General features: G+C 48.9%; 1 protein-coding gene across 2 annotated transcripts; it reads right to left on the reverse strand.

Annotated features, from left to right (window-relative positions):
• Positions 1-14686: 14686 nt before the first annotated feature.
• On the reverse strand, positions 14687-51399 carry LOC137359975 (putative leucine-rich repeat-containing protein DDB_G0290503). Of its 2 annotated transcripts, none has more exons than XM_068025565.1 (2): positions 51311-51399; positions 14687-21155 (listed from the first exon to the last, which is right to left on the reverse strand). In XM_068025565.1, exon 2 carries the CDS (start codon positions 21142-21144, stop codon positions 19618-19620), a length of 1527 nt encoding a protein of 508 aa, XP_067881666.1. In that variant the 5' UTR covers positions 21145-21155; positions 51311-51399; the 3' UTR covers positions 14687-19617. The 2 variants fall into 2 exon arrangements, with proteins under 2 accessions (XP_067881666.1, XP_067881667.1); XM_068025566.1 differs by having other exon boundaries at positions 51320-51393.
• Between the last annotated feature and the right edge of the window lie 19674 nt (positions 51400-71073).

The raw sequence follows: 71073 nt of genomic DNA on the forward strand, positions 1-71073 counted from the left end.
TGCACTTTCAGAGGTGCAGTACTGACGGAGTGTTGCCCTGTCTGACGGTCAATACTGAGGGAGTGCCGCACTGTTGGGGGGTCAGTACTGAGGTAGTGACGCACTGTCGGAGGGTCAGTACAGAGGGAGTGCTGCACTGTTGGGGGGTCAGTACTGAGGTAGTGACGCACTGTCGGAGGGCCAGTACAGAGGGAATGCTGCACTGTCAGAGGGTCAGTGCTGAGAGAGTGCTGCACTGTCACAGGGTCAGTACCGAGGGAGTGCTGCACTGTCAGAGGGTCAGTACTGAGGGAGTGCTTCACTGTCGGAGAGTCAGTACTGAGGAAGCGCTGCACCGTCGGTGGGTCAGTACGGAGGGAGTGCTGCATTGTCGGAGGGTCAGTACTGAGGGAGTGCTGCACTGTCGGAGAGTCAGTACTGAGGGAGTGCTGCATTGTCGGAGAGTCAGTACTGAGGGAGCGCTGCACCGCAGGAGGGTCAGTACTGAGGAAGTGCTGCATTGTCGGAGGGTCAGGACTGAGGAAGTGCTGCACTGTCGGAGAGTCAGTACTGAGGGAGTGCTGCACCGCAGGAGGGACAGTACTGAGGGAGTGCTGCACTGTCAGAGGGGCAGTGCTGACGGAGTGTTGCCCTGTCTGATGATGAATACAGAGGGAGTGCTGCACTGTTGGGGGGTCAGTACTGAGGTAGTCACGCACTGTTGGGGGGTCAGTACTGAGGGAGTGATGCAATTTCGGAGGCTCAGTACTGAGGGAATGCTGCACTGTCAGAGGGTCAGTACTGAGAGAGTGCTGCACTGTCACAGGGACAGTACTGAGAGAGTGCTGCACTGTCACAGGGACAGTACTGAGAGAGTGCTGCACCCTTCGGAGGGTCAGTACCGAGGTAGTGACGCACTGTCGGAGGGTCAGTACAGAGGGAGTGCTGCACTCTTGGGGGGTCAGTACTGAGGTAGTGACGCACTGTCGAAGGGCCAGTACAGAGGGAATGCTGCACTGTCAGAGGGTCAGTGCTGAGAGAGTGCTGCACTGTCACAGGGTCAGTACCGAGGGAGTGCTGCACTGTCAGAGGGTCAGTACTGAGGGAGTGCTTCACTGTCGGAGAGTCAGTACTGAGGAAGCGCTGCACCGTCGGTGGGTCAGTACGGAGGGAGTGCTGCATTGTCGGAGGGTCAGTACTGAGGGAGTGCTGCACTGTCGGAGAGTCAGTACTGAGGGAGTGCTGCATTGTCGGAGAGTCAGTACTGAGGGAGCGCTGCACCGCAGGAGGGTCAGTACTGAGGAAGTGCTGCATTGTCGGAGGGTCAGGACTGAGGAAGTGCTGCACTGTCGGAGAGTCAGTACTGAGGGAGTGCTGCACCGCAGGAGGGACAGTACTGAGGGAGTGCTGCACTGTCAGAGGGGCAGTACTGACGGAGTGTTGCCCTGTCTGATGATGAATACAGAGGGAGTGCTGCACTGTTGGGGGGTCAGTACTGATGTAGTCACGCACTGTTGGGGGGTCAGTACTGAGGGAGTGATGCAATTTCGGAGGCTCAGTACTGAGGGAATGCTGCACTGTCAGAGGGTCAGTACTGAGAGAGTGCTGCACTGTCACAGGGACAGTACTGAGAGAGTGCTGCACCCTTCGGAGGGTCAGTACCGAGGGAGCGCTGCACCGTCGGAGTTTCAGTACTGAGGGAGTGCTGCACTATCGGAGGGTCAGTACTGAGGGCGTGCTGCACTGTCGGAGGGTCAGTACTGAGGGAGTGCTGCACTGTCGGAGGGTCAGTACTGAGGGAGTGCTGCATTGTCGGAGAGGGTCAGTACTGAGGGAGTGCTGCACTCTCAGAGGGGCAGTACTGAGGGAGTGCCGCACTGTCGGAGGGTTAGTACAGAGGGAGGGCTGCACTGTCACAGGGTCAGTACTGTGGGAGTGCTGCACTGTCAGAGGATCAGTACTGAGGGAGCGCTGCACCGTCGGAGGGTCAGTACTAAGGGAGTGACACACTGTCGGAGGGTCAGTAATTTTGGGAGTGCTGCACTGTCACAGGGTCAGTACTGAGGGAGTGCTGCACTGTCGGAGGTTCAGTACTGAGGGAATGCCGCACTGTCGGAGTTTCAGTACTGAGGGAGTGCTGCACTGTCGGAGGTTCAGTACTGAGGGAATGCCGCACTGTCGGAGTTTCAGTACTGAGGGAGTGCTGCACCGTCGGAGGGTCAGTACTGAGGGAGTGCTGCACTTTCGGAGAGTCAGGACTGAGGGAGTGCTGCACTGTCGGAGAGTCAATATACACGGAGCGCTGCAGCATCGCAGGGTCAGGACTGCGGGAGTGCTGCACTGTCGGAGGGTCAATACTGAGGGACTGCTGCAATGTCGGAGGGTCAGTACAGAGGGAGTGCTGCACTGTCACAGGGTCAGTACTGAGGGAGTGACACACTGTCGGAGGGTCAGTTCTGAGGGAGTGCTGCACTGTCGGAGGTTCAGTACTGAGGGAATGCCGCACTGTCGGAGGGTCAGTACTGAGGGAGTGCTGCAATGTCGGAGGGTCAGTACTGAGGAAGTGTTGCACTGCCTGATGGTCAATACAGAGGGAGGGCCGCACTGTCGGAGGGTCAATACTGAGGGACTGCTGCAATGTCGGAGGGTCAGTAATTTTGGGAGTGCTGCACTGTCACAGGGTCAGTACTGAGGGAGTGCTGCACTGTCGGAGGTTCAGTACTGAGGGAATGCCGCACTGTCGGAGTTTCAGTACTGAGGGAGTGCTGCACCTTCGGAGGTTCAGTACTGAGGGAGTACTGCACTGTCGGAGGTTCAGTACTGAGGGAGTGCTGCACTTTCGGAGAGTCAGGACTGAGGGAGTGCTGCACTGTCGGAGAGTCAATATACACGGAGCGCTGCAGCATCGCAGGGTCAGGACTGAGGGAGTGCTGCACTGTCGGAGGGTCAATACTGAGGGACTGCTGCAATGTCGGAGGGTCAGTACAGAGGGAGTGCTGCACTGTCACAGGGTCAGTACTGAGGGAGTGACACACTGTCGGAGGGTCAGTACTGAGGGAGTGCTGCACTGTCGGAGGTTCAGCACTGAGGGAATGCCGCACTGTCGGAGGTTCAGTACTGAGGGAGTGCTGCACTGTCGGAGAGTCAGTACTGAGGGAGCACTGCAACGTCGGAGGTTCAGTACTGAGGGAGTGCTGCATTGTCGGATCGTCAGTACTGAGGGAGCACTGCACCGTCGGAGGTTCAGTACTGAGGGAGTACTGCACTTTCGGAGAGTCAGTAATGAGGGAGTGCTGCACTGTCGGAGAGTCAATAATCACGGAGGGCTGCAGCATCGGAGGGTCAGGACTGAGGGAGTGCTGCACTGTCGGAGGGTCAGTACTGAGGGAGTGCTGCAATGTCGGAGGGTCAGTACTGAGGAAGTGTTGCACTGCCTGATGGTCAATACAGAGGGAGGGCCGCACTGTCGGAGGGTCAATGCTGAGGGAGTGCGGCAATGTCGGAGGGTCAGTACTGAGGGAGTGCTGCATTGTCGGAGGGTCAGTACTGAGGGAGTGCTGCACTGTCGGAGAGTCAGTACTGAGGGAGTGCTGCATTGTCGGAGAGTCAGTACTGAGGGAGCGCTGCACCGCAGGAGGGTTAGTACTGAGGGAGTGCTGCATTGTCGGAGTCTCAGGACTGAGGAAGTGTTGCACTGTCTGATGGTCAATACTGAGGGAGTGCCGCTCTGTCGGGTGGTCAAAACTGAGGGCGTGTCGCACTGTCGGAGGGTCAGTACAGAGGGAGTGCTGCACTGTCACAGGGTCAGTACTGAGGGAGTGACACACTGTCGGAGGGTCAGTACTGAGGGAGTGCTGCACTGTCGGAGGTTCAGCACTGAGGGAATGCCGCACTGTCGGAGGTTCAGTACTGAGGGAGTGCTGCACTGTCGGAGAGTCAGTACTGAGGGAGCACTGCAACGTCGGAGGTTCAGTACTGAGGGAGTGCTGCATTGTCGGATCGTCAGTACTGAGGGAGCACTGCACCGTCGGAGGTTCAGTACTGAGGGAGTACTGCACTTTCGGAGAGTCAGTAATGAGGGAGTGCTGCACTGTCGGAGAGTCAATAATCACGGAGGGCTGCAGCATCGGAGGGTCAGGACTGAGGGAGTGCTGCACTGTCGGAGGGTCAGTACTGAGGGAGTGCTGCAATGTCGGAGGGTCAGTACTGAGGAAGTGTTGCACTGCCTGATGGTCAATACAGAGGGAGGGCCGCACTGTCGGAGGGTCAATGCTGAGGGAGTGCGGCAATGTCGGAGGGTCAGTACTGAGGGAGTGCTGCATTGTCGGAGGGTCAGTACTGAGGGAGTGCTGCACTGTCGGAGAGTCAGTACTGAGGGAGTGCTGCATTGTCGGAGAGTCAGTACTGAGGGAGCGCTGCACCGCAGGAGGGTTAGTACTGAGGGAGTGCTGCATTGTCGGAGTCTCAGGACTGAGGAAGTGTTGCACTGTCTGATGGTCAATACTGAGGGAGTGCCGCTCTGTCGGGTGGTCAAAACTGAGGGCGTGTCGCACTGTCGGAGGGTCAGTACAGAGGGAGTGCTGCACTGTTGGGAGGTCAGTACTGATGGATTGACGCGCTGTCGGAGGGCCAGTGCTGAGGGAATGCTGCACTCTCACAGAGTCAGTACTGAGGGAGTGCTGCACTGTCAGAGGGTCAGTACTGAGGGAGTGCTTCACTGTCGGAGAGTCAGTACTGAGGGAGCGCTGCACCGTCGGTGGGTCAGTACGGAGGGAGTGCTGCATTGTCGGAGGGTCAGTACTGAGGGAGTGCTGCACTGTCGGAGAGTCAGTACTGAGGGAGTGCTGCATTGTCGGAGAGTCAGTACTGAGGGAGCGCTGCACTGTCAGAGGTTCAGTACTCAGGGAGTGCTGCACTGTCGGAGTGTCAGTACTGAGGGAGTGCTGCATTGTCGGAGAGTCAGGACTGAGGGAGTGCTGCACTGTCGGAGTGTCAGTACTGAGGGAGTGCTGCACCGTAGGAGGGTTACTACTGAGGGAGTGGGGCAGTACTGAGTGAGTGCTGCACTGTCAGAGTGTCAGTACTGAGGGAGTGCTGCACAGTCGGAGAGTCAGTACTGAGGGAGCGCTGCACCATTGGAGGGTCAGTACTGAGGGAGTGCTGCACTGTTGGAGGTTCAGTACTGAGGGAGTGCTGCACTGTCACAGGGTCAGTACTGAGGGAGTGACACACTGTCGGAGGGTCAGTACTGAGGGAGTGCTGCACTGTCGGAGGTTCAGTACTGAGGGAGTGCTGCACTGTCACAGGGTCAGTACTGAGGGTGTGTCGCACTGTCGGATGGCCAGTACTGAGAGAGTGCTGCACTGTCACAGGGTCAGGACAGACGGAGTGCTGCACTGTCAGAGGGTCAGTACTGAGGGAGTGCTTCACTGTCGGAGAGTCAGTACTGAGGAAGCGCTGCACCGTCGGTGGGTCAGTACGGAGGGAGTGCTGCATTGTCGGAGGGTCAGTACTGAGGGAGTGCTGCACTGTCGGAGAGTCAGTACTGAGGGAGTGCTGCATTGTCGGAGAGTCAGCACTGAGGAAGTGCTGCACCGTAGGAGGGTCAGTACTGAGGGAGTGCTGCACTATCAGAGGTGCAGTACTGACGGAGTGTTGCCCTGTCTGATGGTCAATACTGAGGGAGTGCCGCACTGTTGGGGGGTCAGTACTGAGGTAGTGACGCACTGTCGGAGGGTCAGTACAGAGGGAGTGCTGCCCTGTTGGGGGGTCAGTACTGAGGTAGTGACGCACTGTTGGGGGGTCAGTACAGAGGGAGTGCTGCACTGTTGGGGGGTCAGTACTGAGGGAGTGATGCAATTTCGGAGGCTCAGTACTGAGGGAATGCTGCACTGTCAGAGGGTCAGTACTGAGAGAGTGCTGCACTGTCACAGGGTCAGGACAGACGGAGTGCTGCACTGTCGGAGGGTCAGTACTGAGGGAGTGCTGCATTGTCGGAGGGTCAGTACTGAGGGAGTGCTTCACTGTCGGAGAGTCAGTACTGAGGATGCGCTGCACCGTCGGTGGGTCAGTACGGAGGGAGTGCTGCATTGTCGGAGGGTCAGTACTGAGGGAGTGCTGCACTGTCGGAGAGTCAGTACTGAGGGATTGCTGCATTGTCGGAGAGTCAGTACTGAGGGAGTGCTGCACCGTAGGAGGGTCAGTACTGAGGGAGTGCTGCACTGTCACAGGGTCAGTACTGAGGGAGTGCTGCACTGTCGGAGAGTCAGTACTGAGGGAGTGCTGCACTGTCAGAGGGTCAGTACTGAGGGAGTGCTGCATTGTCGGAGGGTCAGTACTGAGGGAGCACTGTACCGTCGGAGGTTCAGTACTGAGGGAGTGCTGCACATTCGGAGAGTCAGTACTGAGGGAGTGCTGCACTGTCGGAGAGTCAATACTCACGGAGCGCTGCAGCATCGGAGGGTCAGGACTGAGGGAGTGCTGCACTGTCAGAGGGTCAGTACTGAGGGAGTGCTGCAATGTCGGAGGGTCAGTACTGAGGAAGTGTTGCACTGCATGTTGGTCAATATAGAGAGAGGGCCGCACTGTCGGAGGGTCAATACTGAGGGAGTGCTGCAATGTCGGAGGGTCAGTACAGAGGGAGTGCTGCACTGTTGCGGGATCAGTACTGAGGGAGTGACGCTCTGTAGGAGGGTCAGTACTGAGGGAGTGCTGCACTGTCACAGTGTCAGGACTGAGGGAGTGCTGCAGTGTCGGAGGGTCAGTACTGAGGGAGTGCTGCACTGTCGGAGGTTCAGAACTGAGGGAGTGCTTCACTGTCGGAGGTTCAGTACTCAGGGAGTGCTGCACTGTCGGAGAGTCAGTACTGACGGAGCGCTGCACCGGAGGTGGGTCAGTACAGAGGGAGTGCTGCACTGTTGGGGGGTCAGTATTGAGGGAGTGACGCAATGTCGGAGGGTCAATACAGAGGGATTGCTGCACTGTTGGGGGGTCAGTACAGAGGGAGTGCTGCACTGTTGGGGTGTCAGTGCTGAGGGAGTGACGCACTGTCGGAGGGTCAGTACTGAGGGAATGCTGCACCGTCGGTGGGTCAGTACTGAGGGAGTGACACACTGTCGGAGGGTCAGTACTGAGGGAGCGCTGCACTGTCACAGGGTCAGGACTGAGGGAGTGCTGCACTGTCGGAGGTTCAGAACTGAGGGAGTGCTTCACTGTCGGAGGTTCAGTACTCAGCGAGTGCTGCACCGTCGGAGGGTCAGTACTGAGGGAGTGACACACTGTCGGAGGGTCAGTACTGGGGGAGCGCTGCACTGTCACAGGGTCAGGACTGAGGGAGTGCTGCACTGTCGGAGGGTCAGTACTGAGGGAGTGCTTCACTGTCGGAGGTTCAGAACTGAGGGAGTGCTTCACTGTCGGAGGTTCAGTACTCAGGGGGTGCTGCAGTGTCGGAGAGTCAGTACTGAGGGAGTGCTGCACTGTCGGAGAGTCAGTACTGACGGAGCGCTGCACCGTAGGAGGGTCAGTGCAGAGGGAGTGCTGCACTGTTGGGGGGTCAGTATTGAGGGAGTGACGCACTGTCGGAGGGTCAGTACTGAGGGAATGCTGCACTGTCAGAGGGTCAGTACTGAGAGAGTGCTGCACAGTCACAGGGTCAGTACTGAGGGAGTGCTGCACTGTCGGAGGGTCAGTAGTGAAGGAGTGCTGCACTGTCGGAGGGTCAGTACTGCGGGAGTGTTGCACAGTCTGATGGTCAATACTGAGGGAGTGCCGCACTGTCGGATGGTCAGTACTCTGGGCGTGTCGCACTGTCGGAGGGTCAGTACAGAGGGAGTGCTGCACTGTCAGAGGGTCAGTGCTGAGAGAGTGCTGCACTGTCACAGGGTCAGTACTGAGCGAGTGCTGCACTGTCACAGGGTCAGTACTGAGGGAGTGCTGCACTCTCAGAGGGGAAGTGCTGAGGGAGTGCTGCTCTGTCACAGTGTCACTACTGAGGGAATGCAGCACTGTCAGAGGGTCAGTACTGAGGGAGTGCAGCACTACCAGAGGGACTGTACTGAGGGAGTGATGCACTCTCGGATGTCAGTACTGAGGGAGTGGGGCAGTACTGAGGGAGTGCTGCACCGTCGGAGGGTCAGTACTTAAGGGAGTGCTGCACTGTTGGAGGGATAGTACTGAGGGAGTGCTGAACTGTCAGAGGGGCAGTACTGAGGGAGTGCTGCACAGTCGGAGAGTCAGTACTGAGGGAGCGCTGCACCATTGGAGGGTCAGTACTGAGGGAGTGCTGCACTGTTGGAGGTTCAGTACTGAGGGAGTGCTGCACTGTCACAGGGTCAGTACTGAGGGAGTGACACACTGTCGGAGGGTCAGTACTGAGGGAGTGCTGCACTGTCGGAGGTTCAGTACTGAGGGAGTGCTGCTCTGTCACAGGGTCAGTACTGAGGGAGTGCTGCACTGTCAGAGGGTCAGTACTGAGGGAGTGCTTCACTGTCGGAGAGTCAGTACTGAGGGAGCGCTGCACCGTCGGTGGGTCAGTACAGAGGGAGTGCTGCATTGTCGGAGGGTCAGTACTGAGGGAGTGCTGCACTGTCGGAGAGTCAGTACTGAGGGAGTGCTGCATTGTCGGAGAGTCAGCACTGAGGGAGTGCTGCACCGTAGGAGGGTCAGTACTGAGGGAGTGCTGCACTATCAGAGGTGCAGTACTGACGGAGTGTTGCCGTGTCTGATGGTCAATACTGAGGGAGTGCCGCACTGTTGGGGGGTCAGTACTGAGGTAGTGACGCACTGTCGGAGTGTCAGTACAGAGGGAGTGCTGCACTGTTGGGGGGTCAGTACTGAGGTAGTGACGCACTGTTGGGGGGTCAGTACAGAGGGAGTGCTGCACTGTTGGGGGGTCAGTACTGAGGGAGTGATGCAATTTCGGAGGCTCAGTACTGAGGGAATGCTGCACTGTCAGAGGGTCAGTACTGAGAGAGTGCTGCACTGTCACAGGGACAGTACTGAGAGAGTGCTGCACCCTTCGGAGGGTCAGTACCGAGGGAGCGCTGCACCGTCGGAGTTTCAGTACTGAGGGAGTGCTGCACTATCGGAGGGTCAGTACTGAGGGCGTGCTGCACTGTCGGAGGGTCAGTACTGAGGGAGTGCTGCACTGTCGGAGGGTCAGTACTGAGGGAGTGCTGCATTGTCGGAGGGTCAGTACTGAGGGAGTGCTGCACTGTCGGAGGGTCAGTACTGAGGGAGTGCTGCATTGTCGGAGGCTCAGTACTGAGGGAATGCTGCACTGTCAGAGGGTCAGTACTGAGAGAGTGCTGCACTGTCAGAGGGTCAGTACTGAGAGAGTGCTGCACTGTCGGAGGGTCAGTACTGAGGGAGTGCTGCATTGTCGGAGGGTCAGTACTGAGGGAGTGCTTCACTGTCGGAGAGTCAGTACTGAGGGAATGCCGCACTGTCAGAGGTTCAGTACTGAGGATGCGCTGCACCGTCGGAGAGTCAGTACTGAGGGAGTGCTGCACCGTAGGAGGGTCAGTACTGAGGGAGTGCTGCACTGTCACAGGGTCAGTACTGAGGGAGTGACACACTGTCGGAGAGTCAGTACTGAGGGAATGCCGCACTGTCAGAGGTTCAGTACTGAGGGAGTGCTGCATTGTCGGAGGGTCAGTACTGAGGGAGCACTGCACCGTCGGAGGTTCAGTACTGAGGGAGTGCTGCACATTCGGAGAGTCAGTACTGAGGGAGTGCTGCATTGTCGGAGGGTCAGGATTGAGGGAGTGCTGCACTGTCGGAGGGTCAGTACTGAGGGAGTGCTGCAATGTCGGAGGGTCAGTACTGAGGAAGTGTTGCACTGCCTGATGGTCAATACAGAGGGAGGGCCGCACTGTCGGAGGGTCAATACTGAGGGAGTGCTGCAATGTCGGAGGGTCAGTACTGAGGGAGTGCTGCATTGTCGGAGGGTCAGTACTGAGGGAGTGCTGCACTGTCGGAGAGTCAGTACTGAGGAGGTGCTGCATTGTCGGAGAGTCAGTACTGAGGGAGCGCTGCACCGCAGGAGGGTCAGTACTGAGGGAGTGCTGCATTGTCGGAGGGTCAGGACTGAGGAAGTGTTGCACTGTCTGATGGTCAGTACTGAGGGAGTGTTGCACTGTCTGATGGTCAATACTGAGGGAGTGCCGCACTGTCGGATGGTCAGTACTGAGGGCGTCGCACTGTCGGAGGGTCAGTACAGAGGGAGTGCTGCTCTGTTGGGGGGTCAGTACTGATGGATTGACGCACTGTCGGAGGGCCAGTACTGAGGGAATGCTGCTCTGTCACAGGGTCAGTACTGAGGGAGTGCTGCACTGTCAGAGGGTCAGTACTGAGGGAGTGCTTCACTGTCGGAGAGTCAGTACTGAGGGAGCGCTGCACCGTCGGTGGGTCAGTACGGAGGGAGTGCTGCATTGTCGGAGGGTCAGTACTGAGGGAGTGCTGCACTGTCGGAGAGTCAGTACTGAGGGAGTGCTGCATTGTCGGAGAGTCAGCACTGAGGGAGTGCTGCACTGTCGGAGGTTCAGAACTGAGGGAGTGCTTCACTGTCGGAGGTTCAGTACTCAGGGAGTGCTGCACTGTCGGAGAGTCAGTACTGATGGAGCGCTGCACCGGAGGTGGGTCAGTACAGAGGGAGTGCTGCACTGTTGGGGGGTCAGTATTGAGGGATTGACGCAATGTCGGAGGGTCAATACAGAGGGATTGCTGCACTGTTGGGGGGTCAGTACAGAGGGAGTGCTGCACTGTTGGGGTGTCAGTGCTGAGGGAGTGACGCACTGTCGGAGGGTCAGTACTGAGGGAATGCTGTACCGTCGGAGGGTCAGTACTGAGGGAGTGACACACTGTCGGAGGGTCAGTACTGAGGGAGCGCTGCACTGTCACAGGGTCAGGACTGAGGGAGTGCTGCACTGTCGGAGGGTCAGTACTGAGGGAGTGCTTCACTGTCGGAGGTTCAGTACTCAGCGAGTGCTGCAGTGTCGGAGAGTCAGTACTGAGGGAATGCTGCACCGTCGGAGGGTCAGTACTGAGGGAGTGACACACTGTCGGAGGGTCAGTACTGGGGGAGCGCTGCACTGTCACAGGGTCAGGACTGAGGGAGTGCTGCACTGTCGGAGGGTCAGTACTGAGGGAGTGCTGCACTGTCGGAGGTTCAGAACTGAGGGAGTGCTTCACTGTCGGAGGTTCAGTACTCAGGGGGTGCTGCAGTGTCGGAGAGTCAGTGCTGAGGGAATGCTGCACTGTCGGAAAGTCAGTACTGACGGAGCGCTGCACCGTAGGAGGGTCAGTACATTGGGAGTGCTGCACTGTTGGGGGGTCAGTATTGAGGGAGTGACGCAATGTCGGAGGGTCAATACAGAGGGATTGCTGCACTGTTGGGGTGTCAGTGCTGAGGGAGTGACGCACTGTCGGAGGGTCAGTACTGAGGGAATGCTGCACTGTCAGAGGGTCAGTACTGAGAGAGTGCTGCACAGTCACAGGGTCGGTACTGAGGGAGTGCTGCACTGTCGGAGGGTCAGTAGTGAAGGAGTACTGCACTGTCGGAGAATCAGTACTGAAGGAGTGCTGCACTGTCGGAGGGTCAGTACTGAGGGAGTGTTGCACAGTCTGATGGTCAATACTGAGGGAGTGCCGCACTGTCGGATGGTCAGTACTCAGGGCGTGTCGCACTGTCGGAGGGTCAGTACAGAGGGAGTGCTGCACTGTTGGGGGGTCCGTCCTGAGGGATTGACGCACTGTCGGAGGGCCAGTACTGAGGGAATGCTGCACTGTCAGAGGGTCAGTGCTGAGAGAGTGCTGCACTGTCACAGGGTCAGTACTGAGCGAGTGCTGCACTGTCACAGGGTCAGTACTGAGGGAGTGCTGCACACTCAGAGGGGAAGTGCTGAGGGAGTGCTGCACTGTCACAGGGTCACTACTGAGGGAATGCAGCACTGTCAGAGGGTCAGTACTGAGGGAGTGCAGCACTATCAGAGGGACTGTACTGAGGGAGTGCTGCTCTGTCGAAGTGTCAGCACTGAGGGAGTGCTGCACTGTCAGAGGGTCAGTACTGAGTGAGTGATGCACTCTCGGATGTCAGTACTGATGGAGTGCTGCACCGTCGGAGGGTCAGTACTATGGGAGTGCTGCACCGTAGGAGGGATAGTACTGAGGGAGTGCTGAACTGTCAGTGTATCAATACTGAGGGAGTGCTGCACTGACGGAGAGTCAGTATTGAGGGAGCGCTGCAGCATCGGAGGGTCAGTATTGAGGGAGTGCTGCACTGTTGGAGGGTCAGTACTGAGGGAGTGCTGCACTGTTGCGGGGGGCAGTACTGAGGGAGTGCTGCACTGTCACAGGGTCAGTACTGAGGGAGTACTGCACCGTCGGATGTTCAGTACTGAGGCAGTGCTGCACTGTCGGAGAGTCAGTACTGAGGAAGTGCTGCACTGTTGGAGAGTCAGTACAGAGGGAGTGCTGCACTGTCACAGTGTCAGTACTGAGGGAATGCTGCACTGTCACAGGGTCAGTACTGAGAGAGTGCTGCACTGTCACAGGGTCAGTACTGAGGGAATACTGCACCGTCGGATGTTCAGTACTGAGGCAGTGCTGCACTGTCGGAGAGTCAGTACTGAGGAAGTGCTGCAATGTCGGAGGGTCAATACTGAGGGAGTGCTGCAATGTCGGAGGGTCAGTACAGAGGGAGTGCTGCACTGTTGCTGGATCAGTACTGAGGGAGTGACGCTCTGTAGGAGGTTCAGTACTGAGGGAATGCGGCACTGTCAGAGGGTCAGTACTGAGGGAGTGTTGCACTGTCGGAGGGTCAGTACAGAGGGAGTGCTGCACTGTTGGGGGGTCATTACTGATGGATTGACGCACTGTCGGCGGGCCAGTACTGAGGGAATGCAGCACTGTCAGAGGGTCAGTACTGAGGGAATGCAGCACTGTCACAGGGTCAGTACTGAGGGAGTGCAGCACTATCAGAGGGGCTGTACTGAGGGAGTGATGCACTCTCGGATGTCAGTACTGAGGGAGTGGGGCAGTACTAAGGGAGTGCTGCACTGTCGGAGGGTCAGTACTGAGGGAGTGCCGCAATGTCGGAGGGTCAGTAGAGAGGGAGTGCTGCACTGTCGGAGGGTCAGTACTGAGGGAGTGCTGCACTGTCGGAGGGTCAGTACTGAGGGAGTGTCGCACTGTCTGGTGGTCAGTACTGAGGGAGTGCCGCAATGTCGGAGGGTCAGTAGAGAGGGAGTGCTGCACTGTCGGAGGGTCTGTACTGAGGGAGTGCTGCAATGTCGGAGGGTCAGTAGTGAGGGAGTGCTGCACTATCAGAAGGGCAGTACTGAGGGAGTGCTGCACTGTCGGATGGAAGTACTGAGGGAGTACTGCACTGCCTGATGGTCAAAACTGAGGGAGTGCCGCACTGTCGGAGGGTCATTACTGAGGGCGTGTCGCACTGTCGGAGGGTCAGTACAGAGGGAGTGCTGCACTGTTGGGGGGGTCAGTACTGAGGGAGTGACGCAATGTCGGAGGGTCAATACAGAGGGATTGCTGCACTGTTGGGGGGTCAGTGCTGAGGGAGTGACGCACTGTCGGAGGGTCAGTACTGAGGGAATGCTGCACTGTCAGAGGGTCAGTACTGAGAGAGTGCTGCACAGTCACAGGGTCAGTACTGAGGGAGTGCTGCAATGTCGGAGGGTCAGTACGAGGAGTGTTGCACTGTCAGAGGGTCAGTACTGAGGGAGTACTGCACTGTCGGAGAATCAGTACTGAGGGAGTGCTGCACTGTCGGAGGGTCAGTACTGAGGGAGTACTGCACTGTCGGAGAATCAGTACTGAGGGAGTGCTGCACTGTCGGAGGGTCAGGACTGAGGAAGTGTTGCACTGTCTGATGGTCAATACTGAGGGAGTGCCGAACAGTCGGATGGTCAGTACTGAGGGCGTCGCACTGTAGGAGGGTCAATACAGAGGGATTGCTGCACTGTTGGGGGGTCAGTGCTGAGAGAGTGCTGCACTGTCACAAGGTCAGTACTGATGGAATGCAGCACTGTCAGAGGGTCAGTACTGAGGGAGTGCTGCACTATCAGAGGGGAAGTACTGAGGGAGTGTTGCACTGTCACAGGGTCAGTACTGAGGGAATGCAGCTCTGTCAGAGGGTCAGTACTGAGGGAGTGCAGCACTATCAGAGGGGCTGTACTGTGGGGGTGCTGCTCTGTCGGAGTGTCAGCACTGAGGGAGTGCTGCATTGTCGGAGGGTCAGTACTGAGGGAGTGCTGCATTGTCGGAGGGTCAATACTGAGGGAGTGCTGCACTGTCGGAGGGTCAGTACTGAGGGAGCGATGCTCTGTCGGAGGGTGTGTGGTGAGGGAGTGCTGTATTGTCAGTGGTGCCATCTTTTGGGACCTGACTTTAAATGAAGTCTCTGACACCATCTCTTTTTGGATGTAAAATATCCCACAGCCGATATTTCAATGAAGAGCTTCTGAGTTCTCCGTGCTGTCATGACCAATAGGAACTATTTAATTGGTTGTAAGGAACTTTGGGAAATCCTGTGATGGTTAAAGGCGCTATATAAATGCAAGCTTTTTCTTTTTCAAAGAAATATCGGATTGATTTGAATGTCTCTACTTCTCTTGTTCAAAACTCTGTTAATTTGATCATAAAAACTTTGAAAAGTGAATCAGGAAAAGAATGGGTGACACACTGTCGGCTGTTAAGTGGAAATAATGTCACTTCCTTTATTTACTTTCAGATTTCAAAATCGGTTTAAAAGCGGATACAGAGTAAGCAAGAACTAATCAAATCTTATTGCATATTGCAGAATCATTTAACAGTTTGCATTAATTCAAAGAATGCTCCAAACTCGTCGCTGGATTAAATATCGGCATCCAAATTTCCCCATTTAGAGGCTTCATTCAAACCTGAAATGGGAGGTCACCTGTGTGGAGAGACAGTCGATGATTGGATTAGAGATTCCAGGGGTTTGGAGAGACAGTCGATGATTGGATTAGAGATTCCAGGGGTTTGGAGAGGTGGTCGATGATTGGATTAGAGATTCCAGGGGTTTGGAGAGACGGTCGATGATTGGATTAGAGATTCCAGGGGTTTGGAGAGGCGGTCGATGATTGGATTAGAGATTCCAGGGGTTTGGAGAGACGGTCGATGATTGGATTAGAGATTCCAGGGGTTTGGAGAGACAGTCGATGATTGGATTAGAGATTCCAGGGGTTTGGAGAGGCGGTCGATGATTGGATTAGAGATTCCAGGGGTTTGGAGAGGCGGTCGATGATTGGATTAGAAATTCCAGGGGTTTGGAGAGGCGGTCGATGATTGGATTAGATATTCCAGGGGTTTGGAGAGGCGGTCGATGATTGGATTAGAGAATCCAGGGGTTTGGAGAGGCGGTCGATGATTGGATTAGAGATTCCAGGGGTTTGGAGAGGCGGTCGATGATCGGATTAGATATTCCAGGGGTTTGGAGAGGCGGTCGATGATCGGATTAGATATTCCAGGGGTTTGGAGAGGTGGTCGATGATCGGATTAGAGATTCCTGGGGTTTGGAGAGGAGGTCGATGATTGGATTAGAGATTCCAGGGATTTGGAGAGGTGGCCGATGATTGGATTAGATATTCCAGGGGTTTGGGGAGGTGGTCGATGATTGGATTAAATATTCCAGGGATTTGGAGAGGCGGTCGATGATTGGATTAGATATTCCAGGTGTTTGGAGAGGCGGTCGATGATTGGATTAGATATTCCAGGGGTTTGGAGAGGCGGTCGATGATCGGATTAGAAATTCCAGGGGTTTGGAGAGGCAGTCGATGATTGGATTAGATATTCCAGGGGTTTGGAGAGGCGGTCGATGATTGGATTAGAGATTCCAGGGGTTTGGAGAGGTGGTCGATGATTGGATTAGATATTCCAGGGGTTTGGAGAGGTGGTCGATGATTGGATTAGATATTCCAGGGGTTTGGAGACACGGTCGATGATTGGATTAGATATTCCAGGGGTTTGGAGAGGCGGTCGATGATTGGATTAGAGATTCCAGGGGTTTGGAGAGGTGGTCGATGATCGGATTAGATATTCCAGGGGTTTCGAGAGGTGGTCGATGATCGGATTAGAGATTCCAGGGTTTTGGAGAGGCGGTCGATGATTGGATTAGAGATTCCAGGGATTTGGAGAGGTGGCCGATGATTGGATTAGAGATTCCAGGGGTTTGGAGACACGGTCGATGATCGTATTAGAGATTCCAGCGGTTTGGAGAGGCGGTCGATGATTGGATTAGAGATTCCAGGGATTTGGAGAGGTGGTCGATGATTGGATTAGATATTCCAGGGGTTTGGGGAGGTGGTCGATGATTGGATTAAATATTCCAGGGGTTTGGAGAGGCGGTCGATGATTGGATTAGATATTCCAGGTGTTTGGAGAGGCGGTCGATGATTGGATTAGATATTCTAGGTGTTTGGAGAGGCGGTCGATGATTGGATGAGAGATTCCAGGGGTTTGGAGACACGGTCGATGATTGGATTAGAGATTCCTGGGGTTTGGAGAGGCGGTCGATGATTGGTTTAGATATTCCAGGGGTTTCGAGAGGCGGTCGATGATCGGATTAGAGATTCCAGGGGTTTGGAGAGGCGGTTGATGCTTGGATTCGAGATTCCAGGGGTTTGGAGAGGCGGTCGATGATTGGATCAGAGATTCCAGGGGTTTGGAGAGGCGGTCGATGATTGGATTCGAGATTCCAGGGGTTTGGAGATGCGGTCGATGATTGGATTAGAGATTCCAGGGGTTTGGAGTGGCGGTCGATGATTGGATTAGAGATTCCAGGGGTTTGGAGAGGCGGTCGATGATTGGATTAGAGATTCCAGGGGTTTGGAGAGGCGGTCGATGATTGGATCAGAGATTCCAGGGGTTTGGAGAGGCGGTCGATGATTGGATTCGAGATTCCAGGGGTTTGGAGAGGCGGTCGATGATTGGATCAGAGATTCCAGGGGTTTGGAGAGGCGGTCGATGATTGGATTCGAGATTCCAGGGGTTTGGAGATGCGGTCGATGATTGGATTAGAGATTCCAGGGGTTTGGAGTGGCGGTCGATGATTGGATTAGAGATTCCAGGGGTTTGGGGAGGTGGTCGATGATTGGATTAAATATTCCAGGGGTTTGGAGAGGCGGTCGATGAGTGGCTTAGGGATTCCAGGGGTTTGGAGAGGCGGTCGATGATTGGATTAGGGATTCCAGGGGTTTGGAGAGGAGGTCGATGATTGGATTAGAGATTCCAGGGGTTTGGAGTGGCGGTCGATGATTGGATTAGAGATTCCAGGGGTTTGGAGAGGCGGTCGATGATTGGATTAGATATTCCAGGGGTTTGGAGAGGCGGTCGATGATCGGATTAGATATTCCAGGGGTTTGGAGAGGTGGTCGATGATCGGATTAGAGATTCCAGGGGTTTGGAGAGGCGGTTGATTATTGGATTAGAGATTCCAGTGGTTTGGAGAGGCGGCCGATGATCGGATTAGATATTCCAGTGGTTTGGAGAGGCGGTCGATGATTGGATTAGAGATTCCAGGGGTTTGGAGAGGCGGTCGATGATTGGATTAGATATTCCAGGGGTTTGGAGAGGTGGTCGATGATCGGATTAGAGATTCCAGGGGTTTGGAGAGGCGGTCGATGATTGGATTAGATATTCCAGGGGTTTGGGGAGGTGGTCGATGATTGGATTAAATATTCCAGGGGTTTGGGGAGGTGGTCGATGATTGGACTAAATATTCCAGGGGTTTGGAGAGACGGTCGATGATTGGATTATAGATTCCAGGGGTTTGGAGAGGCGGTTGATGATCGGATTAGATATTCCAGGGGTTTGGAGAGGTGGTCGATGATTGGACTAAATATTCCAGGGGTTTGGAGAGACGGTCGATGATTGGATTAGAGATTCCAGGGGTTTGGAGAGGTGGTCGATGATTGGACTAAATATTCCAGGGGTTTGGAGAGACGGTCGATGATTGGATTAGAGATTCCAGGGGTTTGGAGAGGCGGTTGATGATCGGATTAGATATTCCAGGGGTTTGGAGAGGCAGTCGATGATCGGATTAGATATTCCAGGGGTTTGGAGAGGCAGTCGATGATTGGATTCGAGATTCCAGGGGTTTGGAGAGGCGGTCGATGATTGGATTCGAGATTCCAGGGGTTTGGAGAGGCGGTCGATGATTGGATTAGTTATTCCAGGGGTTTGGAGAGGCGGTCGATGATTGGATTAGAGATTCCAGGGGGTTGGAGACACGGTCGATGATTGGATTAGAGATTCCAGGGGTTTGGAGAGGCGGTCAATGATTGGATTAGAGATTCCAGGGGTTTGGAGAAATGGTCGATGATTGGATTAGATATTCCAGGGGTTTCGAGAGGTGGTCGATGATTGGATTAGAGATTCCAGGGGTTTGGAGAGGTGGTCGATGATTGGATTCGAGATTCCAGGGGTTTGGAGATGCAGTCAATGATTGGATTAGAGATTCCAGGGGTTTGGAGAGGCGGTCGATGATTGGATTAGAGATTCCAGGGGTTTGGAGAGGTGGTCGTTGATTGGATTAGAGATTCCAGGGGTTTGGAGAGGCTGTCGATGATCGGATTAGAGATTCCTGGGGTTTGGGGAGGCGGTCGATGATTGGATTAGAGATTCCAGGGGTTTGGAGAGGTGGTCAATGATTGGATTAGATATTCCAGGGGTTTGGGGAGGTGGTCGATGATTGGATTAGATATTCCAGGGGTTTGGAGAGGCGGTCGATGATTGGATTAGATATTCCAGGGGTTTGGAGAGGCGGTCGATGATGGGATTAGATATTCCAGGGGTTTGGAGAGGCGGTCGATGATTGGATTAAATATTTCAGGGGTTGGAGAGGCGGTCGATGATTGGATTAGAGATTCCAGGGGTTTGGAGAGGTGGTCGATGATTGGATTAGATATTCCAGGGGTTTGGAGAGGCGGTCGATGATCGGATTAGATATTCCAGGGGTTTGGGGAGGCGGTCGATGATTGGATTAGATATTCCAGGGGTTTGGGGAGGCGGTCGATGATTGGATTAGATATTCCAGGGGTTTGGAGAGGCGGTCGATGATCGGATTAGAGATTCCAGGCATTTGGAGAGGCGGTCGATGATTGGATTAGATATTCCAGGGGTTTGGAGAGGCGGTCGATGATTGGATTAGAGATTCCAGGGGTTTGGAGAGGCGGTCGATGATCGGATTAGATATTCCAGGGGTTTGGAGAGGCGGTCGATGATCGGATTAGAGATTCCAGGCATTTGCAGAGGCGGTCGATGATTGGATTAGATATTCCAGGGGTTTGGAGAGGCGGTCGATGATTGGATTAGAGATTCCAGGGGTTTGGAGAGGCGGTCGATGATCGGATTAGAGATTCCAGGGGTTTGGAGAGGCGGTCGATGATCGGATTAGATATTCCAGGGGTTTGGAGAGGCGGTCGATGATTGGATTAGATATTCCAGGGGTTTGGAGAGGCGGTTGATTATTGGATTAGAGATTCCAGGGGTTTGGAGAGGCGGTCGATGATTGTAGCTGATTCAATGTGTTGTGTGTAGTTTGTATAATTTTTCTCTGTCTCAGTCGCTCCCTGAGAATATGTTTCATTCTGGGATATTCATTCACTTCCTGGGGTCCATCAGATTTGTGAGTTTCCCAATGACTTCACTTCCATTCTTGTTAAACACTTCCTGATTCTCAGTGATCCTGCGTTGTATTTCAGCTCTTGCTTTAAGACATTTCTTCTGGATCTGTTTAAACTTGCGTTCAGTCCCCTGCTCACTCAGCAGTCGGCCCATGTCTCTCAGTGGATCTTTAAGGTAATTGTCATAAATCTCCACATAGGTTTTTATCATATCACCAATCAGGCTCATGATTCTGACTGCCTGGGATACTTGGAACTGACCATTGGACAACATACCTGGAATTCCCTGTGTGGCTCCATCATTCCCAGCACCAAGCCTCTCAAATATCTTCTGGCAATCTTCAGTTATCCTGGGTATCATTAGAATGAAGTTAAGCATCTGTGACCAGTTGGACTTGATGCTCCCAAGTGCCCCCAGTCCTTTTACCATCAGCTCCATACTTGTACTGATGTCCTTCTCCTGTGCCTGATTGTCCGTCATCTCTCTCAATAACTTCTCACTCTCATCACCCAAACATTTCATCTTTTGCAGACATTCATTGTAGTTATTTTGCGACTCCTGCAACTTGTCTTGGACTTCCTTGATCTTCAGTTCTGCTTGTTCTCTCACCGTCTTGAGGAGGTTGCTGACTTCAGCGTTAGATTCAGAGGATTCTTTGCTGCTGAGTTCAGACACCAGGCGGACGAGAAACATTAACCCTTTCCCCAGCTCCACTGCGAGATTCACTGGATTGGTCACATTGCTGAAAAGATCAACAATCTTTGGGAGCAGATTCTTCAACTGCTCAAGTTCCTCCACACAGAACTGGTCAATGAGGGTACTCGAACTCACATCAGCATATTCATTGTTCAGTGCCTCACGTTTCTGGGAAACCTCAATCCATTCATTCTCTAAATCCCTCTTCTCTTTCTCTATTGACTCATTCCTTTGTTGAGTTTCCTCCAGGATTTTCCTGACTTCTCCCAGTTTATCCTGACTGGCAATCTGGGAAGCTTCACAGTTCTCCAGCAGCTCACTGAATAGTTCACTGAGAGAGGAGAGCTCCTTTACCACAGTTTCAGCCTTATTCGTGCAGTCAGCTGCACATTTCTGAATGTTCTCCTGCAGCTTGGGAAAGTCTTTGTTCTGAACTAACCCTTCACCCACATTCTTCACTTGTTTAGTAAGGAGCTCACAATACATCTGGATTTGGTCCAGATTATTGCGGGTCTCTTGAAACGAGTTTACAGTTCCAGTGCAAACCTCCATCAGGCAACTCCAGAATGACTCTGGAATTCTAAACTGGGATTTCTTGTCTGCATTGCTCTGGTTTCGTTTGATGACTTTCACCCTGGCAGTCTGATGCACCAGTTCACCTAAAATAGCGACAGATGTAGTTGTCGGCAGCAGAAACATCTCCCAGTTAACCTGGGACAGAACCATCACATCAAAGCATTTCGAAACATGCTGCTGGCTGGTGAGCTGGGGCTCGAGCTGTGTAGCCTGGAACCGCTTCACCGACATGCTGCTATTTCCTGTAACGAGAATGAACACGGCTGGAAGAACTCAAACATTTAATTGTTCCGTTGTTGTAGAGAGGGGGTTCACATTAGAACAGGCCATGAATCAGCCTTACACAACAGTGCACTGCACTGTCTGAGAGTGTGGTGGAAGCAGGTTCAGTGAGTGTTTAGGATCTGGAATGCACTGTCTGAGAGTGTGGTGGAGGCAGGTTCAGTGTGTGTTTAGGATCTGGAATGCACTGTCTGAGAGTGTGGTGGAGGCAGGTTCAGTGAGTGTTTCGGATCTGGAATGCACTGTCTGAGAGTGTGGTGGAGGCAGGTTCAGTGTGTGTTTAGGATCTGGAATGCACTGTCTGAGAGTGTGGTGGAGGCAGGTTCAGTGAATGTTTCGGATCTGGAATGCACTGTCTGAGAGTGTGGTGGAGGCAGGTTCAGTGAGTGTTTAGGATCTGGAATGCACTGTCTGAGAGTGTGGTGGAGGCAGGTTCAGTGTGTGTTTAGGATCTGGAATGCACTGTCTGAGAGTGTGGTGGAGGCAGGTTCAGTGAGTGTTTAGGATCTGGAATGCACTGCCTGAGAGTGTGGTGGAGGCAGGTTCAGTGAGTGTTTAGGATCTGGAATGCACTGTCTGAGAGTATGATGGAGGCAGGTTCAGCGGGTGTTTAGGATCTGAAATGCACTGTCTGAGAGTGTGGTGGAGGCAGGTTCAGTGAGAGTTTAGGATCTGGAATGCACTGTCTGAGAGTGTGGTGGAGGCAGGTTCAGTGAGAGTTTAGGATCTGGAATGCACTGTCTGAGAGTATGATGGAGGCAGGTTCAGCGGGTGTTTAGGATCTGAAATGCACTGTCTGAGAGTGTGGTGGAGGCAGGTTCAGTGAGTGTTTAGGATCTGGAATGCACTGTCTGAGAGTGTGGTGGAGGCAGGTTCAGTGAGTGTTTAGGATCTGGAATGCACTGTCTGAGAGTGCGGTGGAGGCAGGTTCAGTGAGAGTTTAGGATCTGGAATGCACTGCCTGAGATTGTGGTGGAGGCAGGTTCCGTGAGTGTTTAGGATCTGGAATGCACTGTCTGAGAGTGTGGTGGAGGCAGGTTCAGTGAGTGTTTAGGATCTGGAATGCACTGTCTGAGAGTGTGGTGGAGGCAGGTTCAGTGAGTGTTTAGGATCTGGAATGCACTGTCTGAGAGTGCGGTGGAGGCAGGTTCAGTGAGTGTTTAGGATCTGGAATGCACTGCCTGAGATTGTGGTGGAGGCAGGTTCCGTGAGTGTTTAGGATCTGGAATGCACTGTCTGAGAGTATGATGGAGGCAGGTTCAGCGGGTGTTTAGGATCTGAAATGCACTGTCTGAGAGTGTGGTGGAGGCAGGTTCAGTGAGTGTTTAGGATCTGGAATGCACTGTCTGAGAGTGTGGTGGAGGCAGGTTCAGTGAGTGTTTAGGATCTGGAATGCACTGCCTGAGATTGTGGTGGAGGCAGGTTCCGTGAGTGTTTAGGATCTGGAATGCACTGCCTGAGAGTGTGGTGGAGGCAGGTTCAGTGAGTGTTTAGGATCTGGAATGCACTGTCTGAGAGTGCAGTGGAGGCAGGTTCAGTGAGTGTTTAGGATCTGGAATGCACTGTCTGAGAGCACGGTGGAGGCAGGTTCAGTGAGTGTTTAGGATCTGGAATGCACTGTCTGAGAGTGTGGTGGAGGCAGGTTCAGTGAGTGTTTAGGATCTGGAATGCACTGTCTGAGAGTGCAGTGGAGGCAGATTCAGTGAGTGTTTAGGATCTGGAATGCACTGTCTGAGAGTGCAGTGGAGGCAGGTTCAGTGAGTGTTTAGGATCTGGAATGCTCTGCCTGAGAGTGTGGTGGAGGCAGGTTCAGTGAGTGTTTAGGATCTGGAATGCACTCTCTGAGAGTGTGGTGGAGGCAGGTTCAGTGAGTGTTTAGGATCTGGAATGCACTGTCTGAGAGTGCGGTGGAGGCAGGTTCAGTGAGTGTTTAGGATCTGGAATGCACTGTCTGAGAGTGTGGTGGAGGCAGGTTCAGTGAGTGTTTAGGATCTGGAATGCACTGTCTGAGAGTGTGGTGGAGGCAGGTTCAGTGAGTGTTTAGGATCTGGAATGCACTGTCTGAGAGTGTGGTGGAGGCAGGTTCAGTGAGTGTTTAGGATCTGGAATGCACTGTCTGAGAGTGCAGTGGAGGCAGGTTCAGTGAGTGTTTAGGATCTGGAATGCTCTGCCTGAGAGTGTGGTGGAGGCAGGTTCAGTGAGTGTTTAGGATCTGGAATGCACTCTCTGAGAGTGTGGTGGAGGCAGGTTCAGTGAGTGTTTAGGATCTGGAATGCACTGTCTGAGAGTGCGGTGGAGGCAGGTTCAGTGAGTGTTTAGGATCTGGAATGCACTGTCTGAGAGTGTGGTGGAGGCAGGTTCAGTGAGTGTTTAGGATCTGGAATGCACTGTCTGAGAGTGCGGTGGAGGCAGGTTCAGTGAGTGTTTAGGATCTGGAATGCACTGTCTGAGAGTGTGGTGGAGGCAGGTTCAGTGAGTGTTTAGGATCTGGAATGCACTGTCTGAGAGTGTGGTGGAGGCAGGTTCAGTGAGTGTTTAGGATCTGGAATGCACTGTCTGAGAGTGTGGTGGAGGCAGGTTCAGTGAGTGTTTAGGATCTGGAATGCACTGTCTGAGAGTGTGGTGGAGGCAGGTTCAGTGAGTGTTTAGGATCTGGAATGCACTGTCTGAGAGTGCGGTGGAGGCAGGTTCAGTGAGTGTTTAGGATCTGGAATGCACTGTCTGAGAGTGTGGTGGAGGCAGGTTCAGTGAGTGTTTAGGATCTGGAATGCACTGTCTGAGAGTGTGGTGGAGGCAGGTTCAGTGAGTGTTTAGGATCTGGAACGCACTGTCTGAGAGTGTGGTGGAGGCAGGTTCAGTGAGTGTTTATGATCTGGAATGCACTGTCTGAGAGTGTGGTGGAGGCAGGTTCAGTGAGTGTTTAGGATCTGGAATGCACTGTCTGAGAGTGTGGTGGAGGCAGGTTCAGTGAGTGTTTAGGATCTGGAATGCACTGTCTGAGAGTGCGGTGGAGGCAGGTTCAGTGAGTGTTTAGGATCTGGAATGCACTGTCTGAGAGTGCAGTGGAGGCAGATTCAGTGAGTGATTAGGATCTGGAATGCACTGTCTGAGAGTGTGGTGGAGGCAGGTTCAGGGAGTGTTTAGGATCTGGAATGCACTATCTGAGAGTGTGGTGGAGGCAGGTTCAGTGAGTGTTTAGGATCTGGAATGCACTGTCTGAGAGTGTGGTGGAGGCAGGTTCAGTGAGTGTTTAGGATCTGGAACGCACTGTCTGAGAGTGTGGTGGAGGCAGGTTCAGTGAGTGTTTATGATCTGGAATGCACTGTCTGAGAGTGTGGTGGAGGCAGATTCAGTGAGTGATTAGGATCTGGAATGCACTGTCTGAGAGTGTGGTGGAGGCAGGTTCAGTGAGTGTTTAGGATCTGGAACGCACTGTCTGAGAGTGTGGTGGAGGCAGGTTCAGTGAGTGTTTATGATCTGGAATGCACTGTCTGAGAGTGTGGTGGAGGCAGGTTCAGTGAGTGTTTAGGATCTGGAATGCACTGTCTGAGAGTGTGGTGGAGGCAGGTTCAGTGAGTGTTTAGGATCTGGAATGCACTGTCTGAGAGTGCGGTGGAGGCAGGTTCAGTGAGTGTTTAGGATCTGGAATGCACTGTCTGAGAGTGCAGTGGAGGCAGATTCAGTGAGTGATTAGGATCTGGAATGCACTGTCTGAGAGTGTGGTGGAGGCAGGTTCAGGGAGTGTTTAGGATCTGGAATGCACTATCTGAGAGTGTGGTGGAGGCAGGTTCAGTGAGTGTTTCGGATCTGGAATGCACTGTCTGAGAGTGTGGTGGAGGCAGGTTCAGGGAGTGTTTAGGATCTGGAATGCACTGTCTGAGAGTGTGGTGGAGGCAGGTTCAGTGAGTGTTTAGGATCTGGAATGCACTGTCTGAGAGTGTGGTGGAGGCAGGTTCAGGGAGTGTTTAGGATCTGGAACGCACTGTCTGAGAGTGTGGTGGAGGCAGGTTCAGTGAGTGTTTCGGATCTGGAATGCACTGTCTGAGAGTGTGGTGGAGGCAGGTTCAGTGAGTGTTTAGGATCTGGAATGCACTGTCTGAGAGTGTGGTGGAGGCAGGTTCAGGGAGTGTTTAGGATCTGGAATGCACTATCTGAGAGTGTGGTGGAGGCAGGTTCAGTGAGTGTTTCGGATCTGGAATGCACTGTCTGAGAGTGTGGTGGAGGCAGGTTCAGTGAGTGTTTAGGATCTGGAATGCACTGTCTGAGAGTGTGGTGGAGGCAGGTTCAGTGAGTGATTAGGATCTGGAATGCACTTTCTGAGAGTGTGGTGGAGGCAGGTTCAGTGAGTGTTTAGGATCTGGAATGCACTGTCTGAGAGTGTGGTGGAGGCAGGTTCAGTGAGTGTTTAGGATCTGGAATGCACTGTCTGAGAGTGTGGTGGAGGCAGGTTCAGTGAGTGTTTAGGATCTGGAATGCACTGTCTGAGAGTGTGGTGGAGGCAGGTTCAGTGAGTGATTAGGATCTGGAATGCACTGTCTGAGAGTGTGGTGGAGGCAGGTTCAGCGGGTGTTTAGGATCTGAAATGCACTGTCTGAGAGTGTGGTGGAGGCAGGTTCAGTGTGTGTTTAGGATCTGGAATGCACTGTCTGAGAGTGTGGTGGAGGCAGGTTCAGTGAGTGTTTAGGATCTGGAATGCACTGCCTGAGATTGTGGTGGAGGCAGGTTCCGTGAGTGTTTAGGATCTGGAATGCACTGTCTGAGAGTGTGGTGGAGGCAGGTTCAGTGAGTGTTTAGGATCTGGAATGCACTGTCTGAGAGTGTGGTGGAGGCAGGTTCAGTGAGTGTTTAGGATCTGGAATGCACTGTCTGAGAGTGTGGTGGAGGCAGGTTCAGTGAGTGTTTATGATCTGGAATGCACTGTCTGAGAGTATGATGGAGGCAGGTTCAGCGGGTGTTTAGGATCTGAAATGCACTGTCTGAGAGTGTGGTGGAGGCAGGTTCAGTGAGTGTTTAGGATCTGGAATGCACTGTCTGAGAGTGTGGTGGAGGCAGGTTCCGTGAGTGTTTAGGATCTGGAATGCACTGTCTGAGAGTGTGGTGGAGGCAGGTTCAGTGAGTGTTTAGGATCTGGAATGCACTGTCTGAGAGTGTGGTGGAGGCAGGTTCCGTGAGTGTTTAGGATCTGGAATGCACTGCCTGAGATTGTGGTGGAGGCAGGTTCCGTGAGTGTTTAGGATCTGGAATGCACTGTCTGAGAGTGTGGTGGAGGCAGGTTCAGTGAGTGTTTAGGATCTGGAATGCACTGCCTGAGATTGTGGTGGAGGCAGGTTCCGTGAGTGTTTAGGATCTGGAATGCACTGTCTGAGAGTGTGGTGGAGGCAGGTTCAGTGAGTGTTTAGGATCTGGAATGCACTGTCTGAGAGTGTGGTGGAGGCAGGTTCAGTGAGTGTTTAGGATCTGGAATGCACTGTCTGAGAGTGTGGTGGAGGCAGGTTCAGTGAGTGTTTATGATCTGGAATGCACTGTCTGAGAGTATGATGGAGGCAGGTTCAGCGGGTGTTTAGGATCTGAAATGCACTGTCTGAGAGTGTGGTGGAGGCAGGTTCAGTGAGTGTTTAGGATCTGGAATGCACTGCCTGAGATTGTGGTGGAGGCAGGTTCCGTGAGTGTTTAGGATCTGGAATGCACTGCCTGAGAGTATGGTGGAGGCAGGTTCAGTGAGTGTTTAGGATCTGGAATGCACTGTCTGAGAGTGCAGTGGAGGCAGGTTCAGTGAGTGTTTAGGATCTGGAATGCACTGTCTGAGAGCACGGTGGAGGCAGGTTCAGTGAGTGTTTAGGATCTGGAATGCACTGTCTGAGAGTGCAGTGGAGGCAGGTTCAGTGAGTGTTTAGGATCTGGAATGCACTGTCTGAGAGTGTGGTGGAGGCAGGTTCAGTGAGTGTTTAGGATCTGGAATGCACTGTCTGTGAGTGCAGTGGAGGCAGGTTCAGTGAGTGTTTAGGATCTGGAATGCACTGTCTGAGAGTGCGGTGGAGGCAGGTTCAGTGAGTGTTTAGGATCTGGAATGCACTGTCTGAGAGTGCAGTGGAGGCAGATTCAGTGAGTGTTTAGGATCTGGAATGCACTGTCTGAGAGTGCAGTGGAGGCAGGTTCAGTGAGTGTTTAGGATCTGGAATGCACTCTCTGAGAGTGTGGTGGAGGCAGGTTCAGTGAGTGTTTAGGATCTGGAATGCTCTGCCTGAGAGTGTGGTGGAGGCAGGTTCAGTGAGTGTTTAGGATCTGGAATGCAATGCCTGAGAGTGTGGTGGAGGCAGGTTCAGTGAGTGTTTAGGATCTGGAATGCACTGTCTGAGAGTGTGGTGGAGGCAGGTTCAGTGAGTGTTTAGGATCTGGAATGCACTGTCTGAGAGTGTGGTGGAGGCAGGTTCAGTGAGTGTTTAGGATCTGGAATGCACTGTCTGAGAGTGTGGTGGAGGCAGGTTCAGTGAGTGTTTAGGATCTGGAATGCACTGTCTGAGAGTGCGGTGGAGGCAGGTTCAGTGAGTGTTTAGGATCTGGAATGCTCTGTCTGAGAGTGTGGTGGAGGCAGGTTCAGTGAGTGTTTAGGATCTGGAATGCACTGTCTGAGAGTGTGGTGGAGGCAGGTTCAGTGAGTGTTTAGGATCTGGAATGCACTGTCTGAGAGTGTGGTGGAGGCAGGTTCAGTGAGTGTTTAGGATCTGGAATGCTCTGTCTGAGAGTGTGGTGGAGGCAGGTTCAGTGTGTGTTTAGGATCTGGAATGCACTGTCTGAGAGTGCGGTGGAGGCAGGTTCAGTGAGTGTTTAGGATCTGGAATGCTCTGTCTGAGAGTGTGGTGGAGGCAGGTTCAGTGTGTGTTTAGGATCTGGAATGCACTGTCTGAGAGTGTGGTGGAGGCAGTTTCAGTGAGTGTTTAGGATCTGGAAGGCACTGTCTGAGAGTGTGGTGGAGGCAGGTTCAGTGAGTGTTTAGGATCTGGAATGCACTGTCTGAGAGTGTGGTGGAGGCAGGTTCAGTGAGTGTTTAGGATCTGGAATGCACTGTCTGAGAGTGTGGTCGAGGCAGGTTCAGTGAGTGTTTAGGATCTGGAACGCACTGTCTGAGAGTGTGGTGGAGGCAGGTTCAGTGTGTGTTTAGGATCTGGAATGCACTGTCTGAGAGTGTGGTGGAGGCAGGTTCAGTGAGTGTTTAGGATCTGGAATGCACTGTCTGAGAGTGTGGTGGAGGCAGGTTCAGTGAGTGTTTCGGATCTGGAATGCACTGTCTGAGAGTGTGATGGAGGCAGGTTCAGCGGGTGTTTAGGATCTGGAATGCACTGTCTGAGAGTGTGGTGGAGGCAGGTTCAGTGAGTGTTTAGGATCTGGAATGCACTGTCTGAGAGTGTGGTGGAGGCAGGTTCAGCGAGTGTTTAGGATCTGGAATGCACTGTCTGAGAGTGTGGTGGAGGCAGGTTCAGTGAGTGTTTAGGATCTGGAATGCACTGTCTGAGAGTGTGGTGGAGGCAGGTTCTGCGAGTGTTTAGGATCTGGAATGCACTGTCTGAGAGTATGATGGAGGCAGGTTCAGCGGGTGTTTAGGATCTGAAATGCACTGTCTGAGAGTGTGGTGGAGGCACGTTCAGTGAGTGTTTAGGATCTGGAATGCACTGCCTGAGATTGTGGTGGAGGCAGGTTCAGTGAGTGTTTAGGATCTGGAATGCACTGTCTGAGAGTGCAGTGGAGGCAGGTTCAGTGAGTGTTTAGGATCTGGAATGCACTGTCTGAGAGCACGGTGGAGGCAGGTTCAGTGAGTGTTTAGGATCTGGAATGCACTGTCTGAGAGTGCAGTGGAGGTAGGTTCAGTGAGTGTTTAGGATCTGGAATGCACTGTCTGAGAGTGTGGTGGAGGCAGGTTCAGTGAGTGTTTCGGATCTGGAATGCACTGTCTGAGAGTGCGGTGGAGGCAGGTTCAGTGAGTGTTTAGGATCTGGAATGCACTGTCTGAGAGTGCGGTGGAGGCAGGTTCAGTGAGTGTTTAGGATCTGGAATGCACTGTCTGAGAGTGCAGTGGAGGCAGGTTCAGTGTGTGTTTAGGATCTGGAATGCACTGTCTGAGAGTGTGGTGGAGGCAGGTTCAGTGTGTGTTTAGGATCTGGAATGCACTGTCTGAGAGCACGGTGGAGGCAGGTTCAGTGAGTGTTTAGGATCTGGAATGCACTGTCTGAGAGTGCAGTGGAGGTAGGTTCAGTGAGTGTTTAGGATCTGGAATGCACTGTCTGAGAGTGTGGTGGAGGCAGGTTCAGTGAGTGTTTCGGATCTGGAATGCACTGTCTGAGAGTGCAGTGGAGGCAGGTCAGTGAGTGTTTAGGATCTGGAATGCACTGTCTGAGAGTGCGGTCGAGGCAGGTTCAGTGAGTGTTTAGGATCTGGAATGCACTGTCTGAGAGTGCAGTGGAGGCAGATTCAGTGAGTGTTTCGGATCTGGAATGCACTGTCTGAGAGTGCAGTGGAGGCAAGTTCAGTGTGTGTTTAGGATCTGGAATGCACTGTCTGAGAGTGCGGTGGAGGCAGGTTCAGTGAGTGTTTAGGATCTGGAACACACTGTCTGAGAGTGTGGTGGAGGCAGGTTCAGTGAGTGTTTAGGATCTGGAATGCACTGTTTGAGAGTGCGGTGGAGGCAGGTTCAGTGATTGTTTAGGATCTGGAATGCACTGTCTGAGAGTGCGGTGGAGGCAGGTTCAGTGAGTGTTTAGGATCTGGAATGCTCTGCCTGAGAGTGTGGTGGAGGCAGGTTCAGTGAGTGTTTAGGATCTGGAACGCACTGTCTGAGAGTGTGGTGGAGGCAGGTTCAGTGAGTGTTTAGGATCTGGAATGCACTGTCTGAGAGTGTGGTGGAGGCAGGTTCAGTGAGTGTTTAGGATCTGGAATGCTCTGCCTGAGAGTGTGGTGGAGGCAGGTTCAGTGAGTGTTTAGGATCTGGAATGCACTGTCTGAGAGTGTGGTGGAGGCAGGTTCAGTGAGTGTTTAGGATCTGGAATGCACTGTCTGAGAGTGTGGTGGAGGCAGGTTCAATTGAAGCATTCAAAAGTGAATTAGACTGTTACTGAAAAGGAGGAATGTGCATGGTTACGGTGAGAAGGCGGGGGAATGGCACTACGCGGAGTGCTGATTTGGAGAGCCGGTACAGACACGATGGGACGAATAGCCTCCTTTTGCGCTGCAACAGTTCTGAGATTCTGTGAACACAAAGAACACATTTCAGCCCTACTGTGCTGACCTCATAGAATCATAGAATGACACAGTGCAGGAGGCCATTCAGTCTTTCGTGTCTGTGCTTGCTCTTTGAAAGAGTTCTCCAATTAGTTCCACTTCCCTGCTCTGTCCTCATCGCCCTTCAAACTTTTCCTTTTCAAAAATGTATATGATTCTCTTTTGACAGTTACTATTGAATCTGCTTGCACTGCCCTTTTAGACAGCGCATTCCAGATCACAACAACTCATCGTGTAAACCTTCCAGACCTCAGACCACCTCTGCTTTTTTTGACAATCACCTTGCACGTGTGTTCTTTGGCTATTGGCCTTCTGCCAGTGGAAACTATTATTCCTTATTTACTCTATTAAAACACTTCAAGATTGAACACCTCTGTAAAATCTCCCTTCACACTCTCTGCTCAAATCGCAGATTCTCGTTTGTGGAATGTATGTGTCACTGGCCAAGCCAGCATTTATTGCACATCCCTAATTGCCCTTGAGAAGGTGGTGGTGAGCTGCCTGCTTGAACTGCTGCAGTCCTTGTTGGGTAGGTACACCCACAGTGCTGTTCGGAAGGGAGTTCCAGGATTTTGACCCAGTGACAGTGAAGGAACGGTGATATAGTTCCAAGTCAGGATGGTGTGTGACTTGGATGGGAACTTGCAGGTGGTGGTGTTCACATCGTCTGCTGCCCTTGTCCTTATAGGTGGTAAAGGTCATTGGTTTGGAAGGTGCTGTCAAAGGAGCCTTGGTGAGTTGCTGCAGTGCATCTTGTAGATGGTACACACTGCTGCCACTGTGCGTCATTGGTGGAGGGAGTGAATGTTTGTCGATGGGGTGCCAATCAAGCGGGCTGCTTTGTCCTGGATGGTGTTGAGCTTCTTGAGTGTTGTTGGAGCTGCACCCATCCAGGCAAGTGGAGAGTATTCCATCACACTCCTGACTTGTGCCTTGTAGATGGTGGACAGGCTTTGGGGAGTCAGGAGGTGAGTTACTCGCTGCAGAATTCCTAGCCTCTGACCTGCTCTTGTAGCTGTGGTATTTGTGTGGCTGGTCCAGTTAATTTTCAGGCCAATGGTAAACCCCAGGATGTTGATGGTGGGGGATTCAGTGATGGTAATGCCATTGAATGTCAAGGGGAGATGGTTCGATTCTCTTTTGTTTGATATTGTCATTGCCTGGCACTTTTACGACAATCGATGATAGGTTCATGGCACTGTTACTGAGACTAGCTTTCAATTCTAGATTTTTTATTCATTAATTGAACTTATTAATTAATTGAATTTTAATTCTCCCAGCTGCTGTGGTAGGATTTGAACCCATTTCCCAGGGCATTGGCCTGGGCCTCTGGAGTACTAGTGCAGCAACATTACCCCTATGCCACAATCTCCCCTCTCTCTATATATCTTTCTCACTTTCTATCTGTAGAACACACCCAGCAATGTGATGGTGCCTTTATTTTTTCTTAGCTCTAACTAAATAGATTCTGTTCTTGCCACCTGCAGGACATCGGCCCGAATTTTATGCTGCCCCAGCGGGTTGGATGGTGGCGTGTGGGTGGCCACTTAAGAGTCCTCGCCCGCCTCCATGGATATTTTACCCATGGCAAGTGGGTGTGCTGGGGATGTGAAAGGCCACCCAGCGATGGCTGCTGGCCTTTCAGCGCTCCGAGGTGGGGGCATGGCAGTCAGGCCCGATTGAGGGCCACCCCCACCTCCCAACCTTCCCCCAGGATCCAAGACGGCCCCCTCCCCCCCAAACGACCACCCTAGCCTCACCAGGGCACGACTGATCCCCCTGGTGAGGCAACCCAAACTTACCCACTCTCTCAGGTCCATGACATCGGCTGGGCTGCAGTCCCAGCAGTGGCCACCGCTCCCAGTGGTGCTGCTGAGACTAAGGGCAGCCGGCCTGCTGATTGGCCAGCAGCTCACTGAGGCGGGACCTCTTCCCTCAAGTGGGTGGAAGTCCCGTCTCGGGCCAATTAAAGCCTGGGGATCCGTAAAATACGGGATGGATCCCCAGGCTGGGCGGATGTGGGTTCGTCACTGACATTTACGTCCGGCTCCCGTCCGCTCTCTGTAGAATTCCGGCCATCCTCTTTCTCCAGTGCTATGATATTCTCCTTAATCAATATCAATACTGCCACCCCTCCTCCTTTCTTTCCTCCCCTATCTTTCCTGAACATCTTGTATCCAGGAATATTTATACCCATCTAGCCTTTTTTTTGAGCAAGGTTTCCAGTATTGCCATGACATCATATTTCCCCATAGCTATCTGTGCTTGCAGTTCACCAACCTTATTTACCACACTCCATGCATAGTAAACCTAATTTAGACTTTATTGTCATAGAGAAATACAGCACTGAAACAGGACCTTTGGCCCAACGGGTCTGTGCTGACCAACAACCACCCATTTATACTAATCCTACATTAATCCCATATTCCTTACCACACCCCCACCATTCTCCTAACACCTACCTACACTATTTACCATGGCTAATTTACCTACCAACCTGCAAGGCTGTGGGAGGAAACTGGAACACCCGGCAGAAACCCACACAGTCACAGGGAGAACTTGCAAACTCCACAGAGGCAGTACCCAGAACTGAACCTGGGTCACTCGAGCTGTGAGGCTGCAGTGCTAACCACTGCGCCACTGTACCACCCCATCACTGTGCCTCTGTGCCACCCTACTACTGCGCCACTGTGCTGCCCTGTGTGTGTTCCTTCTTATTCTGACCCCACCTAATACCTTGCTATTTCTTATTCTAATGTTATCTATCTTTATGCACCTTGTTTTTTCTCTATAATCTTACCTCTTGGGTTCCTGCGCCTCTGCCAAGTTAATTTAAACCCTCCCCAATTGCACTAGCAAATCACTCTGCAAGGAAATTAGTCCCAGCTCTGTTCAGGTGCAACCTGTCTGGCCTGTACAAGTCCCATCTTCCCCTAAACCGATCCCAGGAATCTCAAGCACTCCCTCCTGCACCATCTCTCCAACCACACATTCATCTGCTTTATCCTCCTATTTCTATACTCACCTGCATGTGGTACTGGGAGTAATTGAGAGATACTGAGGTACTGAGAGATCATTACCTTTGAGGTCCTGCTTGTTAATTTCTTACCTAGCTCCCTAAACTCTGCCTGCAGGACCTCATCCCTCTTTCTACCTATGTCATTAATACTGATATGAATCAGGACTGTTGGCTGTTCACCCTCCCCCTCAGTGCTGCACTTGACCCTGGCACCAGGAAGGCAACATACCATCCTGGAATCATGTCTGTAGCTGTAGCAGTGCCTGTCCATTCCCCTAACAATAGAATCTCCGATCACTGTTGCTTTTCCAACTTTCCTCCTGCACCCTGCACCCCCACTACCCCCACCCCGCCTCCCGTCCTGTATAGTTGAGCCACTTTGATGTTATGGACTTGGCCCTGGCTGAAAACCCACGAGGAAGCATCACTCTTCCCAGATGTTAGTGTTGTATCTGTACTGGAACATCTAGGCTATGGGCCCAGCTAGTTCTGGACACTATCCTTCAGTCCTACAATTGGAATGTTGTCAGGGCCCTTAGCCTTAGCAGTATCCAATGCCTTCAACTATTTCTTGATATCATGTGGAGTGAATCGGATTGGCTGAAGACTGACACCTGTGATGCTGGGGACCTCAGGAGGAGGCCGAGATGGATCATCCACTCTGCACTACGGTTGCAAATGCTTCAGCCTTGTTTTTTGCACTGATGTGCTGGGCTCGATCATCATTGTGGATGGGGATGTTTGTGGAGCCACCTCCTCTGGATAGTTGTTTAATTGTCCACCACCCTTCACGACTAGATGCTCTAAACTGTTTGTTGTGGGATCCCTTAGCTCTGTCTATTGCATGCTGCTTCCTGTTTTGGACAAAAGATACAGGGGGAATATAAGGAAGCACTTTTTTACGCAGTGGGTCATAATGACCTGGAACTCACTGCCCACAAGGCTGTTGGATGCGGAGAAGATCAATGACCAAGAGAAAGTTGCATGGGCACTTGGGAGAAATAGACTTGCAGAGCTATGGGAATTAAGTGGGGTAATGGGACTGACTGCACAGCTCCATGGAGAGCCAGCATGGACTCAATGAGCCGAATGGCCTTCTTCTGTGCTCTATATGACTCTATGCAAGTAGTCCTGTGTTGTAGCTTCACCAGGTTAACACCTCATTTTGAGGTATGCCTGGTGTTGCTCCTGGCATGCCCTCCTGCACTCCTTATTGAACCAGGATTGGTCTCCTGGCTTGATGGTAATGGTAGAGTGGGGGATATGCCGGGCCATGAGGTTACAGATTGTGGTTGAGTACAGTTCTGCTGCTGCTGATGGCCCACAGTGCCTCATGGATGCCCAGTTTTGAGCTGCTAGATCTGAAATCTATCCCATTTAGCACAGTGGTAGTGCCGTACAGCCACAATGGATGGTATCCTCAATGTGAAATCAGGACTTTGTCTCCACAAGGACAGTGCGGTGGTCACACCTACCAATACAGTCCTGGGCAGATACATCTACGGCAAGTATATTGATGAGGGTGAGGTCAAGCAGGCTTTTCCCTTTTGTTGTTTCCCTCAGCTCCTGCTACAAGCCCAGTCTGGCAGCTGTGCCCTTCAGGATTCAGCCAGCTTGGTCAGTAGTGGTGCTACCAAGCCATCTTTGGTGATGGACAATTAAGTCCCCCAACATTCTGTGCCCTTGCTTTCCCAACCTTCCTCCTGCACCCCGGCCACACACCCCCCCACCACCCCTCCCCCCCCCACCGCCCTGTATAGAAGCATCCTCAGTGCTTCATCCATGTGGGGTTCAACATGGAGGAGTACTAACTCATCATCTGAGAGGTGGCAGTATATGGTAATCAGCAGAAGGTTTCCTTGCCCATGTTTGACCTGATGTCATAAGACTTCATGGGGTCCAGAGTCAGTGTTGAGGACTCCCAGGGCAACTCCCTCACAACTGTATACCAGCATGCCGCCACCTCTGATGGGTCTGTTCCACTGCTGGGCAGACCATACCCAGGGATGGTGATGGAGGGGTCTGGGACATTGCTTGACCAGTCTGTGGGATAGATCTCCCAATTTTGGCACAAATCTCCAGATGTTAGTACGGAAGGCTTTGCAGGCTGTGCCTTTGTTGTTTCCAGTGCCTAGGTCAATGCCTAGGGTGGTCCATCCAGTTTTACGCTTATTCGACCTTTCTGTAGTAGTTTGGTACAACAGAGTATCTTGCTAGGCCATTTCAGAGGGCATTTAAGAGTCAACCACATTGCTGTGGGTCTGGGGTCACATGTAGGCCAGACCAGGAAAGGACAGCAAATTTCTTCTCCTGGAGGATATTGGTGAACCAGGTGGATTTTTACAGCCATCCAGTAGTTTCATGGTCATGTTATTCATGCTAGCTTTTTATTCTAAATTTATTTAATTAACTGAATTTAACTGCCAGGTGGGATTTGAACTCGTATCTCCAGATCAGTCCAAACATTGGATTACAGTCCAGTAACATGACCACTATGCTACCGTACCCATCATGTATTATAATATATAATAGGAGTTAAACTTGAGCATCAGAGGGGCACTGACTACACTCATCTACACTCAGTACAAATAAATCTTTTAGAGACATAGGAACAGGAGTAGGCCATTCAGCCCCTCGAGCCTGTTCTGTAATTCATTGAGATCATGGCTGATCTGTGGCCTAACTCCATTTACCCACCTTTGCTCCATCTCCTTTGATAACTTTCGTGAACTAAGATCTACCAGTGTCAGATTTAAAATTAATAATTGATCCAGCATCAATTACCTTGTGCAGAACAGAGTTCCAAACTTTGACCACCCTTTCCATGAAGAAGAGTTTCCTAATTTCACCCATGAAAGCTCTGGCTCTAATTCTTAGTCAATGCCTCCGAGTCCGAGGCTCCCCAACCACTTTAATATCTTGAAAACTTTCATTGTCAGCCCTTAAGCTAAATTCCAGAGAATACAACCCGAAATTGTGGAATGTCTCCTCATAATTAACCCTTGGAGTCCGGGTATCATTCTGGTAAATCTACACTGTACTCCCTCCAAGGCCAATATTTCCTTGCTAAGGTGTGGTGCTCAGAACTGCTCACAGTAACTCCAGGTGTGGTCTAACCAGGGCTTTGTATAATTGAAGCATGACTTCTACCCCCTTGTATTCTAATCCTCTAGATATTAAGACCAGCATTCCATTAGCCTTTTTGATTATTTTATGTACCTGTTCCTGACATTTTAATAATCTATGTACCTGGACCTCCGAGTCTCTTTGGATCGCCACTGTTTCTAGCTTTTCACCATTTAGAAAGTACTGTGTTCTATCCTTTCTAGGTCCAAAATGGATGACCTCACATTTGTCTACATTGAAATCCATTTGTCACAGCTTTGTCCATTTACTTAATATATCAATATCTCTTTGCCATTTTACACTTCCGTCTACAGTGCTTACAATGCCACTTATTTTGTGTCATTGGCAAATTTGGATATGTGGGTTTCTACCTCATCATCTGAGTCATTAATAAATACAGTGAATAGTTGAGGCCTCAACACAGATCCATGTGGGACACCAATAGTCACATCCCGTCAATTAGAGTACCTGCCCATCATCCCTACTCTCTGTCTCCTGTCACTCAGCCAATTTCCAAACCAGGTCAATAATTTGCTTTCAATTCCATGAGCTTCAAATTTAGCTAACAGTCTCTTATGAGGGATTTTATCAAATGCATTCTTGAAGTTCATATAAATAACATCCATAGACATTCCCCTGTCCACTACCTCAGTCACCTCTTCAATCAGAATCATCTGGCATGACAGTTCTTTACTAATCTATGCTGACTGTGTCTGATCAGCTGTGTGGAAACGCCGAGAACTGGGAGCAGATAAACTCAGCACGCGGCTCGGGGCCTTCACTTACCTTCAGGAGCGGAGAGCTGTCGGACCTGTGTGAGAGCAGTCGGACCTGTGTGAGAGCAGTTGGATCTGTGTGAGAGCAGTCGGACCTGTGTGAGAGCAGTCGGACCTGTGTGAGAGCTGTCGGACCTGTGTGAGAGCAGTCGGACCTGTGTGAGAGCTGTCGGATCTGTGTGAGAGCTGTCGGATCTGTGTGAGAGCAGTCGGACCTGTGTGAGAGCTGTCGGATCTGTGTGAGAGCTGTCGGATCTGTGTGAGAGCAGTCGGATCTGTGTGAGAGCAGTCGGATCTGTGTGAGAGCTGTCGGACCTGTGTGAGAACAGTCGGACCTGTGTGAGAGCTGTCGGATCTGTGTGAGAGCTGTCGGACCTGTGTGAGAGCTGTCGGACCTGTGTGAGAACAGTCGGACCTGTGTGAGAGCTGTCGGATCTGTGTGAGAGCTGTCGGACCTGTGTGAGAGCAGTTGGAACTGTGTGAGAACAATCGGACCTCTTCAAGCACGCCGGAGTTTTTGGAAAAAAAAGCCAATAGTGACGGCTCAGGAAAGCTACAAGGTGATTGGTTGGTGAGTAACTGCTGTTAGGGAATAACTCTAAATAGCTGGGTAAGTAACTGAAGTAAAGGGAAAGGTTTCAGTTTTTTTTTAATATAGTAGGTAGTGGTTTTTTTAGGGAATCAAGGTCCCGTGTGTAGATAATCTAATTTTTGGGTAATTTAAGGGGATAAATTAAATTAAGGGTAAGTCATGGCAGGGCAGCTCGGCAGTGTGGAATGCTCCTCCTGTGTAATGTGGGAAGTCAGGGACACTTCCAGTGTCCAGGGAGAACACGTGTGCAGGAAGTGTCTCCAGCTGCAGCTACTCAAAATGTGCGTTTCGGATCTGGAGCAGATCTGGGGACACTGTGGAGCATCCGTGAAGCTGAGATCATCGTGGATAGCACGTACAGGGAGGGGGTCACACCACAGGTAAAGACTGCTCAGACAGAAAGGGAATGGGTGACTGCCAGGCAGAGTAGAAGAACTAAGCAGGTAGTGCAGGAGTCCCCTGGGTCCATCTCCCTCTCTAATAGATTTTTCACTTTGGATACTGTTGTGGGAGATAGCTTCTCAGGGGAATGCAGCAAGAGCCAAGTCTGTGGCGCCACAGGTGGCTCAGCTGCACAAGAGGGGAGGAAAAAAAGTGGGAGAGCTATAGTGTTAGGGGATTCTATCGTAAGGGACACAGATAGGTGTTTCTGTGGCCGCAAACGTGACTCCAGGATGGTATGTTGCCTTCCTGGTGCTAGGATCAAGGATGTCTCGGAGCAGCTGCAGGACATTCTGAAGGGGGAGGGTGAACAGTCAGAGGTCGTGGTTCACATTGGTACCAACGACATAGGTAGAAAGAGGGATGAGGTCCTACAACAAGAATTTAGGGAGCTAGGTAGCAGATTAAAAAGCAGGACCTCTAAGGTTGTAATCTCTGGATTACTCCCAGTGCCATGTGCTAGTGAGTTTAGAAATAGGAGGATAGAGCAGATGTTGCAGGAGGGAGAGCTTTAGTTTCCTGGATCACTGGGACTGTTTCTGGAAAAGGTGGGACCTGTACAAGTTGGACGGGTTGCACCTGAACCAGAATGGGACCAGCGCCCTTGCTGGGAGGTTTGCAAGTGCTGCTGTGGGGGGTTTAAACTAATTTGTCAAGGGGATGGGATACAGAGTGAAGGTACAGTAAGGGGTGGTACACAGTCAAATATAGAAGAGAAACTGAGTCAGTCTGGAAGGCAGAGCAAATATAGACCTGTTAAGGCACAAGTGAAAAATACAAGGCTGGATTGCATCTATTTTAATGCAAGGAGTCTTACTAGTAAGGCAGATGAATTGAGGGCATTAATTAACACATGGGATTATGATATTATTGCTATCACAGAGACATGGTTGAGGGAGGGGCAGGACTGGCAGCTCAATATTCCAGGGTATAGAATCTTCAGACATGAAGGGGAGGGTGTAAAACAGGAGGTAACATTGCACTGTTGATCAAGGATCCACTTACTGCAGTAAGGAGGGATAATATCTTAGAAGATTCCTCAAATGAGGCCATATGGGTAGAAATTAAAAACAAAAAGGGGACAATCACCCGGCTGGGAGTGTACTACAGACCTCCAAACAGTCAGGGAGAGATAGAAGAGCAGATATGTAGGCAAATCTCAGAGAGGTGTAAAAATAATAGGGTAATAATAGTAGGGGATTTCAACTTCCCCAATATTAACTGAGATAGTCTTAGGGTAGGCAGTAGCGTAGTGGTATTATCACTGGACTAGTAACCCAGAGACCCAGGGTATTGCTCTGGAGACATGGGTTGGAATCCCACCACAGCAGAAGGTGGAATTTGAATTTAATTAATAAATCTGGAATTAAAAGCTAGTCTAATGATGGCCATGAAACCATTGTCGATTGTTGTAAAAACCCATCTGGTTCACGAATGTCCTTTAGGGAAGGAAATCTGCTGTCCTTACCTGGTCTGGCCTACATGTGACTCCAGACCCACAGCAATGTGGTTAACTCTTACATGCCCTCTGAAATGGCCTAGCAAGCCACTCAGTTATATCTAACCGCCACGAAGTCAATAAAAAGGAATGAAACCGGACGGACCACCCGGCATCGACCTAGGCACCAGAAACAACAACGGCAAACCCAGCCCTTTCGACCCTGCAAAGTCCTCCTTACTAACATCTGGGGGTTTGTGCCAAAGTTGGAAGAGCTGTCCCACAGACTAGTCAAGCAACAGCCTGACATAGTCATACTCACGGAATAATACCTGACAGACAATGTCCCAGACACTGCCATCACCATCCCCGGGTATGTCCTGTCCCACTGGCAGGACAGACCCACCAGAGGTGGTGGCACAGTGGTATACAGTAGGGAGGGAGTTGCCCTGGGAGTCCTCAACATCGACTCCGGACCCTATGAAGTCTCATGGCATCAGGTCAAACATGGACAAGGAAACCTCCTGCTGATTACCATCTACCGCCCTCCCTCAGCTGATGACTCAGTACTCCTCCATGTTGAACACCACTTGGAGGAAGCACTGAGGGTGGCAAGGGCACAAAATGTACTCTGGGTGGGGACTTCAATGTCCATCACCAAGAGTGGCTCGGTAGCACCAATACTGACCGAGCTGGTCATGTCCTAAAGGACATTGCTGCTAGACTGGGTCTGCGGCAGGTGGTGAGGGAACCAACATGAGGGAAAAACATACTTGACCTCGTCCTCACCAATCTGCTTGTCGCAGATGCTTCTGTCCATGACTGTGTTGGTAGGAGTGACCACCGCACAGTCCTTGTGGAGACGAAGTCCTGCCTTCACATTGAGGATACCATCCATCGTGTTGTGTGGCACTACCACTGTGCTAAATGGGATAGATTTTGAACAGATCTAGCATTGCAAAACTGGGCATCCATGAGGTGCTGTAGGCCATCAGCAGCAGCAGAATTGTACTCAACCACAATCTGTAACCTCATGGCCCGGCAGATCTCCCACTCTACCATTACCATCAAGCCAGGAGACCAACCCTGGTTCAATGAAGAGTGCAGGAGGGCATGCCAGGAGCAACACCAGGCATACCTCAAAATGAGGTGTCAACCTGGTGAAGCTACAACACAGGACTATCTGCGTGCCAAACTGCGTAAGCAGCATGCAATAGACAGAGCTAAGTGATCCCATAACCAACGGATCAGATCTAAGCTCTGCAGTCCTGCCACATCCAGCCGTGAATGGTGGTGGACGATTAAACAACTAACTGGAGGAGGTGGCTCCACAAGTATCCCCATCTTCAATGATGGGGGAGCCCAGCACATCAGTGCGAAAAATAAGGCTGATGCATTTGCAACAATCTTCAGCCAGAAGTGCCAAGTTGATGATCCATCTCGGCCTCCTCCTAAAGTCCCCAGCATCACAGATGCCAGACTTCAGCCAATTCGATTCACTCCGCGTGATATCAAGAAACGACTGAAGGCACTGGATACTGCAATAAAAGCAAAATACTGCGGATTCTGGAAATCTGAAATAAAAACAAGAAATGCTGGAACCACTCAGCAGGTCTGGCAGCATCTGTGGAAAGAGAAGCAGAGTTAACATTTCAGGTCAGTGACCCTTCATCGGTTCCGATGAAGGGTCACTGACTCGAAACGTTAACGCTGCTTCTCTTTCCACAGATGCTGCCAGACCTGCTGAGTGGTTCCAGCATTTTTTGTTTTTATTATAGCACTGGATACTGCAAAAGCTATAGGCCCTGACAATATTCCGGCAATAGTACTGAAGGCCTGTGCTCCAGAACTTGCCGCGCCCCTAGCCAAGCTGTTCCAGTACAGCTACAGCACTGGCATCTACCCGGCAATGTGGAAAATTGCCCAGGTATGTCCTGTACACAAAAAGCAAGTCCAACCCGGTCAATTACCACCCTATCAGCCTACTCTCTATCATCAGTAAAGTGATGGAAGGTGTCATCAACAGTGACATCAAGCAGCACTTGCTTAGCAATAACCTGCTCAATGATGCTCAGTTTGGGTACCGCCAGGGCCACTCAGCTCCTGACCTCATTACAGCCTTGGTTCAAACATGGACAAAAGAGCTGAACTCAAGAGGTGAGGTGAGAGTGACTCCCCTTGCCATCAAGGCAGCATTTGACCGAGTATGGCATCAAGGAGCCCTAGCAAAACTGGAGTCAATGGGAATCAGTGGGAAAACTCTCCGCTGGGTGGAGTCATACCTAGCACAAAGGAAGATGGTTGTGGTTGTTGGAGGTCAATCATCTGAGCTAAAGGACATCACTGTAGGGGTTCCTCAGGGTAGTGTCCTAGGCCCAACCATCTTCAGCTGCTTCATCAATGACTTTCCTTTAATCATAAGGTCAGAAGTGGGGATGTTCACTGATGATTGCACAATGTTCAGCACCATTCACGACTCCTCAGATACTGAAGCAGTCTGTGTAGAAATGCAGCAAGACCTGGACAATATCCAGGCTTGGGCTGATAAGTGGCAAGTAACATTTTCACCACACAAGTGCCAGGCAATGACCATCTCTAACAAGAGAGAATCTAACCATCTCCCCTTGACATTCAACGGCATTACCATCGCTGAATCTCCCACCATCAACATCCTAGGGGCTACCATTGATCAGAAACTGAACTGGAGTAGCCATATAAATACCGTGGCTACAAAAGCAGGTCAGAGGCTAGGAATTCTGCAGCGAGTAACTCACCTCCTGACTCCCCAAAGCCTGTCCACCATCTACAAGGCACAAGTCAGGAGTGTGATGGAATACTCTCCACTTGCCTGGATGGGTGCAGCTCCAACAACACTCAAGAAGCTCAACACCATCCAGGACAAAGCGGCCCACTTGATTGGCACCCCATCTACAAACATTCACTCCCTCCACCACCGATGCACAGTGGCAGCAGTGTGTACCATCTACAAGATGCACTGCAGCAATGCACCAAGGCTCCTTTGACAGCACCTTCCAAACCCGCGACCTCTACCAACCAGAAGGACAAGGGCAGCAAATGCATGGGAACACCACCACCTGCAAGTTCCCCTCCAAGTCACAGACCATCCTGACTTGGAACTATATCGCCGTTCCTTCACTGTCGCTGGGTCAAAATCCTGGAACTCCCTTCCGAACAGCACTGTGGGTATACCTACCCCAAATGACTGCAGCGGTTCAAGAAGGCAGTTCACCACCACCTTCTGAAGGGCAATTAGGGATGGGCAATAAATGCTGGCCTAGCCAGCGACGCCCACATCCCCGAATGAATGAAAAAAAAAGTGCAAAAGGCCTAAAGGGGGCGGAATTCTTAAGATGCATACAGGAGAGGTTTTTGAGCCAGTATGTAGAAAGTCCTACAAGAGAAGGGGCAGTACTGGACCTAATCCTAGGGAATGAAGCCGGACAAGTGGTAGAAGTGTCAGTGGGGGAGCATTTCAGGGATAGTGACCATTACTCTGTAAGATTTAAGGTAGTTATGGAAAAGGACAAAGACAGACCGAAAATAAAGGTACTGAATTGGGGGAAGGCCGATTTCGATATGATAAAACAGAATATGGCCAAAGTGGACTGGGAACAGCTACTTGTAGGAAAGTCTACATCAGACCAGTGGGAGTCATTCAAAGAGGAAATAGTGAGGGTTCAGAGCCAACATGTACCCGGTAAGGTGAAGGGTAGGACCAACAAGTCCAGCAAACTCTGGGATACAGAGGATTGGATCAAGAAAAAAAGGCAGCTTATGGCAGATTCAGAGTGCTGAAAACAGCGGAGGCCTTGGAGGAGTAGAGAAAATGTAGGGGGGGTACTTAAAAAAGTAATTAGGAGAGTGAAGAGGGGACATGAAAAAACACTGGCAGGCAAGGTAAAGGAAAATCCTAAGGCATTTTATAAGTATATTAAGGGCAAGAGGATAAGTAGGGAAAGAGTAGGGCCCATTAGGGACCAAGGTGGCAATCTGTGTGTGGAACTGGAGGATATAGGTGAGGTTTTAAATGAATACTTTTCATCTGTGTTCACTATGGAGAAGTACAATGTAGGTATAGAGATCAGTGTGGGGGATTGTGATATAATTGAACATATTAGCATTGAAAGGGAGGAAGTATTAGCTGTTTTAGTGGGCTTAAAAGTGGATAAATCCCCAGGCCCAGATGAGATGTATCCCAGGCTATGAGAGGCAAGGGAGGAGATAGCAGGGGCTCTAACACAAATTTTCAAATCCTTTCTGGACACAGGAGAGGTACCAGAGGACTGGAGGACAGTGAATGTGATACCATTATTCAAGAAGGGTAGTAGGGGTAAACCAGGTAATTACAGGCCAGTGAGTCTAACATCAGTGGTTGGGAAACTATTGGAAAAAATTCTGAGGGACAGGATTAATCTCCACTTGGAGAGACAGGGATTAATCAGGGATAATTAGTATGGCTTTGTCAGGGGGAGATCGTGTCTAACTAACTTGATTGAATTTTTCGAAGAGGTGACTAGATGTGTAGATGAGGGTAAAGCAGTTGATGTAGTCTACATGGATTTCAGTAAAGCTTTTGATAATGTCCTGTTGGCCAGGGACTGCAAGAAATACAGAATCAGTTACAAACTGCTGGGATTGTTTGACCTATAGTAACCTAGAGCTCGGACACTGGCCTGTGCTGGTAAAAACCAGTTTGAACTAATTACTTTATGAGACAAGACAAAGGATCGATCACAGGAAAACAGCCTTATTTGGACACGGTGTGATACCGGGGTCTTTGGGCCTGGGCAATTAAGAGAAGATGTGAACGAGGTGAGCAGGCTTAAACCAACCGGAAAGAGACAGCTCAAATTTGGAGAGATAAGAGGGAGGATAAGAAGAGAGCTTTTTGGGCATAGAGCCAGCGAAAACTCTGGAGATCAACCATCGTGGAAGTGGAAGACCCTGCGTGAGCAACGCGGTGACGACGTAGAAGAGAGAGAGAGAACGGAATGCCTGGCCAGCGTTAACTCACCCTTTTTTGGGTATTATCCTTAGTTTTCTGTGACTCGGTCAGGGAAAGGTCAGAGGAACCTAGTGGGTGCTTATGAATTCTAGCTAGTTTTGTTATTAACTGTATAACTCAGTTGGAGTTGCATGCTTTTGTCTAACTAAGTGTATAAGCCTTATTCTTACATTGGACAACAACGTGAATAAAGTAAATTGATAGTTTAAAAAAAACTGAGTTTCCTCCTCTTTGTACTAAGCCATTAACTGTAGCTGTGGATTAAGCTGGAGGGTGGCTCTCTTGTAACCTGATATCCCAAACATCCAGCCTGAGCCTCAATTAAGAGGACTTCAGTCCCATGTGACGGCCAGGATCAAGTGGGTATCGGGAATAAAGGGGACAAGGGGGAGTTGACTCCATGCCACGGTTTACAGTCCCGCATGGGAGATTGGTTAAGAAGGTAAGAGCCCATGGGATCCAGGGCAATTTGGCAAATTGGATCCAAAATCCAAAAGTGGCAGGAGGCAGAGAGTGATGATCGAGGGTTGTTTCTGCGATTGGAAGCCTGTGACCAGTGGTGTACCACAGGGGTCGGTGCTGGGACCCTTGCTGTTTGTAGTGTACATTAATGATTTAGACATGAATATAGGAGGTATGATAAGTATGTTTGCAGATGACATGATTGGTGGTGTCGTAAATAGTGAGGAGGAAAGCCCTAGATTACAGGATGATATAGATGGTCTGGTAAGATGGGCAGAGCAGTGGCAAATAGAATTTAATCCTGAGAAGTGTGAGGTGGTGCATTTTGGGAGGATTAACAAGGCAAGGGAATACACAATGGGTGGTAGGACCCTAGGAAATACAGAGGGTCAGAGGGACCTTAGTGTACTTGTCCATAGATCACTGAAGGCAAGGGCACAGGTAGATAAGATGGTTAGGAAGGCATTTGGGATACTTGCCTTTATTAGCTCAGGCATAGAATATAAGAGCAGGGAGGTTATGATGGAGCTGTATAAAACGCTAGTTAGGCCACAGCTGGAGTACTGTGTACAGTTCTGGTCACCACACTATAGGAAGGATATGATTGTACTGAAGAGGGTGCAGAGGAAATTCACCAGGATGTTGCCTGGGCTGGAGCATTCCAGCTATGAAGAGAGACTGAAAAGGCTAGGGCTGTTTTCCTTAGAACAGAGAAGGCTGAGGGTGGACCTGATTGAGGTATACAAAATTATGAGGAGCATTGATAGGTTAGATAAGAAGAAACTTTTTCCCTTAGCGGAGGGGTCAATAACCAGGGAGCATAGATTTAATGTAAGGGGCAGGAGGTTTGGAGGGGATTTGAGGAAAAAGATTTTCACTCAGTGGGTGGTTGGAATCTGGAACACACTGCCTGAAGAGGTGCTAGAGACAGGAACCCTCACAACATTTAAGAAGTATTTAGATGAACACTTGAAATGCCATAGCATACAAGGCTACGGGCCAAGTGCTGGAAAATGGGATTAGAATAGTTAGGTGCTTGATGGCCGGCACAGACACAATGGGCCGAAGGGCCTGTTTCTGTGCTGTGTAACTCTATGACTCTAAAACTTTCAAGGTGTTCAGTCTCTCTATCTTTAATGATGAACTCTAGTAATTTCTCAACAATAGTTGTTAGCCTAACTGGCTGTAATTTCCTGGTTTTCCCTTCTTGTCTTTCTTAAACAGCAGAGTGACATGCACTTTCGCAATCTAATAAAATGGTTCCTAAATCAAGAGAACTTTGGAATATTATAGTTTGGGCATTTGCAATGTTCCCACTTACTCCCTGGGGTGGAAACGACCTGGTCCCAGGAATTTGTCACTCGTACTGCCATTATTTTCTTCCTTACTGTCATTTAGCTTATGTTAATTTTGGTGAATCCCTGTTTCTTGATTCGGGATCTCTGGCATGCTGGCCTTTTCCTCTATGCTGTAAATACTGACACAAAGTAATTATTCAGCATGTCTGCCATTTGTTATTTTCATTGACAATATCATTGTTATCAGTTGTCAAGAGGCCCACATTTGTTCGACCACCTTTTTCCTAATATAATTGTAAAAAAATGTTGATGGTGATTTTGGTCTCCCTTGCAAGTTTCTTTTCATACTCGCTTTTTGTATCTCTATATGTTTTGTCACTCTTTGCTGCTTTTTGTATCGTTCCCATTCACCAGGATCTGTGATATTTTTTGCATTCTGTCTACTTTTCCTTTTCGTTTTATGTTGTCCGTTACATCATTTGTTTCTCATGGCTGTTTTTTTGGCAAGTAGAGCTCTTGTCCCTTTAGGGCTTTAAACTGGTTCTGTAGCACATTAAATTCTTTTTTGAGCACCTGCCACTGATCAGCTATTCTGTGACCTCATCCTTTTATATTCTCTTTTGTTAACTCTTGCCCCACCCCTGCTTTACTGGCTTAAAATCTTTTACATTTCTTATATCTGCCAGTTCTGAAGAAGGGTCACTGACCTGAAACATTAACTCTGCTTCTCTCTCCACAGATGTTGCCAGACCTGTTAAGTATTTCCAGAACTTTCTGTTTTTATCCCATTGATCTTCTGTCGCTTTCCCCATTAACAGTCATTGTCTCATTGCATCAAAGTCAACATTTATTAAATCTAGAATCATTGCTCTTTCACATTTCTCCCTTTCAAACACGACATTAAACTTGATCATATTATAATCAGGATTAGATCAATGTGCACACACTGTTAGGTTGTTGACTCAATCTGGATCATGACTAAATCTAATCTGGCCTGAGGCTCCTAGTTGATTCTGGGACATATTATTACAAAAACTATCCTGAACACACTGAAAAAATTCACTATCTTTCTCACATCTGCTAGTCTGCTTATCCCAAACTATATGAAATGTACCTCCTCCAACATCTCTCTGCAATTTAAAGGGTTTAAATAGTTTGTGAATCTCTGTAATGGGTGCATCTATTCTGGGTATTCTAACATGATAGAAATCTTCATTAAGATGGAGAGTGAGAGAGTTGATTCTGAGACTAGGACCTGAATCTAAATAAAGGAAACTATGAAGGTATGAGGCACGAGTTGGCTATGATAGATTGGGGAACATTACTTAAAAGGTTGACAGTGGATAGGCAATTAGCATTTAAAGAGCGCATGGATGAATTACAACAATTGTTCATTCCTGTTTGGCACAAAAATAAAACAGGAAGGGTGGCTCAACCGTGGCTTACAAAAGAAATTAGGGATAGTATTAGATCCAAGGAGGAGAAATATAAAATGGCCAGAACAAGAAGCAAACCTGAGGATTGGGAGCAGTTTAGAATTCAGCAAAGGAAGATAAAGGGATTGATTAAGAAGGGGTAAATAGACTATGAGAGTAAGCTTGCAGAGAACATAAAAACTGACTGTAAAAGCTTCTATAGATATGTGAAGAGAAAAAGATTAGTGAAGACAAATGTGGGTCCCTTACATTCAGAAACGGGGGAATTTATAATGGGGAACAAAGAAATGGCAGACCAATTAAATACATACTTTATTCTGTCTTCACAAAGGAGGGCACAAATTACCTCCCAGAAATGTTGGGGAATGTAGGATCTCGTGAGAAGGAGGAACTGTATGAAATCAGTATTAGTAGGCAAATGGTGTTGGGGAAATTGATGGGATTGAAGGCCGATAAATCCCCAGGGCCTGATAATCTACATCCCAGAGTACTTAAGGAAGTGGCCCTAGAAATAATAGATGCATTGCTGGTCATTTTTCAAAATTCTATCGATTCTGGAACAGTTCCAACGGACTGGAGGGTAGCTAATGTAACCCCACTAGTTAAAAAAAGGAGGTAGAGAGAAAACAAGGAATTATAGAACGGTTAGCCTTAGCAGTTGGCAGGAAAAAAGACAGAAGTGCAAGGGGAGAGCCAACTGTGTAACAGCCCCGACAAACAAATTTCTCTGCAGCACCTGTGGAAGAGTCTGTCACTCTAGAATTGGTCTTTATAGCCACTCCAGGCGCTGCTCCACACACCACTGACCACCTCCAGGCGCTTACCCATTGTCTCTCGAGATAAGGAGGCCAAAGAAGAAAGAAGAGCCTGACATCAGTAGTGGGGAAAATGCTAGAGTCCAGTATAAAAGATGTAATAGCAGAGCACTTGGAAAACAATGACAGGATCAGACAGAGTCAACATGGATTTACGAAAGGGAAATTATGCTTGATAAATCTGCTGGAATTTCTGAGGATGTAACTGGTAGAATAGATAAGGGAGAACCAGTGGATGTGGTGTATTTGGACTTTCAGAAGGCTTTCGATAAGGTCCCACCTAAGAGATTAACGTGAAAAATTAAAGCACATGGGATTGGGGTAAGGTACTGACATGGATAGAGAACTGATTGGCAGACAGGAAACAAAGAGTAGGAATAAACGGGTCTTTTTCCGAGTGGCAGGCAGTGACTAGTGGGGTACCGCTGGGATCAGTGCTAGGACTCCAGCTATTCACAATATATATTAATGATAAAGATGAGGGAATTAAATGTAATATATCCAAGTTTGCAGATGACACAAAGCTGGGTGGGAGTGTGAGTTGTGAGGAGGATGCAGAGAGGCTGCAGGGTGATTTGGACAGGTTGAGTGAGTGGGCAAGTACATGACAGATGCAGTATAATGTGGATAAATGTGAGGTTATCCCTTTGGTAGCAAAAACAGAAAGGCAGATTATTATCTGAACAGCGATAGATTGGGAAAGGGGGAGGTGCAGCGAGACCTGGGTGTCCTTGTGCACCAGTCGCTGAAAGTAAGCATGCAGGTGCAGCAGGCAGTTAAGAAGGCAAATGGTATGTTGACCTTCATAGCGAGAGGATTCGAGTACAGGAGCAAGGATGTCTTGCTGCAATTATACAAGACCTTGGTGAGGCCACATCTGGAGTATTGTGTGCAGTTTTGGTCTCCTTATCTGAGGAAGGATGTTCTTGCTATGGAGGGAGTGCAGCGAAGGTTCACCAGACTGATTCCTGGGATGGCAGAACTGACGTATGAAGAGAGATTGGGTCGATTAGGCTTGTATTCACTAGAGTTTAGAAGAATGAGAGGGGATCTCAGACACCTACAAAATTCTAATAGGACTGGACAGACTAGATGCAGGAAGGATGTTCCTGAGGGCGGGGGAGTCCAGGACCAGGGGTCACAGACTAAGGATAAGGGGTAAGCCATTTAGGACTGAGATGAGGAGGGATTTCTTCACCCAGAGAGTGGTGAACCTGTGGAATTCTCTACCACGGAAAGCAGTTGAGGCCAAATCATTAAATATATTCAAGAAAGAGTTAGATATAGTTTGTGGGGTTAAAAGGATTAAGGGATACGGGGAGAAAGTGGGAACAGGTTACTGAGTTGGATGATCAGCCATGATCATAATGAATGGTGGAGAAGGCTCGAAGGGCCAAATGGCCTGCTCCTGCCCCTATTTTTCTATGTTTCTATGCTTCTATGTATGTGTTAGATACAAGTTAGCGCATGTGTACAAAGTGTTTACATTGATTTTGATATCCCTTGTAAGTTTTTTTGTCATGCTGCCTTTTTGTAGCTCTTACAATCAACTCTGTCACCCTTTGCTATTCTTTGTATCTTTCCCATTTTCCAGGATCTGTGCTATTTTTGCATTTTTTCTGCTTTTTCTTTAGTTTTATGTTGCCTCTTAGCTCTAGTTTTCGATGGCTTTATTTTTTAGACAAATAGGGTTCTTTCCCCTTCATGATATATGGGGTAGTGAGTACAAACACTGGCATATTTCCCTATAAAAGGAATCTCTCTTCATCAGGACACTGAGTACAAACATATAAGGAGAGAAACATGGAACGATTTATAGCAAAGAAGGAGGCCATTCAGCTCATTGTGTTCATGCTGGCCAAAGAGCTATCCAGTATAGTCCCACTTTTCAGTTCTTGGGCTTTAGCCCTTTTAGGTTACAGAACCTCAGGTGCATATCCAAGTGTTTTCTGCCTTTACCACTCTTTCAGGAAGTGAGTTCCAGATCCCCACCATTATCTGGGTGAAAAATTTACTCCTCAACTCCTTTCTAATCTTTCTATCAATTACTTTAAATCAATGCCCTGGTTATTGACCACTCTACTGAGAGAAATAGGTCCTCCCTATCCACTCTATCTGGACCTCTCATAATTTTATACACCTCAATTTCATCTTCTCTCAGCCTCCTCTGTTCCAAAGAAACCAACCCCAACCTATCCAATATTTATTCATAGTTAATATTGTCCAAGATTCGGCTGTCTGATCTGTAATTACTCAGCCTATCCCTTCCTCCCTTTTTAAACTGTCCTGCAATTCATGACACCACACGTGCAGCCAGAGAGGATTGGAAACTGTCACAGTATCTGAGCGAAGTATGATCAGATTTCATTAAACCAGGCCAGGAACACCCTCCTGATCAGGAAAGATAGGTACTCACCAAATTTACCTGTTTATAGTTTGTGTTCAAACTTTGATGATGATCTGGAGCTGCTCACCCAGACTGTATAGATGGATTCCAATCAGCCTTTGAACTGGTTTCCTGTTGCGTTGACATTTGAGATTTATGTGCTTTGGTGAGTGACGTGTTACTGAGAGGAATGTCGGGGGTGGGAATAGTGAATAGATGCAACTTTTATGTTTGTTTATTGGATGTGGGTGTTGTTGGCAAGGAATATCTATTGCCTATTCTTATCTGGTCTTGCTCAATCTGTTTTCTCTGGAAACATTTTAGAAAAAGCCTCTGCTTGTCTGTGATTTATTGTTGTCAAGGGTTGGATTGAAGTCAGGAACCGTTACGTGCTCCATACTTTGGCAATCTGTCCTTGATCCTGCCCATGCCCACATGAGGACGTTTCTGTGCCGATCGCTCCTTACGTTCAGCTCTATCTGTTTGTAAAACTCAGCTCCCAAAACAATTCACTGCCCTTTCAGGTCCTCACTCTGGATCACAGTCGAAACCTCATGATTCTTACCCTGGGGTACAACATCTGCATAACTTCCATCTGCTTTCTGACACACAGCTCTGCTCAATAAGAGTCTCGTTCTTCGACATCTCAACTCACAGCATATGGGGGCCAAACTTGGGAGTATGTTGAGGGCAATATGGAGGGCAATAGGGGATGAATAGTTGGGTTTTCTATGGAATATTCCAGGGAGAATGTTGTCACTGAGACTGCCCTCAATGCAGCCCAGTCTCTGCCAGTCATGGATGAGCTGGACGTACAGCCAACAAAATCAGAACTCAGTGATGCCATTGATTCTCTAGCCAGCGGAAAAGCCCCTGGGAAGGACGGCATTACCCTTGAAATAATCAAGAGTGCCAAGCCTGCTATACTCTCAGCACTACATGAACTGCTTTGCCTGTGCTGGGACGAGGGAGCAGTACCTCAGGACATGCGCGATGCCAATATCATCACCCTCTATAAAATCACAGGTGACCATGGTGACTGCAACAACTACCGTGGAAACTCCCTGCTCAGCATAGTGGGGAAAGTCTTTGCTCGAGTCGCATTAAACAGGCTCCAGAAGCTGGCCGAGCGTGTCTACCCTGAGGCACAGTGTGGCTTTCGAGCAGAGAGATCGACCATTGACATTCTGTTCTCCCTTCGTCAGATACAGGAGAAATGCCGTGAACAACAGATGCCCCTCGACGTTGCTTTCATTGATCTCACCAAAGCCTTTGACCTCGTCAGCAGACGTGGTCTCTTCAGACTACTAGCAAAGATCGGATGTCCACCAAAGCTACTAAGTATCATCACCTCATTCCATGACAATATGAAAGGCACAATTCAACATGGTGGCTCCTCATCAGAGCCCTTTCCTATCCTGAGTGGTGTGAAACAGGGCTGTGTTATCCCACCCACACTTTTTGGGATTTTCTTCTCCCTGCTGCTCTCACATGCGTTCAAGTCTTCAGAAGAAGGAATTTTCCTCCACAGAAGATCTGGTGGCAGGTTGTTCAACCTTGCCCGTCTAAGAGCGAAGACCAAAGTACGGAAAGTCCTCATCAGGGAACTCCTCTTTGCTGACGATGCTGCTTTAACATCTCACACTGAAGAGTGCCTGCAGAGTCTCATCGACAGGTTTGCGGCTGCCTGCAATGAATTTGGCCTAACCATCAGCCTCAAGAAAATGAACATCATGGGGCAGGATGTCAGAAATGCTCCATCCATCAATATTGGCGACCAGGCTCTGGAAGTGGTTCAAGAGTTCACCTACCTAGGCTCAACTATCACCAGTAACCTGTCTCTAGATGCAGAAATCAACAAGCGCATGGGAAAGGCTTCCACTGCTATGTCCAGACTGGCCAAGAGAGTGTGGGAAAATGGCACACTGACACGGAACACAAAAGTCCGAGTGTATCAAGCCTGTGCCCTCAGTACCTTGCTCTATGGCAGTGAGGCCTGGACAACGTATGTCAGCCAAGAGCGATGTCTCACTTCATTCCATCTTCGCTGCCTCCGGAGAATACTTGGCATCAGGTGGCAGGACCGTATCTCCAACACAGAAGTCCTCGAGGCGGCCAACATCCCCAGCTTATACACACTACTGAGTCAGCGGCGCTTGAGATGGCTTGGCCATGTGAGCCGCATGGAAGATGGCAGGATCCCCAAAGACACATTGTACAGTGAGCTCGCCACTGGTATCAGACCCACCGGCCATCCATGTCTCCGCTTTAAAGACGTCTGCAAACGCGACATGAAGTCCTGTGACATTGATCACAAGTCGTGGGAGTCAGTTGCCAGCGATCGCCAGAGCTGGCGGGCAGCCATAAAGGCGGGGCTAAAGTGTGGTGAGTCGAAGAGACTTAGCAGTTGGCAGGAAAAAAGACAGAAGCGCAAGGGGAGCGCCAACTGTGTAACAGCCCCGACAAACAATTTCTTCTGCAGCGCCTGTGGAAGAGCCTGTCACTCTAGAATTGGCCTTTATAGCCACTCCAGGCGCTGCTTCACAAACCACTGACCACCTCCAGGCGCTTACTTAGTAGCTTTGGTGGACATCCGATCTTTTCTAGTAGTCTGAAGAGACCACGTCTGCTGACACGGTCAAAGGCTTTGGTGAGATCAATCAAAGTAACGTAGAGGGGCATCTGTTGTTCGTGGCATTTCTCCTGTAGCTGGCGAAGGGGGAACAGCATGTCAATGGTGGATCTCTCTGCTCGAAAGCCTCACTGTGCCTCAGGGTAGACACGCTCAGCCAGCTTCTGGAGCCTGTTTAAAACAACTTGAGTGAAGACTTTCCCCACTATGCTGAGCAGGGAGATTCCACGGTAATTGTTGCAGTCACCGCGGTCACCCTTGTTCTTATAGAGGGTGATGATATTGGCATCGCGCATGTCCTGTGGTACTGCTCCCTCGTCCCAGCACAGGCAAAGCAGTTCATGTAGTGCTGAGAGTATAGCAGGCTTGGCACTCTTGATTATTTCAGGGGTAATGCCTTCCTTCCCAGGGGCCTTTCCACTGGCTAGAGAATCAATGGCATCACTGAGTTCCGATTTTGTTGGCTGTTCGTCCAGCTCATCCATGACTGGCAGAGACTGGGCTGCATTGAGGGCAGTCTCAGTGACAACATTTTCCCTGGAGTACAGTTCTAGGTAGTGCTCCACCCAGCGGTCCATTTGCTTGCGTTGGTCAGTGATCGTTTCCCTTGTATTAGACTTGAGGGGGGGGGGAGATCTTCTTGATGGTTGGCCCAAAAGCTCTCTTAATGCCATCATACATTCCTCTGATGTTTCTGGTGTCTGAGGCCAGCTGAATATGACTGAATAGGTGTTGTCAGTAGTCATTTGTACAGCACCTGGCTGTTCTTTGTGCAGTGCTTCTGGCTGCTTTAAGTGCTACAGCTGTTAACTCGCTGGGGGCTTCCTTGTAGTTCAACAGTGCAATGTGCTTAGCGGCTATGACAGGTTCCAGCTCCTCAAAGTGAGATTGAAATCAGTCTGCATTCTGCTTCACACGTTTGCCAAAGGTGGTCATTGCTGAGTCATAGATGGCGTGTCTGATGTGGGCCCACTTGGTCTCTGCATCCCCTGTAGGAGTGTTTTGAAGGGCTTTTTCAAGTGAATTTAGAAACTTATGTAACAGCTGTGGATAAGAAATTCTGTTAGTGTTGATGCGCGGGCGGCCCTTCTGCTTGGAGTCATACAGTCATAGAGAGATACAGCACTGAAACAGGCCCTTCGGCCCACCGAGTCTGTGCTGGCCATCAACCACTCATTTACACTAATCCTACATTAATCCCATATGTGATGCAGCTTCTTTGGTTTGAGGCTAACCTTGCTGCACACCAGGGAGTGGTCGGTGTCGCAGTCCGCACTGTGGAAGCTGCGTGTGATTTGAACACTATTTAAAGAGGCTCACCTTGTGACGATGAGGTCCAACTGGTGCCAACGACGTGACCTTGGGTGCCTCCAAGAAACCTGGTGACAGGTTTTCGTGTGAAAGAACGAGTTGGTGATGCAGAGGTTGTGATAGGTACACAACTCAAGCAGTCTGTGTCCATTCTCATTCATCCTTCCAATGCCATAGCGCCCAAGGCAGGAGGGCCATGAGTCATGGTTGGCCCGGAGACAGCCAGCAGTGCCTAAAAGAGCAGTCGAGTCCAGTTCAGTCAAGTCCGGTCCAATCCAGTCCAGTCCAGTCTGGTCCAATCCAGTTCAGTCCAGACTGATCTAGTCCGGTCTAGTTCAGTCTATCCAGTCCAGTCCGCTCTACTTTAGTCCAGTACGGTCCACTTTAGTCCAGTACGGTCCAGTTCAGTCTATCCAGTCCAGTCCGCTCCACTTTAGTCCAGTACGGTCCACTTTAGTCCAGTACGGTCCAGTTCAGTCTATCCAGTCCAGTCCGCTCTACTTTAGTCCAGTACGGTCCACTTTAGTCCAGTACGGTCCAGTTCAGTCTATCCAGTCCAGTCCGCTCCACTTTAGTCCAGTACGGTCCACTTTAGTCCTGTATGGTCCAGTCCAGTCTATGCAGTCCAGTCCACTCCAGAGCAGTCCATTTCAGTCTAGTCCAGTCCACTCCAGTCTTGTCCTGTCTGGTCCAGTCCAGTCCATAGCAGGAATGCAACAAAAGTTCACCAGACTAATTCCTGGGATGGAGGGATTGTCCTGTGAGGAGAGATTGAGGAGGTTGGGCCTGTATTCTCCAGAGTTTCGAAGAATGAGAGGTGATTGCACTGAAACCTACAAAAGTCTTACAGGGCTCAACAGGGTAGATGCAGGAAGGATGTTTCCTCTGTTTGGTGAGTCTAGAACCAGGGGACACAGTCTCAGAATGAGGGGGAGGCCATTTCGGACCGAGATAAGGAGGAATTTCTTCACTCAGAGGGTTGTGTACCTTTGGAATTCTCTAACCCCAGAGGGCTGTGGAGACTCAGTCATTCAGTATGATCAAGACAGAGATCAACAGATTTCTGAAGCTGAAATTTCTAGTCTCGCTGCTGTAATCAACAATGGTTGTCTGCCCATGCGGGCCGCACGTTGAAGAGCTACCGCGATATTAAATGTGGCAGTTCATTTAAATGGACAGGACGGACCTCCCAACCGGATGACGTGGAGGGGGAGGCTTTCTGTCCCCGGCAATGGCACCAGCTGCCTTTGCACAGGCACTGACGCTATTTGTAAAGGGCTTCAAGCCCTAACTTTCAATTTTAATATTTAAAGGTAAGTTTAATGAAAAAATTCAAATCTATTTAAATTGCCCCTCTTTCACCTCCCCAATCACCATAGAATTCATTCCTTGCCCTCTCCCCCACCCTCACAATACTTACCTTGTGCACCTGGCCTTTCCCCCCTCAAAGTTCATAACCTGTGCACTGTAACCCTTCCAACCATCCCCTGCACCAATCGGATGAGTTTGACCCCACTCTCCCCACTGACGCACTGAAAAACTTACCTGCTCCCCCTCTCCACCAGTATTCCACCTCAGATCCCCAGTGGAGAGCTGAAGGCGCGGGAGTGCCTGCCACTGGCACCACTATCGCAGCGAGACAAAAGGCAGAGGCACAGGTCTGATTAATTCATTAATTTTAATGGATTTAAATATGTTAATGTGTGTCCCGGCCAAGTTGCAGGGGGCTGCCACCGGCGATATGGAGCCAGGCCTTCCTGGTGTCAAGGCCCGTGGCGGGCCTCTGCCGAAGGCATTTTCCACACCCCCTCCCCCACCACGATCCCTGACGTTGGGGGGGGGGGGTCTGTAAAATTCACCCCTAGATTTTAAAGATATCAAGGGATATGGAGATAGTGCAGCAAAATGGCACTGAGATGGAAGATCAGCCATGATCTAGTTGAATGGCAGAGCAGGCTTGAGGGGCTGAATGGCTGACTCCTGCTCCTATTTCCTATGAGCCTATGACACTTTAAATAGCCCCAGAACAAGGCCCATCTTTCTTCAGAATGTTTGCAACTTAAGAATTGACCAAATTTGGGATCCTGGCACTGCATCAGCACATTCAGCTGAATGAGGTGATGATAGCGTCAATCCACACCCTTCCACCACCAAGAGACCATGCACCCATGTGTGTCATTCTCATTCATTAACCCCTCGCAAGCTGCACAGCATGTGACCAGAGCTGCATCTTACACATGGAAATCTTCAATTAGCCTCTTTAGCAGTGCTTGGCTACTCAGTTTCACAACACTTATATTGTAGTAACATTAACTTACACCTTTAGCTTGTTTAGTGAATCTGTTCAAACAGTGAAAGTGTCATCATAAGGCAGGTGGGAAACTCAAATTCAAAGGAATTCCAGACAGAGACAATCAAAGAGCTTTAGTTTATAATGAGTTCTTGCACTGGACACAAAGCATGAGAAAAATCTTCCTTTGTCAGAGGTAAGAATCATAAAGATTAGGACAAGACAGTGAGGGAGTGAAAACAAGAGGGAGATGTCAAAAAATGACTCATTTACTAACGGGACAGAGAGTAATCGGAACAAGTTGTGGATATATTGGATACCTGAAACTGGCCAAAGAAACTCTACTTTTTAATTGAGATAAACACCAGTTCTGTCCCCAGCAACAGGATTGTGTTATACAGCAAAGGATAGATACCGTGATGCTGTAATCAATTAACCTATTGCTTCTCTTTAAGAGATTTTCATTCCTGAAGGATACAGGTTTTGAATGTTGAAACCCTGCTTTAATTTAAATATCCAGAGTAACTGTGAGATTCCCAATCCTGGCAGCAATGCTAGAAATTGGAAAATCTGTATCCCTTCACTAACAATGTTGGAAAATTGCCTCTGCACATTAACAGTTAGCAAAAAGGAGCCTCAACCCACACAGGCTGAATGTTCTTTGATAGAATTCATATACACTTGACTGAGAAAATCATTTCCCTGTTTTTAATTGTGTCACAATCTTTGGGTGAGTTTTATTTTGTTAATTTAATTGTGGCAGACTTATAAATGATCAGGATGTAATTATGAAATACACAAAGGGCTGGATTTTAAGGAGCCCTTGACATCAGGATTCGTGGCAGGGGGGAGGCCTGAAGATGGCCCCGGATGAGGCTCACCATGGACCTCAACGCCGGCAGGGCCCAGCCCAATCCTCCTGGTGGCAGCGAGGCACCAGGATGGCCCACCACTACCACCAACCACCACCCCCCCCACCCCCTGCTGGGCAACGGGACCTGAATTAACATATGCAAATGAATAAGTCATTGAAGGTGGCAGGACAGGTTGAGAGAGCAGTTAATAAAGCATACAGTATCCTGGGCTTTATTAATAGGGGCATCGAGTACAAGAGCAAGGAAGTTATGTTGAACTTGTATAAGACACTAGTTCGGCCTCAGCTGGAGTATTGTGTCCAGTTCTGTACTTGAGGAAAGACATGAGGGCATTGGAGAGAGTACACAAGAGATTCACCAGAATGGTTCCAGGGATGAGGAATTTCAGTTATGAAGATAGATTGGAGAAATTAGAACTGTTTTCCTTGGAGAAGAGAAGGCTGAGAGGAGATTTGATAGAGGTATTCAAAATCATGAGGGGTCTGGACAGAGTAGATAGAGAGAAACTGTTTCCACTCGTGAAAAGATCAAGAACGAGAGGGCACAGATTTAAAGTATTTGGTAAGAGAAGTAAAAGTGACATGAGGAAAAACTTTTTCACGCAGCGAGTGGTTAAGATCCGGAATTCACTGCCTGAGAGCATGGTGGAGGCATTTTCAATTGAAGCATTCAGAAGGGAATTAGACAGTTATATGAGAAGGAAGAAATGAGCCCCCATGCTTGAGATTGCAGTGGCTCTTTGGCATACCTGGGCCACCATTTTTGAACGAGCTTATAAATTCCAGCCGTTAAAGAGTTAAAAACTGAGCAAAGTCAAGATGATACCTGTATCTAAATCAAATTGAACTGTTCAAATCTCTGTGTGAAATATATTTGCCTACAGCAAGTGACTGATTCTATCCATTCTCAGCCCGACAAGCTCTATATCTGTTCAGCTGAGATGGAGATTAACCCTTTTCTTCAATTCTCCAAATTCAGTAAGGGATTGAGTTCAAACTATCAGCTCTGGTGAATATTTACTAACCAATATGTTGCTAAGCTGCAGTACAGAAAGGAAAGACATTGGGGTTGATACTAACATCCTCCCACAACAGACTGGAGAGGGTCGGGGGGCTGAGGGGGGGGGGGTTAAAAATTAAAATCATGTAATGCAACCCCCAACTCAAGGTGAACTCACTTGCCACTGTTTTTTACAATGTTGCGAGACTTGTCTGTGTCCCTCACTACAATCAGGAGCCTGATTTAAATGTAACACTAACCAGTTTCCCAGGGCTCAGGAAACTTGGCACCAAGGCGGAAACGGAAATCTTTGTGATGGAGAGAGTTTGCAGACAGATTTTGTTCTTTTAGATCTGGAATTTTTGGTGCCTGTCTTAAGGATTAAGTCAGGCCCATTGAGTGGCCAAGTTCAGCCAGGAACCATGAGATGGTTAAAGGAATGAATTTGAAACCCTGGAGTGATGGATTCTCCTGTCGCTTTGACGGATGAGAGTTCTACAAGGAGACTGGTTGTTCAGTGTCTAGGTTGGTGTCGTCTCAAATGTTAAAGCCAATCTTGATTTGCAGATCCAATTGCAGGTATTACATATGAAATCACTGTTGGAGGGATGGGTGAAGGCGTTGGCTTTGCAACATGCTCAATTATCCTGTAGGGACCTGACTCTGTTTTCCTCAAATGTTGAGATCGCTTAACGACAGAGACTTTTCCATTTGGACCTGTCCATGGTTTTTTTCCCATGTAGGGGTTGGGGGGTGGGGGGGGGGCTCCAATTTATAGGCTCTGAGATTGGCTTTCAGGATGTCTTTGTATCTGAGTTTGGGACGTCCTATGGTGTGGGTTCCCAAATGCAGCTGGCTGTATAATACTGCCTTTGGTATGCGGCAATCCTCCATATGAATCAAATGACTGACCCGGCGAAGCTGAGCTCTGATCATCGTGCTCTCGATATCAGGTATGGGTCCTGCCACTTGATAGATCTTAAACAGTGAAGCTAGAATGAATCTAGTTGCTTTATGTGACACTGGTAGATTGTCCATGCTTCACAGCCACAGAGCAGTTATGTGAGAACCACTGCCTGCTAGATTTTGATCTTTGTTTTGAGACAGAGTCCATGTTCTCTCCAAATCCTGTGGGTGAACCTGCCGAATGCTGAGCTTGTATTTGCCAGATGATGGGTGAGTTCATAATCCAACATGGTGATGTTACAGAGGGTATTCCCAAGAGAGCAGAATTCTGAACTGAGTTGAGGGGTGTATTGTTGATAGTGACTATGGGGTCTTAGAGTTTGTGGCCAGGGGGAGGCTGGTACAAGATCTCTTTCTTTTTCAGACTTATTGTAAGGCCGAAACATTCTGAGGCTTGAGCCTCGAGTGTGTGCTACAAGAGCACAGTTGTCGACAAGCAGAGTTCACTCAATAGCTGTTCCTTGATCTTTGGGGGAGCCTTGAGCCTTTGCAGATTGCAGAGATTGCCATCTATCCTGAACTGAATGTGTACTCCTATGTCGAGACCTTTAAAGGCAGAAAAGAGCATGGCCAAAAAGTAGATGGCAAACAGAACTGGAGCCATTACGCAGCCTTGTTTGGTGCTATTAGTGACAGGAAAGGCATCTGATAAGGCACCATTCTGCATCACATTGACCATCATGAACTGAATGGATGACCCTGATCATCTTTTCAGGGCACTCCTATTTGTACAGCACCTTTCACAGGCCTTCATGGTTTACTCTGTCAAAGACCTTGGTTTGCGGGACATTTCTTGAGTTAGACGTGCCACAAAGAATATTTTGACTGTTCTTTGTCCAGCACGAAAGCCACCCTGTGAATCCCAGGCACCATCCTGGTGAAATCGCCTCTGCACCCCCTCCAGTGCAATCACATCCTTACTATAATGTGGCGACCAGAATTGCACACAGTACTCCAGCTGTGGCCTTACCAAAGTTCTATACAACTCCAACATGACCTCCCTGCTTTTGTAATCTATGCCTCGAATGATAAAGGCAAGTGTCCCATATGCCTTTTTCACCACCCTATTAACCTGCCCTTCTGCCTTCAGAGATCTATGGACAAACACGTCAAGGTCCCTTTGTTCCTCAGAACTTCCCAATGTCAGGCCATTCATTGAATACTTCCGTGTCACATTACTCCTTCCAAAGTGTATCACCTCACACTTTTCAGGGTTAAATTCCATCTGCCACTTTTCTGCCCATTTGACCATCCCGTCTATATCTTCCTGTAACCCAAGACATTGGATTTTAGCAAGGTGTCAGGAAAATTTGCTGTACTAAATGAGGATTTTTAACTCATCGGTTAGAAACCTACATGAAACTTTTAAAAAGGAAAGCTGGAATCCTGCATTCAACTTTTAAAACTGCAGCTAAGAGGGCCACCATAATTTGTATTGAAATACCTCACATTCCAAGGCATCGAAATGGAGACGCATGTCTAAAAAGCTGGCATCCAGAACTGTGGTTCGAACAGTTGAGTGAATTATCTGGTATCGCTCTTGTCAGCATGTCATTCAAAGTCATCTTGGAGCATTCACTAGTGGAGACATACCTCCAGGAGGTGAACATTGAAACAATAAGACCTGAGTGAGATTTCAGATTCTTAGAATTTAGATCTCATTAAAGTGAACAAAAGAATGCACTGAAAGAATCATGTGACAGTCGCCCCAGTCTGTGTGAAAAGTTGTAGTTTCTGACACACAGCAGACAAACTTTGAGAGCTAATCAGTGCAGGACCCCAGTGGGGCTGTCTCTCTCTCTTTCTCTCTCTCTCTCTCCTGGTATACTGCAAACTTTGAACCCTGTCCAAGCCTATCCTTGCTACAGACTCAGACCCTGGGGGAGAAAGCCACCTAGATCACTGTCCCCAAGAAAATCCTGAACCAGGTGGACCAGCTGCCAGTGCACTTCTATCAGCCAGGAACTTCAGAACCACAAATTCAGCCAAAAGACAACTGAATTACCAGACCCCACAGACTGTATATTATTTTTATTTGTTCTGGATTCTAATAAAACCAAATTATTCTTCATCAATCTGTAACTTATTTGTATGTGTGATTGTTGTGTGCGTGTGTAAACGTTCGAATGTAGTTTTATTATTTTACTTAGATCGGGTTTTGATTTTATGTACAATAAACTAACTTCTTTCTTGTTTAAACACAGGAAAACCTGTCCAATTCATTCTTTTATGATCATAGCACAAAAAGGGTTAAACACTCACTGAACTGGTAAGCACATTCACTGTTTGAAAGAAATAAACTCCGTTGCGATCCAACAAGGAGAGGGAAAAGATGGGATTCTTTTGACCCCTCCTCACCTGATCATAACAAAGGCTTTTGAATAGGTCCCACATGACAGATTTTTAAAAAAGCCCATAGAATCCAGGGGAATGTAGCAAGCTAGATACAAAATTGGCTCAGTGGCAGGAAACAAAGGGTAATTGTTGACGGATGTTTGTGCAACTGGAGGGCTGTTTCTGGTGGATTTCCGCACGGCTCAGTACAAGGTCCCCTACTTTTTGTGGTATATGTTATTAGCACAATGGAGAGGGATGACCTACGTTCAGGAAACCAGGATATAGAAGCAGTTTGGGTTGAGATGGGAAATGATAATGGCAAGAAGTCACTTCTGGGAGTGGTGTACAGGCCCCCTCAAAGTAACCACATGGTAGGACAGGTGTATAAAGGGAGAAATAATGGGATTTTGTCAGAAAGGTATGGCGATAATCATGGGGGATTTTAATCTACATATAGACTGGAAAGATCTGGTGGGCAAAGGTAGCCTAGATGAGGAGTTCATAGAATGTGTTCAGAATAGTTTCTTAGAGCAGCACGTTCTGGAGCCAACCAGAGAGCAGGCTATACTAGACCTGGTATTGAGCAACAAGATAGGATTAATTCATGACCTCATAGTGAAGGCACCCATAGGCAGCAGTGATCATAATATGAGTGAATTTTACAATTAGTTTGAGGGAGAGAAGATTCTCTCTTCCTCAGTATTCTGATTCCAGTATTTTAAACTTAAATAAGGGAAATTATGAGGGCATGAAAGCTGAGCTAGCACAAGTGAAGTGGCAAAGTAGGTTAAGGAATAGATCAATACAGATGCAGTGGCAGACATTTATGGGGATAATTCAGAATATACAGAATAGTTACATTCCAATGAGAAAGAAACATTGCAAGGGGAGGATCCATCATCTGTGGTTAGCTAAAAAGTTAAAGATCGTATCAAACTTAAAGAAAAAGCATATATTGCTGAAAATGGAGACATGTTGTCGATGCTTTTCGTCTTGTACTTAGCAGGACAATCCGCAAGAATACCGATGTAAGGGAAAACAACAACTTTATACTGCATGAGAAGAGAGTGCTGATTGGTTGGCAAGTGAACTTTGATAGGTAGAGGTGTTGCTGACCAATCAGCACGCTCTTCTCATACAGTATAAAGTTGTTGTTTTGCCTTATATTGGTATTCTTGCTGATTGCCCTGATGAGGGCAAGATGAAAAACTTTGACAACATTTCTCTATTTTCAGCAATAAAAAAGCCTATAATTGTGCAATGATGGGTGTCAGGTCAGAAGATTGGACAGAAAAGCAGCAAAAAACGACTAAAAGATTAATAAAGAGGGAAAATGAGAGTATGAGAGGAAGCTGTCAAGAAATATAAAGACAGATAGAGCTTCTGAAGATATTTAAAAAAGAAAAGTTAAAAAAGTGAGCGTTGGTCTGATACAACGTGAGTCTGGGGAATTAATAGGGAAAATAAGGAGATGGCAGATGAATTGAACAGATATTTTGCATCAGTCTTCATATTGAGGATACAAGTAACATCCCAGTATTAGCTGTAAATCAGGAAATGGAAGGAGGAAGGAAATCAAGAAAATTACAATCACCAGGGAAGTGGTACTGAACAAATTGTTGGAGCTGTGGGCTGACAAATCCCCGGGTCCTGATGGACTTCATCCTAGGCTGTTAAAAGAAGTGGCTAGTGAGGTAGTTGGTGCTTAGTTTTAATTTTCCAAAATTCCTTAGATTCGGGGAAGGCTCCATTAGATTGGAAAATAAAATATGTAACTCCTTTATTCAAAAAGGGAGGGAGAGAGAAAGCAGGAAACTACAGGCCAGTTAGCTTAACATCCGTCAGAGGGAAAATGTTAGAAGCTATTATTAAAGATGTTATAGCAGGGCACTTAGAAAAATTCAAGTAATCAGGCAGAGTCAACATGGTTTTGTGAAAGGGAAATCACGTTGAACCAACTTATTGGATTTCTTTGAAGAGGTAACATGTGCTGTGCATTGAGGGGAACTGGTGGATATATTGTACTTAGATTTCCCAAAGGCATTTGATAAGGTGCAACATCAAAGGCTATTGTGGAAAATAAAAACTCATGATGCAGGGGGTAACATACTGGCATGGATAGAAGATTGGCGAGCTAACAGGAAACAGAGAGTAGGCATAAATGGGTCATTTTCTGGTTGGCAAGATGTAACGAGTGGTGTGCCACAGGGATCAGTGCTGGGACCTCAACTATTTACAATTTATATAAATGATTTGGATGAAGAGACCGAAGGTATGATTGCTAAATTTGCTGATGACACAAAGATAGGTCGGAAAGTAAGTTGTGAAGAGGACATAAGGAGGCTACAAATGGATATAGATAGGTTAAGTGAGTGGGCAAAGATCTGGCAAATGGAGTATAATGTGGGAAAATGTGAAATTGTCCATTTTGGCAGGAAGAATAAAAAATTAGCATATTATCTAAATGGTGAGAGATTGCAGAGCTCTGAGATGCAGAGGGATCTGGGTGTCCTCATGCATGAATTACAAAAGGTTAGTATGCAGGTACAGCAAGTAATTAGGAAGTAAAATAGAATGCTATAATTTATTGTGAGGGGAATTGAATATAAAAGTAGGGAGGTTATGCTTCAGTTATACAGGGCATTGGTGAGACCACATCTGGAGTACTGTGTACAGTACTGGTCTCTTTATTTATGGAAGGATGTAAATGCATTGGAAGCAGTTCAGAGAAGGTTTACTAGACTAATACCTGGAATGGGCGGTGTTACGACCTGGCGAGGAAGGCGTCCAGGGGTCAGCGTAGTTGATTCTGAGACTAGGGTCCTGAATCTTAATAAAGGAAACTACGAAGGTATGAGGCACGAGTAGGCTATGATGGATTTTGAAACGTTACTTAAAGGGATGATGGTGGATAGACAATGGCAAACATTTAAAGAGCTCATGGATGAACTGCAACAATTGTTTATCCCTATCTGGCGCAAAAGTAAAACAGGAAAGGTAGCCAAACCATGGCTTACAAGGGGACCAGAGCAAGCTTGTGGGGAACATAAAAACTGACTGTAAAAGTTTCTATAGGTATGTGAAGAGGAAAAGATTGGTGAAGACAAATGTAGGTCCCTTACAGTCAGAAACAGGGGAATTTATTATGGGGAACAAAAAAATGGCTGACCAACTAAATGCATACTTTGGTTCTGTCTTCACAAAGGAGGACAAAAATATCATACCAGAAATGTTGGGGAACACACGGGTTAGTGAGAGAGAGGAACTGAAAGAAATCAGTATTAGTAGAGAAATGGTGTTGAGGAAATTGATGGGATTGAAGGCTGATAAATCCCCAGGGCCTGATAATCTACATCCCAGAGTACTTAAGGAAGTGGCCCTAGAAATAGTGGATGCATTGGTGGTCATCTTCCAAGATTCTATAGACTCTGGAACAGTTCCTACAGATTGGAGGGTAGTTAATGTAACCCCACTATTTAAAAAGGGAGGTAGAGAGAAAGCAGGGAATTATAGACCAGTCAGCCTGACGTCAGTAGTGGGGAAAATTCTAGAGTCCATTATCAAAGATTTTGTAGCAGAGCACTTGGAGAACAGTGGTAGAATCGGGCAGAGTCAGCATGGATTTACGAAAGGGAAATCATGCTTGACAAATCTACTAGAATTCTTCGAGGATGTAACTAGTAGAGTTGATGAGGGACAGCCAGTGGATGTGGTTTATTTGGACTTTCAGAATACTTTCGACAAAGTCCCACATAAGAGATTAGCATGTAAAATTAAAGTGCAGGGGATTGGGGGTAGTGTATTGTGATGGACAAAAAATTGGTTGGCAGGCAGGAAACAAAGAGTAGGAATAAATAGGTCTTTTTCCGAATGACAGGCAGTGACTAGTGGGGTACCGCAGGGATCGGTGCTCGGACCCCAGCTATTCACAATATATATTTATGATTTAGATGACAGAACGAAATGTAATATTTCCAAATTTGCAGATGACGCAAAACTGGGTGGGAGGGTGAGTTATGAGGAGGATGCAGAGAGGCTTCAGGGTGATTTGGACAAGTTGAGTGAGTGGGTAAATGCATGGCAGATGCAGTATAATGTGGATAAATGTGAGGTTATCCACTTTGGTAGCAAAAACAGGAAGGCAGATTATTATCTGAACGGCTATAAATTGAGAGAGGGGAATATGCAGCGAGACCTGGGTGTTCTCGTACACCAGTCACTGAAGGTAAGTATGCAGGTGCAACAGTAAAAAAGGCAAATGGTATGTTGGCCTTCATAGCGAGAGGATTCGAGTACAGGAGCAGGGATGTCTTGCTGCAATTATACAGGGCCTTGGTAAGGCCACACCTGGAATATTGTGTGCAGTTTTAGTCTCCTTATCTGAGGAAGGATGTTCTTGCAATAGAGGGAGTGCAGCGAAGGTTCACCAGACTGATTCCTGGGATGGCGGGACTGACGTACGAGGAGAGATTGAGTCGGTTAGGATTATATTTGCTGGAGTTCAGCAGACTGAGGGGGGATCTCATAGAAACATATAAAATTCTAACCCTACTTGACAGGGTCGATGCAGGAAGGATGTTCCCGATGGTGGGGGAGTCCAGAACCAGGGGTCATAGTCTAAGGATACGGGGTAAACCTTTCAGGACTGAGATGAGGAGAAATTTCTTCACCCAGAGAGTGGTGAGTCTGTGGATTTCGCTACCACAGAAAGCAATTGGGGCCAAAACATTGTATGTTTTCAAGAAGGAGTTAGATATAGGATCAAAGGGTATGGGGTGAAAGCGGGAACAGGTTACTGAGTTGGATGATCAGCCATGATCACAACGAATGGCAGAGCAGGCTCGAAGGGCCGAATGGCCTACTCCTGCTCCTATTGTCTATTTTTCTATGTCCTCTCAGCCCTGGTCTTAACGTAACAGGTTTTAATTTTTAAAACACCATATTTTGAGCTCCCCCTTGGTGAATCCTTGTTCACCACTTTCCAATTATAAGGCAAAGAAATGGACATAAACAGGCTTTCTTAGGTTTAAAGAAGAAAATTAAATTTATTAAACCTTAAACTTAAACTCTAATTCAGTTGACGCCTATGGATACACGACGCGCCCGCTCTTGCATGCGTACTTGATACACACATGCAAATAGAGACAGAAAAGAGCAGAAGAAAAATAAAATGGAAAAGTTTGAGGCAATATCTGAAGAGTTTTTGTTGCGGTTCTTCGAGCTTATTGTAGAGTCCTTGATTGCAGGTAGATCTTGCTTTTCTTTGGGGCCCAGTATTCTTCTTAAACCTTGTTCGCTATAGGAAACTTTTCTCTCTTGGCATTCATGTGTCTTCAGTGGATTCAGAGGCTTATGAGAAAGAGATGGGAGCAGACAGAAGAGATCTTCTCAGTCCAGGAGCAAACAATCTTTCTGAGTTCAAACTCTCTGTGGCTAGTTAAAAAGACCCTGGAACAGCCAGTTGTCATGTGACCAGCTGGTCTAACCAGTCCTGGATGTCTCACCTTAGTAGTCTCTGGAATGTGCCTCTTATACAGAATACCTGGTGATCAAGGTCTATTGTGGGTTGAATGTGTCAGGGAATGGTCTTTTGTCCTTTCAAGCACTGTCGTTCCAAGCAGATGTTAATATGCAAATGTCTTTTCCAGCCACGGCTGATCTGTTTAACAAGTCGTTTCCGCGCTCCAGCAACAGCTTAAAATCAATGTTCATGACAAAATTAATGTGCCTCATTCTTGGCAGATGGGGGCCTAGCATGACAGGTCGGCTGCCTTATAAGGAAAGGTTGGACGGGATAGGCTTGTATCCGCTGGAATTTAGAAGAGTAAGGGGCGACTTGATTGAAACATAGAAGATCCTGAGGTGTCTTGACAGAGTGAATTTGGAAAAGATGTTTTCCCTTGAGAGAGAATCTAGAACTCGGGGGTCACTGTTTAAAAATAAGGGGTCGCTCATTTACAACAGAGATGAGGAGACATTTTTTCTCTCAGAGGGTCGTGAGTCTTTGGAATTCTCTTCCTCAAAAGGTAGTGGAAGCAGAGTCTTTGAATATTTTTAAGGTGGAGCTAGATAGATTCTTGATAAGTAAGGCTGTGAAAGGTTATTGGGGGTAGGCAGGAATGTGGAGTTGAGGTTACAATCAGATCAGCCGTGATCTCGTTGAATGGCGAAGCAGGCTCGAGGGGCCGAGTGGCCTACTCCTGCTCCTAATTTGTATGTTCTTATGTTAACGATTTGTGTGTAAATGTAGAGAATGATCAAGAAGTTTGCAGATGGCACAACAATTGGCTGCATGGTTGATAACGAGGAGGATAGCTGTACTCTGCAAGAAGGTATCAATGGACAGGTGAACAGAAATGTGGCAAATGGAATTCAACTTGAAGAAGTGTGCGATGATGTATTCGGGGAGGTCAAACAAGGCAAAGGAATACACGATTAATGGGAGAATACTGAGAGGTGTAGAGGAAGTGAGGGACCTTGGAGTGAATGTCCACAGATCCCTGAAGGTCGGAGGATAGGTCGATAATGTGTTTAAGAAGACATATGGAATCCTTTCCTTTATTAGCCGAGGTATAGAATATAAGAGCAGGGAGGTTATGCTGGAACTGTATAACTCATTGGTTAGGCCACAACTTGAGTACGGTGTGCAGTTCTGGTCACCTCATTACAGAAAGGATGTAATTGCACTAGAGAGGGTACAGAGGAGATTTACGAGGATATTACCAGGACTGGAAAAATGCAGCTATGAGGAAAGATTGGATAGGCTGGGGTTGTTCTCCCTGGAACAGAGAAGGCTGAGGGGCGATATGATTAAGAAGTATAAAATTGTGAAGGGCCTGGATAGAGTGGAGGTGAAGGGTCTATTCACCTTAACAGATGTCAGTGACTAGGGAGCCTAGATTTAAAGTGAATGGTGGAAAGATTAGAGGGGAGATGAGGAAAAACTTTATCACCCAGAGGCTGGTGGGGGTCTGGAACTCACTGCTTCTAAGGGTAGTTGAGTCAGAAACCCTCAACTCATTCAAAAGGTGCCTGGATATGTACGTGAAGTGCTGTAATCTACAGGACTATGGACCAAATGCTGGAAAGTGGGTTTAGGCTGTGGCTGTTTTTGTTTTTGGCTGGTGCAGCCACAATGGGCTTAGTGACCTCTTTCTGTGCCGTAATGTTTCTCTGATTCTCCGATTCTATGACTCGGTTCTGTGGGGAGTGAGTTGATCCTATGTGGCCATTCAGATTGAATGGCTGTTCCTTGGACTTGACAGTGCAGTAGAAAGTGTAGCTTGCACCTACTTCCTTTGTTTGGAAGATGGCCATCCCGGCAGTGGGCTGGAAGGTGGCAGAGACGCTGCCTTGGCTATCTGTTGGACCCCCAGTGCTATTTAATGGCGAGCGGGTAATTAACTGTCCACTGCCGGCGATGCTCTCCCTTTACGGGATGAGCTCCCGCCTCCAAAAGCTGCCGGCCAATCGAAAGGCCAGCAGGTCTACAGTACCAGCAGTGCCACTGAGAGCAGTTTGCAGTTTGAAGAGAGGTGGACACCCTGGGTGAGTGGGGTTGGGGCCTCTGGGGCCATTCATGCATGCCCTGGTGATAGTGTGGGCTGATGGTGGGGGTTCTGTCTGCCTGAGCAGGTGACGATTGCTGTCGGGAGCCCTCTGGGGGCCATGGATTGCCCACAAAGGAGAAACGCCCCCCACCCGACCCCGCAAGGAGGCTCCCAGGCTTTCCTGTGGAATCTCCACACAGTGGCAGGCCCCTCTGCCTTTGATTAAATTGAGAAGGAGGTGGAAGAGGCCCTTAATTGGCTGCTAATTTAAGGGTCTCAATTGGCATGGGGTGAGTAGGCTGTTCCTAACCTTCCCAGCCTCAACTCAAAATGGAAAGTTTCAGGAAGGCAACAGGCACTCAGCTCCCTGCTTTCAAACACAATTTTATGGGCCCCTCCCCCCACCCCATTCCTGTTATGAGGGGGCTGATAAAATTCAGCCCCTTGTTTCACTTTGAGCGGCTATGTACATATTGTACATGCCCAGTGTCCTGGCTATGAGGGCTGTTCTACATCCTGGTCTAGTATTATGATCTAAAACTGTTCTGACATTCCGTGAGCAGTGTGTCATCTGATAGTTCACAGCCCTTTGAATTTGAGTTTTCTTTATGCTTTGACCACAGTGACTGGCAACCAGCCAAGAGCAGTGAGCTGGCAGCAGCAGAGCTGGCATGTTCAGTGAAATGGCAGGAGCAGTGAGCTGGCACGTTCAGTGAGCTGGCAGGTTCAGTGAAATGGCAGGTTCAGTGAGCTGGCAGGTTCAGTGAGCTGCCAGGAGCAGTGAGCTGGCAGGAGCAGTGAGCTGGCAGCAGCAGTGAGCTGGCAGCAGCAGT

Source organism: Heterodontus francisci, unplaced genomic scaffold, assembly GCF_036365525.1.
Source record: "Heterodontus francisci isolate sHetFra1 unplaced genomic scaffold, sHetFra1.hap1 HAP1_SCAFFOLD_410, whole genome shotgun sequence".
Taxonomy (NCBI): Eukaryota; Metazoa; Chordata; class Chondrichthyes; order Heterodontiformes; family Heterodontidae; genus Heterodontus; species Heterodontus francisci.

Excerpts from the sequence above, each read along its gene's own strand:
- LOC137359975 (XM_068025565.1), bottom strand. The coding sequence starts at position 21,144 with ATGTCGGTGAAGCGGTTCCAGGCTACACAGCTCGAGCCCCAGCTCACC.